The 60,948-nt window shown below is 42.1% G+C and overlaps 1 protein-coding gene and 1 pseudogene across 2 annotated transcripts; both read left to right on the plus strand.

Moving 5' to 3' along the window:
* Positions 1-13,539: 13,539 nt before the first annotated feature.
* Positions 13,540-38,228, plus strand: CLDN18 (claudin 18). Of its 2 annotated transcripts, none has more exons than XM_057739789.1 (5): positions 13,540-13,759; positions 33,191-33,355; positions 33,977-34,094; positions 36,110-36,220; positions 37,222-37,660. In XM_057739789.1, the coding sequence occupies exons 1-5, from the start codon at positions 13,540-13,542 to the stop codon at positions 37,391-37,393; spliced, it is 786 nt and encodes a 261-aa protein (XP_057595772.1). In that variant the 3' UTR covers positions 37,394-37,660. The 2 variants fall into 2 exon arrangements, with proteins under 2 accessions (XP_057595772.1, XP_057595770.1); XM_057739787.1 differs by lacking the exon at positions 13,540-13,759 and adding an exon at positions 22,894-23,264 and having other exon boundaries at positions 37,222-38,228.
* Positions 38,229-45,223: 6,995 nt separating this feature from the next.
* On the plus strand, positions 45,224-60,733 carry LOC130854949 (cysteine-rich PDZ-binding protein-like; annotated as a pseudogene).
* Positions 60,734-60,948: the final 215 nt, after the last annotated feature.

Genomic DNA, 60,948 nt, shown 5'->3' on the forward strand with positions numbered 1-60,948 from the left:
CAGTGGTAAATGAAAACTCCTACAACCATATCACCCCAACCACTTGCCATGTAGTTTCTTCTCATCTTGTTGCATGCATTAACTAAAGGTGACTCGTTTTATATTCAATTTTTTTCATCAAGAATTTTCATTTAAATCAAAAGCAAGGGGGAAAACCTGACTCAGTTCATGTACGCAATCTCTTTAGTTTGGAAAACATTCACTATACAGGACCTTTATCAGGAGTGTTCTGAAGCATCACTGCACTCCCTTTTACTAGCTCTCTCTCCTGGGAGGACTAGCAGTATACTTTCCTTTAGCGTATCTCCATTCTTCAAAGTGAAAGTTTGATTTCAAATTCTTAGGTAAGATGATTTCCCACAGCATCACATTCCACTGGTTCATCTCACATTCTTGATCGTGTCTTTTGATCACAGAAATTTTATTCTGATGAAGTCCAATTTCTCTGCTTTCTTTCATTGCTTGTGCTTTTGGTGTCATATCTAAGGAACCACTGCTTACTCCAAGATCACAAAGATTTATGTCTATGTCTTCTTCTAAGAGTTTTATAGCTTTAGCACTTACATTTCGGTCTTTGGTCCATGTTGAGTTAATTTCTGTATATAGTGTATGTAGGGGTCCAATTTCATTCTTTGATCAGCACCATTTGTTGAAAAGACTGTTCTTTCCTCTATTGAATTGTCTTGGCACTCTTGTCAGAAATAAGTTTTCTGACTTATGACATTATGGTGAGGGTTTATTTCTGGACTCTCAATTCCATTCCATTATTCCTGTACCAGACTGTCTTGATTATTGTAGATTTGTAATAAGTTTTGAAATTGGAAAGTGTGAACTCTTCAATTTTGTTCTTTTTTTTCAAGGTTCTTTTGGCTATACCAGATCCTTTGAATTTCCGTATGAACTTTAGGATAAGCTTATCATCTTTATAAAGTCAGCTGGAATTTTTATAGAGATTGCATTGAATTTAAAGATCAATTTGAGGAGTATTGTCACCTTAACGATATTAAGTTTTCCTATTCATAAACAGGAATGTTTTTCCATTTATTTCAATCTTTTAAAATTTATTTCAATAATGTTTTGTAGTTTTCAGAATATAAATTTTCTACTTCTTTCATTAAATTTATTCTTAACCCTTTTGTTCTTTTTTTATGCTATTTTAGGTGAAATTGTTTTCATAATGTCATTTTCAGATTTTTCATTGCAAGGATATAGAAATGAAATTATTATATATCAACCTTGTAGGCTGTAACCTCCTTATCTCATTATTAGCTCTATTAGAGCTTTTTAGTGGATTCTTAAGGATTTTCTGTATATGAGATCATGTCATCTGCAAATATAGATGGTTTCACTTCTTGTTTTTCAATCTGGACACCTTTTATTTCATTTTCTTGACTAATAACCCATCTATAATTTCCAGTAAAATATTGAATAGAGTGATGAATGCAGACATCCTTGTCTTGTTCCTGATCTTAGGGGGGAAGCATTCATTCTTTTTAGATATGATGTTAATTGAGGATTTAATAGATACTTGTTACCAGATTTCAGGTTTAATAGATACTCTTTATAAGTTTTAGGACATTTGAAATCTTTTTTTTTTTTTTTACTGTCTACTGTAATTTCCTTAGTTATAGGTCTGCTAATGGAGAGCTCACTCATTTTTTGTTTGTTTGAATGTTTTCTCTTTATCTCCAATTTTGAAAGATGTGTTGGCCAAATATAAAATGGTAGATTGGCAGCCATCTTCTTTCAGCACCTCAGAGATATCATCCCACTGTCTTCTGTCTGCCATTATTGCTGACAGTCTAACTGCTGCTCCTTTTAAATTAATCTCTTGTTCACCAGCTGCTGTTAAAAACTCTCCTTATCTTTTATTTTCAGTAATGTCATGATGTGTCTAGGAATACATTTCTTTTTATTTATCTTGCTAGGGATTTGGGGGCTTCTCAAATCTGCACTGGTGTCTTTAATCAGTTCTGAAAAACTCTTAGCAATTATCTCTTCACATACAGCATCTGCTGCATTCTCTCTCTCTTCTCCTCTTTGGATTGCAATTATACATATGCATATGTCTTATTACTGTATCTTCCAGGATTCTTACCTCCTTTTCTCTCTCTCTCTCTCTCTACCTTATACAGTATTCTGGATAATTTCTTTAATGAGTCTATCAGTTCACTAATTTCTTCTTTGACTATGTCTAATCTGCTGTTGTGTTTTGTTTTGCTTTGGTTTTTTGCTGGCTCTTTCTCATAGAGTCTTATTTCTGTGTATACCTGGTTATCTTTGGCTATGTGTTCTGTTTTATATTTTTTAAATTATTTGAAGAAATAATTTGAGGCCCACAATAAAGAAACGTTCTGCAAGGAAGAATTTGAGTTTGTTTTATACCAGATGCCTGGGGTTATTGCCAGTCCTAAAAAAAACTGAAATCAAACTATCTGGAATGTCAGAGAATGTTTTTAAAGCTTAAGTTCTAAACTTCTGGTTCACCCTTATCTTGAGGGTTTAGATTTTTGGATTCCCAGTTAATTATGGGGTAGTCCCTTGACTCCTTATTTTTAACTCTCATGGAACTTTGATTTTTGTCCTCCACACATACCTCACCAGGTTGTTGAAACAAAGTTTCTAATTTTGAAGGGTCAGCAAATGCCCTCAATTAAAAGTGACTTCCATGCTTCCTTCACATTTGGCTGGTGATTCCTTTATTTAGTTTTTAAGAACCCTTTTTCCTAATATTTTATTCAGCTTTTTAAATAGTTTCCAGTGGAAGGATTGATCAAATTACCTAGACTACCCTTTCTTGAAACAAGAAGCCTCTCCACCTGGCATTTCTACCAATTCTACTGCCCATCTTGAGGACAATAGACCAATTTTCTTACTCTTTTTAAAGCATCTTTTCCTGACAACTCAGAGATCCAAATTCTTCTCCCCATCAGCATCTGCTACCATGTTTTCTCTCCAGAGCTGGATTAGGCTAACCAGGCAACTGATAGTGGTGACAGTGACAGTCCATATGGGATATTACACCATCACCAAATAAATTGGAAATATGATGTCATTTAACACGTTTCCTCACACAACTCTTTACCTTGTTGGTGAAAGTTAAATAGTCCCACTGCCTCCAGAATAGAAAATGCCCTCCAGTAAAAGCTTCTCAACCACATCTCTCCAGCAACTATGTTTTTCTCTTGACTGTTCCAACCCAAAGCCAGCCTGCTAATGGCCACCAAAGGTCTCTCTTACAGAGAATTGAAACCATAAAACTGAATCATGCATAGCATAATGCCATTTACTGAAATTTATTTTTAAAATTTTAAACTTTGTAATAAGCCTACCAAGGAGATGTCTGCTTCAGTAAATCATAAAACTACAGGGAAGAATGAGAACTACAAAAACATTTTATGGAATGTTTTTAGGATGACTTTAATTAATGGAAGTAAATTATTAATAAATATATAAGTTTTTCTTGCTACTTCTAAATAAGCGTTGAACAAATACTTAAAGACTTTTGGTTGGACAAAGGGCTCTAAATTATTAATCTGACTTGGTGTTTCTTGATTTTCTCTTCCCCTAGCTCAGCTGCTCCCCAAAAGATGCTTACAAGCTAATTTTTAATATATTTTTTGATGATTTTACTGTTAATTACTCTGGGCAGAGGAATAAATAAAAATAAAGTATATATAATAAAGTAACAAAAATCTAGAATTTTCCAAGTTTCTTATAACTTTGGTCCTGCATTACTACTCCTGACTATTTTCTGAAATACTAATGAATTTCCATTAGACATCAGTTCTCCACTTTTATTCCTGACTGTTAAACTCCACACAACTACTGATTATCTCTTTACCTTAGAGGAGGACTAACACTATTTGTACCCCTTACCCTAAGCATCAAGATGCAGAATGAAAGATGTCTTCTGGCTAGAACAATATGTATTTCCTTGTCTCTATCAGATCACCTCAAGCTGTGTTTTTCAGGACTCTATCAGTTAAAAGTTAGAAAAACCTAATTCCAATTGGCATGAGCAGAGGGTAGGGTGGGAAGGTGAGGGTGGAGAGATTTGTTGGCTCAAGTAACTGAAAAGTTTAAGTGTAAACTCTCTTTAGGCAGGGTCTGGTAGAGGGGCTCAGACATCATCAAGATCATCAGTATCTCTCACCATCTCTCCTTTCTACTTTTCTCTAAAGTTGATTTATTCCAGGTTCCAATAAGTAGTTCCAGCATCTTCAAGTGTTCATCAGACTCAATGCCAGCAGTCCCAGTGAAAACAGCCCCTCTTCTTTCTCAACAGCCCAACAAAATGCCCAGAATTGAGTCTTGCTGGCCTGATTTGTATCTTGTGTCCACATGTAATCCAATTGCTGTGACCAAGGAGGTGAAAGATACTGATTGGCCAGTTTCGGTCAGATGTCCACCTCTAGAGAGGAAACCACCCCACTGGAACCTGATGGATTGAAGGGATAAGAGGTCATCCCTCAAAAGAGCAAGCTCTAACTTAGGGTGACCAGCTGTCCCAATTTGCCCAAAACTGAGGGGTTTCCCAGGACCTGGGACTTTCAGTGATATAACTGGGACAGTCCCAAGCAAACCAGGATGACTGGTGAACCCAGTGCTGGTATCAGATGATTCAAAATGCTAACATTGAGCCACAGTGCCTCGTGACCTATATATCAGAAGCAGTGCAAGTTTCTCCCTGGAGATTTATGGTTTTTCCCTCTTTCGTGCCTCATGGAAGCCCTTCCCACCCCATCATCTGTGGTTGAGTTCAGCCGTCAGTCATCACTGTATTGCAGTGTGGGATCAAGTAGGTAAATCACAGGCCCAGCCTCATGCTGCTCACTTATCTGAGTCCAAATGAGCTCAGGCACCACCCCACCTGGAATTTCAAGCTCCCTTTCTGTTGATAAGTTCTGCCTCAAGTGTCATTCAACAGGTTTCTTGATCACTCTACTTTTCCCCCAGGCCCAAGCTACATATTATTCTCTCTTCTTTTTGCTTCATTTCACTTTTATTCACTCTTTGCCCCTCTCTCCTCTTTAATCCTAGAGAACTTGGGCCACTCTCTTTGAGCCCCATGTCTATTCCTCAGCCTTATAGCAATACTACTCTCTGTAAAGCTGTCATCGCTCTGAATGCTAGTTTCTCTCTCAACTTGCTCACAGATAATTTGGCCAGTAATTTCTAAATAGGAGTCACACAGTGCAGGGAGAGAAAAAACAATCCACTGGGGTACAGGAAGATTATTTCAGAACTTCTATTTGCAATCACTTTGTATTATACTCCTTTAATTTCCATATTAGGCTATGTTTTGCAATGTAATACATTATATAGTAGCACATATATATCTTTTTACAAATAATTTTGCATGTCTGGGAACAAGGTCTGAATCTTATTTATTCCCATATTCCCAGTGCTTAGTGGACACCTGGCTCAGCAATTGCTTTTTAGGCAAATGTGTCCATGAATGAATCAAATAGGTCACACAAAATCAATCAGTCAAGTCTCTGTCTACAGAACATTCTAAATAAGTCCTTGTCAGGTCATAGTCATTGTCCTTAGAAACTTTTCATTGCTTTTCTTTTTTCCATGCCTGATGAGAATGATTTTTTATCGGGCACACTGCTCTTCCACCCACTTCAGTGCATATACCACCAACCAGATCATCCTGAATCCTCAAGATCTCCCATCTTTGCCCATATATATCTCCTCCCAAAGCTAGCAACTCCTTTCAGGATCACCAAAACTCCCACTCTCACCTTCCATTCAAGATTCATGTTTCTGGCCCCTATGTCCTGGCATCACTCCCCCTCAACAAACCTTAGCTGTGAGCATCTCACTGGCTATGGGAAAACACCCAGTCCTCCAGTTCCAGGCTTCTGCAGCCATGCTGCTCCATGGACCATGCTGATTCATGATGGTGGTTTTCCCATCTAAAAAGAAATGAGTGAAGAAATGAGGACAATGTGGAACATAAATCCATAGATATATATGTGTATATATTTCTGAGATTGTGGTTTTCTAGCTGTGCATGACTGTCCTTTATTCTGAGATTATGGTTTTCTATATTTTTTATATCAAAATATTTTCTCTTACAAATGATGGTGATTATAACAATTAGTTATTGTCTTTACTGGGAAAAATAAAAATTTGGTGGTCTTCTGTGTCCTGGTATCTTTTACACGAAAATTTACTCTTTCAAACAATCCAAAAATCTGGAGATCACTAAACCATTAACAAAAACATGATGTTTTGTTTTATTTGTTTTTTAGGGGGAAAGAGGAGAAGTTGATTCATGGGGTAAGATGCAGAGTTCAGAAGAGGTTATAAACTAAGCTTTGCCATTCAATCATCATGTCTTAGCACATCTCTTTCCTAATAGCAGCTTTGAGAGCTGGGAATGAGCGTAAGGGGCTTGGGGCACTGAGCATCAGTGAGCATCCATGAGGAAGCCAGACAGGTGAGCACAGGGGAGTCTGAGGATTATCCGTGATGTCATCACATCTATGCCAAGCCTTGATTCTGTCCTAGAACTTTTGCCCTGGAAGTGTCTCCTATATTTCAGGGGACAGCTTGGTATTGGCGTGTGCTGGCAACAGGAAAAACATGTGGGTGTGTCCATATTCCTGCTGCATTTTGTTTTATCACCAAAGGAAGCAAGATTTGGGTTTCCCGACTAAAACCCTCCTTGGCAAACAAATAGAGACCTAATTCTTGTCTAGCCTGAAATGATGCATACTGCTCAAATTCTTTTCCAAATATGTTAGACACATTTTTTTATTAAAAATCCATATGCAATTAGTCACTCCAACTGGGACTCAAAAACGTAGCCAGGTTTAGAAAGCTGATGAACTCTGGGCAGTATATTGATTAGCCTTGCTTACTGGCTTTAGAATTGAATCTTGAAACTCAAATGGGGTGGGGTACCTGAGCCGTTTATACCCCCAGTATTATCTTGCTACTCCCACAAGCCAAACCAAATGGAAATGAATCACTGCATGGCTGAGTCCTGTCCTTGGAACACCCACATTAGGCTGAAACTCAGGGTTCAATGGTCACTTTTCTGAGTCATACCTAACTCAGGAGCGTAAGCTTATGACAAGGACATGCTGAGTTTCTCCTACAGAATCTGGGGTGGACATTTCACCTGGAAAGAGCAGACTGGCTCTCTCACTTCGGGAAATTTGAATTTGTTTTTTCAGAGCCTACACTCAGTGCCAGAGATCTCGGGACGTAGTGATATTCAGCCTGTTATTTTTCAAAATATTCCTGTACTGTGTATAAGAAGTATTCCTTATTTCTCTGGGGGACAGAGGCCCAGTTTGGGTAAAATGTTATAAGTAAAATCCCACAACGTTAGAATCAGAACATGAACTTGTTCCTATATTAGCATGTATACTGAGATTGCTTTGTGCCTGATTCCCAGCTTGGGTGAAAAAAAACCAAATTCCTACACATTTTTAAAGAATCCTTAACCACTGACCATCTGGACAGAAGGTTAGATAAAGGGAGTGTTTTCTTGGCCACAGGGCTTAAGGTGTATATCTGGCAGCTACAAGCCTCGCAGTCACTGAGGATGCTTTGAGTCAGAATTCTCTCTTCCCAATTCAGGCCTCACAATCACCCCATTACTGAGAGTCTGAATGTGTTCTGACTTCCGTCCTCCCCATGACTGAGCACATCACCAGGATATGGTCCCTGCTCGTTCTGCTTGTCATGTAACTGAGATTTCCCCTAGGGGCTCCCCTGTCCCTAAAGACCTAAATGAGATTTTTTTGAGCTCTCATTCCACACCTTGAGAAAGTCTACTGCCCACATCAAGATTTCTCAGAATTCCTAGTAATTTTACATTTCCATGTGCACCTCTCATTCCAACTCCCTGCCCCTACTGAAGTTTTTTCTCTGCTTTGCACTTACAGAGCTGTTCTTCTCTCTCCACTCAGAAATCAGCCCAAACATGGGACTCAGCCCTTTCATTAAAAATAGACTTTATGGACTTCCTAGATGGTGCAGTGGGTAAGAATCCCGCTGCCAGTGAAGGGGACACGGGTTCAATTCCTGCTCCAGGAAGATACCACATGCCATGGAGCAACTAAGCCTGTGCACCACAACTATTGAGCCTGTACTCTAGAGCCCGTGAGCCACAACTATTGAGCCCATGTGCCGTGACTACTGAAGCCCACGTGCCTAGAGCCCGTGCTCTGCAACAAGAGAAGCCACTACAATGAGGTGCCTGCGCACCACAACGAAGAGTAGCCCCTGCTCGCCACAACTAGAGAAAGCCTGTGTGAAGCAACGAAGACCCAACACAGCCAATAAAATAAATATATAAATAAATAATAAATAAATTTATTTAAAAAGAATAGACTTTATGTTTTAGAGCCGTTTTAGGCTCACAGCAATATTGAGAGAGTTCCCATATAAGCCCCACCCCCACACACCTTATTACAGTTAAAGAACCTACACTAACACAGCATTATCACCCAAAGTCCATATTTTACATTAGGGTAAACTCTTGATGTTGTGTATCCTATGGGTTTTGATAAATATGTAATGACAGATATCCACCCATTATAGTATCACACAGAATAGCTTCTAAAAGTTTTCTGTGCTCCTCCTACTCATCCCAGCAGAGCTCCAAGCCCTTGGCAACCACAGATCTTTTTTACTGCCTCCATAGTTTTGCCGTGTTCAGAATGTCACATGATTGGAATCGTATAGTATGTCACCTTCTCAGGTTGGCTTCTTTCATTTAGCAATATGCATTTAAGCTTCCCTCATGTCTTTTGATGGCTTGGTTGCTCATTTCTTTTTAGCACTGGATAATATTTCATTGTTTGGATGGACCACAGTTTATTTATCCATTCACCTCTGAAGGACATCTTACCAGTTTTGTCAATTATGAATAAAGTTTTTATGAATATCTGTGTCCAGGTTTTTGTGTGGACGTAAGTTCTCAACTCACACAGGTAAATACCAAGGAGCCTGACGGCTGTATCCTGCGGTAAGAGTAGGTTTAGTTTTGTAAGAAACCGCCAAACTGTCTTCCAAAATGACTGTACCATTCTGAGTTATTACCAGCAATAAATGATAGTTCTTGTTGCTCCACATCTTCATTAGAATTTGGTGTTAGAGTTTTGGATTTTAGCCATTCTAACAGGTAAGTAGTAGTATCTTGTTTTTTTTTAATTTGTAATTCCCTGATGACATATGACATTGAGCATCTTTTCAGATGCTTATTTGCCATCTGTATGTTTTCTTTGATGAGGAACTCTTCAGCTCTCTTGCCCATTTTTAATCAGGTTGTTCATTTTCTTCTTGTTGACTTTCCTTTGTATATTTTGGATGAGTCCTTGATCCAAATGATTTTTTGGATAAAAAATACTTTTGCAGATATTTTTCTTTTGTAAGTATGTTCCTTTTGCAAATATTTTCTTGCCATTTGTGATCTATCTTCTCATCGTCTTCAGGTTGATACTTATTTTTATTCTCAATTTTTGAAGATATAATTCTGTCATCTCCTGGTTTCTATTGGTGCAATTGATATAATGGCAGTAATTCTTTCCTTTCAGACTTTTAAAAGGTTTTTTCTCTTTATCTTTGGTATTTTTGCAATACTACAATACATTCAGATGTTTTATTTTTATTTAGCTTTCATGGAACTACAATCTTAATATGGAAGCAATGCTTTTCACAAGTTATAGAAATTTCTTAGCCAATAGCTTATCAAATATTGTCTTTCTCTCATTCTCTTTATTCTCTTCTTTCAGTACACCTATTGGAAGTATGTTGGAACTTCTCATTCTATCCTCCATGGCTCTTACTTCTATTTCATGTTTTCCATCTCTTTATGTATGTCTATATTTTGTGTACTTTTCTCAGTTCTATCTTTTAGTTTATGAATGCTAACTTTAGCTGTATTTAATCTGCTAATTACCTATTGTTAGTTTTCTATTGCTGCCATAACAAATCTTCAGAAACTTTGCATCAAACAACATCCATTTATTACCTCACAATTTCTATAGGTCACAAGTTCGGCTTGGTGTGGGTGGATATTCTGCTTATGGTGTCACCAGGCTTATATCACAGTATCAGCTGTGGCTGTGATTCTTCTATGGGGCTTGAGGCCCTCTTCCAAGATGACTGTTGGTTGCAGGAATTCAGTTCTTTGCAGCTGTAGAACTGAGATCCCTGTTTCCTTGACTTGTGACTCCTTTCTTCTTCAAATCAACACTAGTGCATTGAATTCTTCTCATTTGCCTAATCTCTGACTTCCTTTCTGCTACATCTCTCTTACTACCTGTTCTGCATTCCTCTTTTGCTTCTTGGGGCTCATAGGAATACATTGTGCTTCCCCGGATAATCTAGGATAATCTCTCTATTTTAAGGTCCCCTGATTAGTAAATTGACATCTGTAAAACACCTCTTGCCATATAACATAATATAATCATGGTGTAACCTAAAAGGCAGAAATCATAGGGGCCAAAATTGTGCCTACTACACTGTCCATTGAGTTTTTATTTCATTGATTATATACTTAATTTCTAGGAATTCTAGGTGGGTGGGTAGTGGTCGAATCTTCCTGCTGTTTTTTCATGGTATATTTTAGTTACTTGTGATTTTTTTCCTTCTTTTATGTCTCTAACCAATATTATCTGATTTTCTTGGTGGGGGGGCGGGGATGTCCATTGTAATTGTTTGTTAAGTCTTGTGATCTTAGTCATAATCAAATGATGTGCTGGAGTCAGCTTGTGGGAGCTGATTCGTACCTCTCTTCCCAACTTTACATTCAGTGACCTTACATTGGTAGCTTGAAGTCAGCCATAATGGGAGTATTTACGCCATGCAGTTTGGCAAATGCTACAAAGTCAGTTTTTTTAAAGCATTGGTTTACCACTGTTCATAATAGATTTAGAGTTTTTGAGTTTTGAGCTCAAATTTGATAGCTTTAAATGTAGAAGTCTATTCAGTCTTCACTGAAGGTTGTGCAGTTGCCTCTGCAAGTCACTCCTGGTGTTTAATCAGCCTGGAATCACCTTTTAATGCTATTTTCTTAGTATGGGAGTTCCAGGACCATTGTGTGGAATATGTCAATTCAAACACAGTCACATATGAAACAAAGGCTCATGGTCATATATTCTCAGATGACTTTTTCTTTTTTCCATATGGAGACAAAGTCAGACTAAGCCTAGCAAGCTTCTTTGTTTTCTCCCTGGGCCAGGGAGCTGAATTCTCTAGTCCATCCCTTCACTGTATAAACTGTTGAATAAATTAGTGAATGAATCTTGTCCAGTGGATTTCAAATTATGTCCCCTGATGACCTGAGGGATTCTAATAAATGACCCAAGCAGCAACTTCAGGGAGCGAGAGGCAAGTGGCCAGCTTCTTCCCTCCATTCTGTAAACCAGAGTAGCACACCCTTCTCCTCTCCTTGCAGTGCCACACAAGCACACACGTGCACACACACAGACACGCACACACACACATTTTACCTACATGACATATTAGTCTTCCTGACAATATCACAGACAACGAAAAGGGTTCCTCTTTTTTTAATTATGAAATTTCTGAGATATTCCAAACTTTTTACTTGATTTTTTTCCTAGTACACAACATAATGATTCAATATTTCTATACATTACAAACCCTTTACTTTAATAATGGGGAAACTGAGGCACGGAGGTGTTACCCAACAATGTATAATATAGTCCTGTGAGTTGGTAAAAGAGTTGACACGTGAATCCAACTACAAAGTGGGTAGAAATCATATTTGGACCAAAAAATTTTAAAACTTCTCTATAACTAGAGACACTTTGTGTGAGAGACTGGGCTTTAGTTTCTGATCAATGTGAAGAAACACAATGTGAAAGTGAGTAGTCAATCACTAAAGCTTTCAATTCTATGACCATCAGTCTGCCCGAGTAATATTTGCTGTTATTTCTGAATTCAGAGCACCACATGCAATCCTTAGCATTTCACGTGCATTATCACATTTAAGTCACAAAACAATCCAGGGAGATGATCACTATTACTATCCCATTTTACAGATGAAGACATTGAGGCTGAGAGAGGTTAAGTGATTCAGCTGTTGTTTCACACAGCTGGTGCCCTAAGGATGAAGCCAGGCTGTTGACTGCAGAGCCCAGGACCGTCCTGCTCCTTCCCTCGGCCATCTTCCCTCTCCCATGGTCTCTGGGCTGAAAGTGGAGTCAGTGTCACAGAAGCTGCAAACAGCTTGACCACATTCACTATGCAGTTCCAATGAATAACTACAGTCGATTATTTGCAGATTCATATTTGCCAATTTGCCTACTAGTTAAAATGTATTCTAATCAGTGCTCAAGGTGCTCCCTCAGTCATCACTGGACACGTGCGTATTCAGGTGGCAAAAACTGTGGGTGGTGGGAGGTGCGTGTTCCCAGGTGAGGCGGAACAAGTGATATTTTGCCTTTTAATTTCAGCTCATCCTGTAAACAAATGCCTTTCTCGCAGTATTTTTAGTGCCATGTTTTTCATATCTTTGTGCTTTTTGTTGGTGATTTTTCTGTTTAAAATGGCCCCAGCATAGTGCTGAAGTGCTGGCTCGTGCTCCTAACGCCAGAAGCCTGGGATGTATCTTACAGAGAAAAAGATGTGTTAGACGAGCTTCGTTTGGGCATGAGTTCTAGTGCTGATGGCCACGAGTTCAATGTTAATGAATCAACAATGTATATTAAATAAGGTGTCTTTAAGCAGAAACCCATATAAAACAAGTTTGCATGTTGACTGGTTGATGAAAATGTGACCAGAGGCTCACAGGAACCTAACCCTGTATCCCCTCAGAAGCAATGATTCAGTATTCCCTAATTCAGTGTTCCTGGAAACTTTATAGAACATAGCAATGGTCATTGAGGAGAACTGGCTGTATTTCATCCTGCCTCATAACCTGCCTTACCTAAGTTTTTAACTAAAGCAGCAGCAGTACCTTGCGAGAGCCACACAGATGAAGCCCTTTCATCTCAAGGGTTTTTTTTTAACTGAAGTAGTTGATTAACAGTGTTGTGGTAATTACTGCTGTACAGCAAAGTGATTCAGTTATGTGTGTGTGTCTATTGATATAGATACAGATATGTGTATTGATACAGATATATCGATAAACACATTCCTTTGACATCTCCAAGTATTTTGTGGCTTAACCACTGGGAGCCCTGCCTGGCCAGCCTGCAGGGTCTTGCAGGCAGTGCCTTCTGCTCCTGCTTTACCCTCCTCAAAGGGGAGCCTGGCTAATCGGGAAAGAAACTCCCTCAAAAGGTAAACAGTGAGTAGAGTGTACATATGGTGGAAAACAAATGGCTCTTGGTACCATGTTGTGGAAATTATCTCACTCAGGTAGATAAAGGAGCAGGGCGAGCCCAGGTGGCACTGTTGAGTCCCCTCCTCCTTACATGGCCCGTTCATGACGTGTGTGCCAGCCTCCCTGAGAAAACTCCATCCCTACACTCAGCGCTCTCAGAACTGGACTGTCCTCCTGTCGAGTGGCGGTCTGTGTCAACTCTGCACCCCACCATGTCTGTGACCGCCTGCCAGGGCTTGGGGTTTGTGGTTTCACTGCTTGGGATTGCGGGCATCATTGCTGCCACCTGCATGGACCAGTGGAGCACCCAGGATCTGTACAACAACCCGGTGACTGCTGTATTCAACTACCAAGGGCTGTGGCGCTCCTGCGTCCGAGAGAGCTCTGGGTTCACTGAGTGCCGGGGCTACTTCACCCTGCTGGGGCTGCCAGGTAAGGGCTGGTACCTGGAAGGATGTGGGGGGAGACAGAGGTAGACAGAAGACAGTGGCCTCTGTCTGGGGCACCACAGAGGGACCACTGGGGAGGGAGGAGCGACAGCCCCCACCACCAAGGTAGGAACAGGAGTGCAGGAAACTTAGGGAGAGGAGCTTCCTGGAGCTGGTAGGGCTCCTGTATCCCTAACTGGATGGTACCCAATTCTCCCCAACAGGCACATTTTTAAAATAACTCCTATACAAGTAATAGCATTGAGTCTCAATCACCCACTGGAACAGGACACAGGAGGCCCAGATCATAGCCACTTCCTTCCTTTAGCCCCGAGATCCTCCCTCCCTGAGTAGGGGACTGCAATTCTTCTGAACAGAGTTCCATCTCCAGGCCCCCTTTGCCGCCCCCACCCCCCAGCTTCCAGGGGGCACCTAGACATGGAATAGCAACAGAAAGGGAGCAGAGAATAGGGACAGAGAAAAAGAACTGGGTGCTGCATTTCTCTGGGGGGCAGGGGTGCCAGATGGGGCCCTTCTCTGCATCTCCTGACCTGCCGAAGGTATTGGTCACATGAAACCAGCTTCAGGGCACTCTCTGCACAGAGGACCCTTGTCGAAAATGCGCTCTGCCGTGCGGGGCAAAGGGGCGCGGGCTACGACGCTCAGACAGGCATATTAGCCACACAAGGATTTGTTTGCTTCGCAGATGGGTCATGTTAACTTGAAGAAAACTTCAAGCCTAGAGAGGAGAGAATGTTAAAAGTATCTTTCACTCAGGTGTCAGAGCAAGACAATGAATACACTTGTCGTTTTATTTCTTAGTTCTTTTTTCCTCCCGTAAATATTCATCAAAGTCTGGAGAGAGGCATTGATATAAGGTAGGCACTATAAGGAGGATCAGAAATACAAACTAGGGCTTCTCCAGGAATTTCCCATTTGGCTGCAGGGTCAAGACTTAGACCTGCACAGAAGGTAAGAGGTGAAGAGTCAGTGACACAGTGATTCAGTCTTTCATATATTCCACATTTACGGGGGGGGCGCTCACTACAACCTCAGGATTCTGTGGGCCTGGCACCTCCCGAAATGTGAAGGTACACCCTGTGCTGGGTATGACAAGGTGACAAGGAGGGAGGACAGAGGGCCAGTACTACAGGAGGTGAGAGGAGGATGATCTGCTCAGGAAGAGACCCACTGAGAAGGAAATCCCGCAAGTGACCCTTGAAAAGTAGTTAAGAGTCAGAGGGGCAGCATCACAGGAGGAAAAACAGCATGGGCAAAGGCACGAGGGTGCTTCCACCTGAGTCTTACTTGGGAGAAAAATGAAAGAATGACCTTGGCTGGAGGAGAGGGTTTATATGGAGACGATGATGGAGAGCATTGAATGCCAAGCTAAGAGAGGAAGAGCCTGGGTGGAAATGAGAATGTGAGCTACATTCATGGGGGACCAGCTGCTGATTCAGTGGGGTCTCCCTCCATCAGGGACTGGAGGAAGGCAAACCACTCCCACATCCCTATGTCCCGCTGACCCTTCCTGAGGCCCAGGTCTAATCATCTGCCCTTGGGATTCTCCCTCCCCTCAAATGCAAAATGCCCAGAATCTCTCAGAGGTCTGGGTTTATGGACCTGGGTCCACACAAAGCTAGAGGCCATGAAGGAGAGAGTCAGCCTGAGGATGACCTCACGTGCACAGAGCACCCACGTGACATCTGAGGGGTCACATGTCTTCACAAAGGACAAATGACAATGGCAGACCTGGCACCAGCACTTGAGCCTTGCATTATTTTGTGTAATCGCTACAAGCCACCCTGTGAACTTGGCACTAACATTATCACCCTTTTAGAAACAAGGAAGCTGAGTTGGGATAACTTGCCCAAGGTCACATGCAGATGGAGCCAGGGCTAGACCCTGTCCTGCCTTTACCTAAGCCCCAGCTCACAGCCCTAACAGGGAGCCCCAAGGCTCTCAGACACAAAGCAGATATCGCCAGTGCAAAGGCACCTTCCTAGCCTCACCTCTTGCCTAGGATTGGGGCTGCAGTCTTGGGGGTGTTCTGGACTAGCAACCGCTGTCAGCACCCCCGGTACTTATTTTGCAGGTCAAGAGATTGGAGACTCAGAGGGGCAAAGTGACTTGCCCACACTCACAGAGCTAAACCTGAGCCAGACTGAAACTGCTCTAGGGTCTTCTCTTAGAACTTCTGTGTGTGTTCATATGTGAAGACCCTGTGACTAGGTAGTTCAGAAAAGAATTTTTTAAGAGAATTTTTTAGGAATTCCTTTTAAAAGAAAATAGGAATTCTTGCAGTTTCTCAATGTTGATTTCAATTATACTCATTTTAATGTCACTTTAATATATGCATATACAAGAGGGAGGTAAGTCAGAAAGAGGAAAAGCAAATATTGTTTCTTAATGCCTATTTGTGGAATCTAGAAAAATGGTACAGATGAAGTGTTCTGCGAGGCAGAAACAGAGACACAGATGTAGAGAACAAATGTATGGACACCAAGAGGGGAAGGAAGCAGTGTATGAATTGGGAGATCGGGATTAACATATATACACTAAACATATTAAATAGATAACTAATGAGAACCTGCTGTATAGCACAGGGAACTCCACTTCACTGAACAGTAGAAACTAACACAACATTGTAAAACAACTATACCCCAATTTAAAAAAAGAATAATAACTAAATATATATATATACACATGTATAACAATAGATTTAAGTTCCTAATGCATATAAATCTTATACAAGGACCAAAACTACATTTGCATATGTGATGCAAATACTGCTAAGAAACTAATAAACCCAAACGTCAAAATTCATTTGGTGTTAGGGATATTGTTGGGTTTCATTTGGAGTTTAACATGACAAAGATACAGCCTCAAGTCCGATTTTGTATTTCACCTCTCAATGTATTGACTTCAGTATTATTAATGTAGACTCTCTATTCATGTGGGTTTGTTTTTACAAAATGATATTAATAAATTCGAGGTACTCACATCTTACACTTAGCCACCACCCCATCAGGGAATCATCCTTTCACATCTGTGGTGAAGAGGCATCTGTGATGATGCATTTTGTAGTGAGTGGTCTTGTTCATTTGAGGTGAGGTTGGGCTGTGGTGCTACTGAAATATGGCTCTAAAGCTATTGATCCAATTATTTCTGGAATTGGAGAGGAAAAACTCTCTACTGCGTATTTACCACCACTAATTGTTGCAATCGGGTTACGCAAAGACAGGACAGAGCAATGCTTGCTGGTGATGCTACTGCAGTATTGACCACCAGGGCACAGGTGTCTGAGCTCATGGTGCCAGTGCCACAAGGTGGGGAGGAGCTCCCCTGACTCGGTTTCTATTTGAGCTGGAATGAACCCTTTGTTCATGTAGCAGCTGAAGCTATCACTTCACTGACTCCTGGTATAAACATGATCATAACCCCAGCATAAACCTAAACCATAAGTGGCCAGCCTGAGAATCCGGACCATAGTTGTTTTAACTTCCTTCCCATTGCCATTGAAATGAAAGCATAGAATTTTTAAATTTCCATAGAGGAGCTACATACTTTCAAGAATGCAAACACAGATACTCAGGCTCAGAGGGAAGAAGTCAGGCACAACCAAACCCTCCAAAGAAACCCCAGGCACAGGACTGGCAGTCAACCTTCCTAGGTAAAGTCATTTCATTAGAAGCATAACTGGCAGCCACCCTGCCCTAGGCTGACCCAGCTTTGGACAAGGTCCCCTCTTGGCAGGGACAAGGAAAGAAAAGCAAAGCCTTTGGTCCTCCCACACATGCAGAAGTAATAGGGAAATAAACAGTAACACGAAATTAATTAACTAATTTAAATTTAAAAAATTAAAAAAACCCAGTAACACAGAAATCATGGCACTAGAAAGAAACATTTATTCATTCAACAAACATTTATTGAGCACCTACTATGTCCCAAGCTATGTCTGCCCACAGGGAATATAGATATCAAAAGGCTCACAAATCTAGAGAGAGAGACAGAGGGTCAACAAACCATTGCAATGCAAGGTTTCTCAACCTTGGCCCCACTGACATTTTAGGCTGTGTAATTCTTTTTTGTAGGGTAACTTTCTGTGCATTATAGGATATTTAACAGCATCCCTGGCCTCCATCCACTAGAAGGGAGCAGCAGCATCCTCTCCCTCCTCAGTTGGGACCACAAAGATGTCTGCAGACGTTGTCATATATCCCCTGGGGGCAAAAGCAGCCCCAGCTAAGAATCACAGCAATAAAGCATAGTCAATGCCTTGTATGGTACAGAGTACAGACAAGAGGGGAGGGACTTCCTAAAGGAAATGACAGCTGATTTGATTTACTAACGACAAGCAGGAGTTACCCAGGAAGAAAAAGAGGTAAAGAGTTTTCCAGAAAGAGAGGAACATCACTGGAAAAGACACAATGGCATGAGAGAGTGTAGTGTATGAAGAGAATTAAAATAACTTAGACCTCTTTGTGAGGCAACACACTACAATATGTGTTAAGCACTTAGGAATAATATCGTTAAATATTAGGCAAGAATAAAAATGAAAAAAGAGGTATACTCAGAAAAATCTAAACATCAATTAAATGGAAATATACACCACAGTTTCTTAGATAGGAATATTATAAAGATGTGAATTTGTTCCTAATTAATGTATAATAATAAATAATAGAATTAACTAATTACATAATAATCATAATAAAATGTATTGAGACCTTACTCTGTGCTAGGCATTGGCTCAAGAAATTAGCATATGTTAATTTACATTTTAAATATAATTTGCATGGTTGTATAAATTTACATAAATTACTTTAATTTTCACAACAACCCTATGAGGTAAGCAGTGGTATTACCTCCATGTTATAGATAAGAAAACTGAAGCACAAAAAGGCTATAGAATTTGCCCAACGAAACTGTAGTAGTGAGCGGCAGATGAGAATTCAAACCCAGGTGTATTTTCTCCAGAGCCTAAGCCTGTATGGATAGTATTACAGGAATTCTAATCAAAATGCTAGTGAGACTTTTCCTTTGGGAACCTCACAAAGTGAGGATCTATAAGAAGAAGTAGATGAAATTAACTTTTAAATGTTTTCTAAGAATAATACAAAAGTAGAGAGCTAACCTGGCCAGATATTCAACCACATTCTAAAGCTGTGATAATTAAAAGGGTGCTTTGGCCCAAAGATGGACAGACAGGTCAGTGGAAAAAAGTCTAAAATTAGAAAAACATATATAAATTCAATATAGATAAAGGAGGTTTTACAAAGCATGGGGAAAGGGAAGGTTATTCAACAGTGTTGTAAAAATTATTGATTAGCTTTTCAGAGGGAAAAAAAGAATCGTAGACTATAAACTAAAATAGATTCCAGATTAATTAAATGTAAAGATACATAAAATATTTTTAAATTTTCTAAAATTCAAAAATAATTGTAATATCATCTCTAAATGGGAAGTAAATCCCTAAGCATAGAAAAGAACACTCATTTTACTACATCATTCAACAGATTTTTATTAAGCACCTATTATTAAGTACTGTGAACATATAAATGGAATATGTTGTATTTTTTTCTAGAACCATGAAAAAAACTAAAAAGCAAATAATGTGAAAGAATCTTTTTAGTAATCATAGCAATATATTAAGATCCTTAACAAATAAATAATTCATATAAATTGATAGATAAAATTCTAAAATTCCAGTACATAAATCAGGAAGTACAAACTGACAGCTCAAGAAAAGGGAAAAACAAATGCTCCATAAATATTTGTTTAAAAACATAGTTTCAAACTTATTAGTAATCAAAGTAATGCAAATTAAAACAAGTGAGCATGTATCTCACCAAATTCACAATGTAGGCAAGGGTGAAATGAGGCAAGATGTTTCAAACACTGCCGCTAGGAATAAAATTCATAGAAAAAAAAATCTGCTTCTACATAAGAAAGATTTTTTTAAAACCTCACACCCTTTGACATCTTAATTCCTCTCTTAGGAATCTGTCCTAAAAGAGTAATCAGAAATGCGGGGCAAAGAGTTATATGAAAAATGTTCATCATAACATTGTTTTTCATCCAAAAAAAAAAAAATAAACTAAGGGAGGGGTATAATCTCACTATATAAGAAAAGATGCTGTTTTAGCAAATTGTATCACTTGTATATAATGGGATACTAATATACTCATACTAAATTAAATGTATTAAACACTGTTTACAATGTACTTTAATTGCACATGTATGCAATCAAGTGAAAAGTGCAAAACATTAAATTGTATAATCTCTTAATCATGTAAAAATATATACAAAGAATAGATTACAGAGAAAGTATGCCAGGGAAAGTATTTTGTCTAGGATTTAAAAATGTAAGATTTGTCAAAATTTTCCCTACTTCAAAATTTTCTATTTTGAGCACCAAAATGTGGAGTCAGAAATTAAGAATATAAAGTGTGCTAATATTTTAAAAGAAAAAAAATCAATAGATGTATCAATCATTTGTCTTGCTAATAATATTAATTTTACTCCTACCATAGTCCTAGCTATAATATTTTATATTGCTATTTGACCTCCATTTTGCCTAATTACCATGGATGTGCTATATTAATATTCCTAAAATGAGGTAAAGAGAAGTTAGGGAAAATGTTTTCTCCAATATCAGGAAAATGATATAATCTCCTGGAAATTTATAACCTGAAATGGCACCACCAGAACCATCTTTAAAGCTGAGTATAGGCATGATTCCCCCTAAGAAGTCAGCAAAAAATTTGGCTCCATTTTAAAGGTTATTAAACTAAGTTGTAATAACCCCATTATTGCTAAACAAAATCATAGCATGAATTATCATTATCTACTACTATCATCAAACTATGAACTGTCGTTATCATTAGAGATATATTTAATATATTTTAATAAAGCCTATTGCCCTGAACAGGGAAGCCCGATATTCCCCTGTGGACTCCCATTCACTCTTTGGCAGTGACAGCTAAAGCAGTGGTCCACTCATTTTGGAGCACAGAAAACTCACCAGGAAGTGAAAAATCCCATCTTCCACACGTTTTAAAACATGTTAATACTTATTTCATATTTTTAAAAGAATTCCTCTCTCCTCATTTAGTATTCTGCCTAGGTAGAGGGAGCTTTAGTTTATCCTTTAAAATTAAGTTTTCCTTCCTCCAAAAACATAAAGTCACTGTCACCATTCCAAACAAGAAAGAAAGCTTGATTCATTATTACCTGAATAACCTTTTTCTTTTCTGTCTTGAAATTTTGCATAAAAACATTTGCATAGGGGAGTGGGAGGGGAAATTGCCATGAATCAGAATAGATAACCATAATAAATTTTTCTTTTTAATGTTTCCATTTTCAATCTACTGTTTCAGTGGTATTGTAGTCAATGTTGGGGGAGGAGATAGACAAATGTCATAAAATGAACAACTGGAAACCAAACTCTTACAGATCTCTTTGTGAATAAAAAGCCTGCCTCTTGGTTGAAATAAGAGTAAAATGAGCTCTGTCCACAGAAACAGTGGCAGAATCGTTCCTGAATTACTCCCACATTTTCCAATCAAATCTGTCAATCCCTGTCCACCAGCAGAGACCAGAGCCACTTTTTCTAGCTGCCCCCTGCCCACCTTCTAGACTTGGCCTTGCAGCTCAGTTCAGGGAATACAGAGCCACGACTTCACCTAAGGCATATAACTCTCGCTTGTTCTCTTCTTTTGGGTTTTCTGACTCATTCTTTCTCTACGAACACTGATCACAGATACTAAAGTAAGGTGTGCAGTTGAGGGGAGAGTTGCCTCCATTCAAATCAGAGGGGAGACCTTGCATATTTGCTTTCTGTGTTTGCTGGGAATAAAGTCGTGGGAGTGGTGGCTGGGTGCACCCAAGATAACATTGAAATGTCCAGATGCACAGGCCTGTTTCCGGGAGAACCTGTACAGGCTAGAGATTGGGATATGGGTGTGTGTGGGTACGTATCAGGGCTGTGACATCCAGATTTGGGGAAAGTCTCATTAAAATGTGTCTGACTGCAGAGGCCAGACACACACCACCCACAGGAAGTAGCAGGTCCATCAATTGTCTAAGATAATCCTAAAATCAAATTATGTAGACAAAATGCAATGGCCGATCTCTGGCCAAGTCTCTCTTTTGTGTGATTATATAATTCCTGATATTTTGACCAACTGTAGTGAAAACTTTTTTGCAAAATGTGGATGACAGTGTGTGAGACCTGAAAGGGCTCTGAAGTGCTGTAGTTTAATCTGTCCATGTGTTACAGATGAAAAAACTGTGACCCACAGAGGTTGAGCCATTTGCTCCAAATCACCCAGCACACAGAGTGTTAGGGACAGATGCTAGGCCTCTCAGTAATCAGATCAGGGTCTCTGGCCCAGCCGACCCTGTTCCCTCCTCCTGGCTTTTGTGGAACTTCCCGGTCTGCCTGCCACATGGTCTTTACGGGGTTCTTGCAGCAGGAGCGAAAGGGTGGTATGGCGGTCAACACGATGCCCTGCCTCTTCCCATCCCAGTTCCAATACCACGGACCAAGGGCTTATCTCTAGGATTTGGTTTCCTGTTCTCAAAGGTGGAGACAGCTCTGCCTGCCCCCTCCACTCCATATGGAAACAGAGAAAGAGCCCCAGATTGGAAGCTGAAACGGGAGCTTCACTTTGTCATCATTAAAGCAGCTGTGATTCAAGGCACTTGGGCAAGTTTCTTCACCTATTTGTACCTCGCTTGTCTCACCACTTCCCCACAAAAAAATATGGGTTAGGAATAATAATACCTGCCCTACCCATTTCTGTAAGATCAAAATGGAAAGCCGTCAGCGAAACGAGGTCTACGAGTTGCGAGGAGAAAATGTGAGCGTCTGGTGCAGGACAGAGATTCCTGGGGCCATTTTTTTTAAGTGAGGGCAATCGAAGTGGTTTCCCGTGATCAGCAGAGGCTCAAGGAAGGACTTGTGGAGAGGTCTCCACTGTGCTTCTTCCCCAGATGGTGGCGGGCTCGGGGCAGAGCCCGAACCGGGACGGGGCGGGCGTCCACTGAGACCGCCACGCCCTCACACCCGCTGGGCCTGCGCGGCTCAGCGGGACAAGTGCCTCTTGGGCTGCTTCCCTAACAAATGAAAAAATAATGCCCTTGAACCATGAGTGAAACTGAGCTATCTAAGGAAAACACTGTGAGCAAACATCGAGGGTTGAGGGAAACCATCTGATCAGAGCAGCTCCCCGGGAGCACGGCAGGACGAAGTTGGCAGCCGGGCGGGAGAGCGGGGACCCAGGCCATGTCCACCACCAGATGCCAAGTGGCGGGCTTCCTGCTGTCCTTGCTGGGCCTGGTCGGCTGCATCGCCGCCACGGAGATGGACATGTGGAGCGTCCAGGACCTGTACGACAAGCCGGTCGCCGCCGTGTTCCAGTACGAAGGGCTCTGGCGCGGCTGCGTGCAGCAGAGCTCGGGTTTCACCGAGTGCCGGCCCTACTTCACCATCCTAGGCCTGCCAGGTAGGCGTGGGCACAGGTGAGGCCGTGCAGGGGCTGCTCCTCTCACCGCAGCCAGGAGAGACCTCGGAGATCGGAGCAGGGCCTGACCCTCACAGAGCGAGCTCCGGATCGGAGGTGTGAATAAGAGGAGAAGTGGGCCCTGTGTCAAGGAGGGCTATAGTCATAGGGGAGAACATCAGAGATTTGATACTCAGGTCAAAGGAATTGCTGGTAAGGAACAGGTCATGAAAAGAATGGGTCTGTCCTGACGACAGGCAGGTGATACTAGACGGGACAGTTTCTCAAGGGAAAAGGTAATGGTGTGCATATATGTGCATGTGACTTGCTCCTGTCCCTCATACATGGGAGTAGGTAGGATGGTGAATATTTTCTTGCTGAAAAAGTTTATTGGGAGCTAATATTTCATTTTCTTTTCTTTAAAATATGTATTTATTTACTGGCTGCTTTGGGTCTTTGTTGCTTCACATGGACTTTTCTCTAGCTATGGCCAGTGGGGGTGTCGCGCGAGGGCTTCAGTAGTTGTGGGCTCAATAGTTGTGACTCGCAGGCTCTGTAGTTGTGGTGCACAGGCCTAGTTGCTCTGTGGCATGTGGGATCTTCCTGGACCAGGAATCAAACCTGTGTCCCTTGCATTGGCAGGTGGATTCTTAACCACTGTGCCACCAGGGAAGTCCCTCATTTTCAATTCAATTCAATTTTTCTTTGAAAAGTTGGAATCTCTGTAGGTGCCAGAAAGTATATATTGCCATAAAATTATAAATATCCTTTCTCTGCATTTGTGTTGAGGAGTTCTAGTATGTGATCCTAAAAAACAATGCATGCCAGAATATAATTCTAGAATTATAATTATATTATAGTAATTATATATAAATATAATTATAATTATAAAAGAAATATAATTATAAATGTGACATCTTTTCACCCCTGAAGGTGAAATAAGTAAAATCCCTGTTTCTAATGCAAATACTTATTTCAAATAAGCATCACAGGAACTTTGCATTCTAGATATTATGGGAGCCCTACTTGCATTAATCCTTTTTTAAAGCAAAAAGAAATAAAAGGTCATGCTAATCAGTGGCTCCAAAGGAGTGGCCCAGATGTGAGTTCGGTGAGGAAAGGAAAACAGTGCTGGGTTTTGCCTCTCTGAAACACATACCAGTGGACAGGTAGATGGGAATAAATTTGCACGAAACTGTTAAGAGCCTGTGAAGCCACTGAAATTGAATTGTGAAAAGCAATTCAACTAATTCATCTCCATTTGCAGGAAGAAATAGAAGGTGGGTGGCAGAGTAGAAGAACTGGGGTATTGACTTCAGTTTTAGAAGCCACTTGTGTTGCAGGACAGACGGATCCCTGACTGAGACCCTTAGAGAAGCGAGGGAGGTAGAACCTGGCCAGAGGGAAGGAGGCTTCAGAGGAGGGATGATGCTGTAGTGTGAGGGCAAAGGTCAGAAGGGAAGAGATGCAAGACTGTGGATTGTTGAGTTGCTAGCTAGCTGACGCATGTTCTTGAGCATGACAAAGGGCCTTGGTAAGAGACACCTGAAGGAGAGGAGCCAGGAGAAATGCCTGGAGGTAGAAATGGAAGGTTGCAGAGAGTTTAATTTTGACCTAGAACTCAGAAGGGAGCATCACCCTCTTGCAGAGAACTAAGCCTTCAAGTGCTGTAAAGGCATGAGGCAGATACCATTATAATGCTCTAAGCATCATCGTCATCACTGCCAATTATTCAACTCTTCCTAAGTAGAGGCTCTTTTCTTGCAAACATCTCACTTAACTTTTCATTCATCTGATAAAAATGTATCACATTTAGTGGGAACTGACAGCCGTAGATAGAATAACTTAATTCCATTCTAGCTGTGCTATGTAACCTACAGAGAGATGAATGAGGTAAATGGTGGTGGTAGCAAGACTGTTTACCTGTATGTTACCAGTGCTGTGTAATTTATAGCCCAAGATTCTCTCCACTGGATTCTAAACAGCCAATGTAGCATCTAACTCTCCAAAGACAGTGCCCAGAAATAAAAACAGCTGTGGTTTATTGGACTGCTCATAAACTCTCCAGTTTAATCTTCACGACAAGGAAATACATATTAGCTTTATTTTTTGCAAAAGTGGAAACTGAGGCTCAAAGAGGGAGGCAAGGTAACATGCCCAAGCTCCCATGCATAGGGGATGGCAGAAGCAGGGTATGAACACACAGCTGAAAGACTTCCAAGTCATGTCTTTTCTCCTACCCATGCTCATTCCAGCTAGAAGGGGCTTCCTTATGGTTGAAGAGATTGGTCTGGGCTTGAGCGCAATAAGAGGAGAGGGTACCTCAGCGGCACCTTGACCCATTTATAGCAATATCATTAACAATGCACAATTAAGAATTCTAAGTTTAAAGAGTAGATGACTTGTGTGTCATTCCCACTTCCCCTGCCTGGAGATGGTGGGACGAAAAAGCAAAGGGCAGTCAGTGAGCAGGGTGGAGAAGAGGCAAAGGCCTGGCAAACTCAGGTCTCTGGCCTCCACAATGGTATCATAGTCAAGTAATGTTTTTTCTAACATGTCTGCAAATATTTGGGCAGAATTTGGTGCAGTGGCAGGGCCCTGTGGTGAGGGGGATCAAGCGCACAGCTTGGCCACCTACATCTCTTGACCTCGCTTCCCCCAGGTGTGCAGTGCCTCACAGGAAGGGGTTTGTGTGAAAGTGCTGCTCTGAGACCCGTTTACAAGGTCTGGCTCTTGGTGTCATTGAATCATTACTGTCATGTCTACACCACCCAAAGCTCTCACTTAGGACATTTGCTCTTCCAGGTTTTTTTCTTCTCCAAAATCAAACACCTTTTATGAATATAAATATCCAAAGAAAAGATTATTTAGGGTCCTTTTTTCTCCTTTCCATCCCCAGTTCCACCTGTGTTCTGAACATTTCACTGGTTCTCAGCCCCTTTGCAGACACTGAGGGTCTTGATTTTTTTCACACAACTGGCTTCATTTCCCCCTTACCACTTCAAATATGAAAAAACAACAGCCACTAGAGAGCTAGGGAGTTTCCCATTTACACACACGGTAATGAGGTTGTTTTTGGTTTTGTTTTGTTTTTACAAACTTTTTTTTTCACATCTTTATTAGAGTATAATTGCTTTACAATGTTGTGTGTTTCTGCTGTACAACAAAGTGAATCAGCTATATGTATACATACATCCCCTCCCTTTTGAACCTCCCTCACACCCTCCCTATCCCACCCCTCTAGGTCATCGCAAAGTATCAAATTGATCTCCCTGTGCTCTACAGCAGCTTCCCACTAGTCATGGCAATGGGGGGATTTTAAGGAAACCACATTTAATGCAGAGAACAATTCCACAAAATCTAAAATCCATAAGGGAAAAATATATATACATCCTTTCTAAAGCAGCTGCCTTGTTTATGTCTCCTTACTATTTGCTGAATGTTTCCCATAAAGTCTAATGTTCATAATTCTGTGAAACCAGCTCATCTTTCCCCAATGTCAGTCAGGTGGAAGAAACTGGCCCTAAAATGTAGAGTGTGTAAAGTTGAAATGAAATCTGGGGGAACCTCTTGGTTTTTGATCAAGCTGCTTTCCTTTTCTTCAAAAAACAAACATGTTTTAGCACAAATATACCTGTTTAAATATGTGGACAAGCATCTAAATGTGTACACACTATCTACATCTGAAGGAGATCCCTCAGAGAACTGAGAACACATCTACAGAGCTTGAGAGAACCTATCCCTTACGTATAAAAGGCTGTTGCTCCGATTTCTCAATGATCAAAGGTATGTAGACCCAGGAATCAGGATGCCTCCGCAGCTTGTGGTTGTGAAGGTTGTTGCTTTGATAGCAAGGACAGCCACCCACAAAGCATCATGGCTTAGTATAGACCAGTGAGTGGTGGGGCATCATTTCTTGGTGGCAACACACATGGTCAGAGTTATGTAGTTGGAGCCCACCTTAGAGTTGTAAAGGAAGGGCAACAGGACAGGAGCTGCCTACACGGCCTCCCCCATCAGCCCGCTCATTGCCCTCCAGATCCTGAGCCCATTTTTCCTGATCCTCCTCCCTACCTTGGTCCAGGCCTTTCTCTTCCTCCTCTTCTCAAGTCTTCTTCCACTCCTGCGTGTCACACTCTCTCACACATGGCTTTTTCAAATCCTCAACCACATTTTATCATTATGTGAGAGGATTCAGGTTTGTACACAGTTAGTACAAACCAAAGCCATGTGGGGTTGGAGAGAGACAACCTTTTTCCTAATTGTTTTTTGTTAATTTTTATACAATTTTTAATGGTTACTTTCCATTTGCTGTTATTACCAAATGCTGGTTATAGCCCCTGTGTTGTACAGTACATCCCTGTAGCCTATATTATACCCCATAGTTTTGGGTTTTGGTTTTGTTTTTTCTTATAAATTTTATTTATTTATTTACTTATTGGCTGTGTTGGGTCTTCGCTGTGGTGTGCAAGCTTCTCAGTGCTGTGGCTTGTCTCATTGCAGAGCACGGGCTCCAGGCGCGCGGGCCTCAGCAGTTGTGGCTCGCAGGCTCTAGAGCGTAGGCTCAGTAGGTGTGGCGCACGGGCTTCGTTGCTCCGTGGCACGTGGGATCTTCCTGGACCAGGGATCGAACCCGTGTCCCCTGCATTGGCAGGCGGATTCTTAACCACTGCGCTACCAGAGAAGCCCCACCCAATAGTTTTTATCTCCTACTCCCCCAGCCCTACACTGCAGCCCATTCTCCCCCCCACCCCATCCCCCGGTAACGACTAGTCTGTTCTCTGTGGAAAGATTACTTTTTAGGGAAGGGGAAGAAACGAATCTTGCTGAGCCTGGCTTCGTTCTGTGCTGAGGCCAAGAAGCATCTGATCCTTACAACATTTCTTTGCAAGAAATATCTCTATCCCACGCCAGGGGTGAGGAGACTTGACTTCTGTGAGGTTAAAAGACTATTGACAAATATACACCACCGTGTGTAAAATAGATAGCTAGTGGGAACCTGCTGTATAGCACAGGGAGCTCAGCTCGGTGCTCTGTGGTGACCTGGATGGGAGGGATGGGGGTGGGTGGTGGAAGGAAGGTCCAAGAGGGAGGGGATATATGTATACATATAGTTGATTCACTTCATTGTACAGCAGAAACTGACACAATATTGTAAAGCAACTATACCCCAACTATTTTTTAAAAAAGGAAAAAAAGACATGCCTAATGACACTTACCTGGTATCATGAAGTCTGCAGGATTTCATGAGATACACAGGACCTCCATATCAGGTCCCTGGGAGCTCTGGAGAATCGAGGCCCACCCCCGCCTTGTTCCGAAGAGCCTTTCCTCTGAGGTCTGGCCTCAGAATTCCCTCCTCTGGGACCCCCTCCTTTGGACTCCTCCACCAGCCCTTCCTGCCTCCAATCTGAGACCAAGCTGTGCCTGAAGATATGGGTCCTCTCCCCTCCCCCACCCCAACAAAGGCCCCAGGTCCAGTCTTTGGCATCTGGTAACTTGCTGTCTCATCAGCCCCACCACCACCCTCCAGCCAGTTCAGTCACATCAGCCACTGGGAACTCTTTCCTCTCAGCTCTCCATTCTGAGCACCTCGTCCTAAGCCCTCTTGAGGGCTGTTTTGCCAGATTATTCCCTGCAATTTTATGTCATTGAACAATTAAATGAAAATCCCTAGGGATCAGGGCAAAACATTAATATTTCTTTAGAAGTTTCCCCAAGAGATGCTAAGGTACAGTCAGGATTGGGAACCACACCCAAACCACACCCTGCTTTTCCTGTCAGTTCACAGCTACTTTGGGGGAACAAGATGTATTGCAACAGGGAGGGAACAATGAGTTCCCATTTTTCTGTTTGCTTCTGTCAGCCCTGAAGCCTGCCCACCCTTAAGGTCTGATAATGCATTTTGTTCATTGGAAAGAATGCTGTAGTCACACCTTTGGCCAGGGAATCAGTCTATAGAGCCCATTGACTCACCTGTTAGCTGATAAGCCCGTGCCTCTTGCTCAGAATATCAAATAAGAGACAGAGTGGCTAAAAGACAAACCTATCTCCTTTGGCAGCAGTTCCTCTGGTTACCTATCTGTGAATAAGGTGGTAGAATCTTCCAGATAGAAAGGAAGTTCAGGTCACCACCATACATCTCCATGGTCATTACTAAACACAGAAGAGTTCTAGCAATGAATAGTGAAGAACATTTCCCCTCACTTCCTGGCAGCTGCCTCCATCACAGCCCACCCTCAGAAGAACCCCCCCAAGGGGTCTGAAAAGCAGGAAAGAGCTTGGTTCATCCACCCAGGTCCAGAGTTGTGGCTCTGGCAGTGGCCCCACAAGATATAAGACAGTGTTGTGTCTTTGTCCAACCACAGGCTAAGAGAAAGTGGTAAGCTAACTCTAACCCTAGCAGGAGCTTCTAAAATATAAAAAAGAGCTCAGGGTCAGGGTGGACCCCTTCTTCAAAGCAGGTACCAGTGCTCGTCAGAAATCCAGAGATCAAGACAGCAGGAAAGAAATGAGGTCTTGTCATGCAAACCTGACCCAGCAGAGGCAAGAGGGCACCTGAGACTCTGGGGCAAATGCTGACCAAGACAGGCTGTCTAGGGCTGCAGTACCCACGGGCTCCTGTGGCACACACAGCAGCAGCTGCTCTCCACATCAGGCAAGCCCAGTGCTTTTACCTCCCACCAGCCAGCATCGCCTTCTCTTCTAGTCCAACAATGTTAGGGAAGACCACATACCTCAGCCACAGCCACAGCACATATGTGAGATGTTTTCAGGAACAAACAGTAGAACCACTCAACTGAAAGAGATTCAATGACCCCATCCTTTCCAACAGTCCAGGATAAGTATAATTTTCATAGACTGAGGAAGACACATTCTTTATCCTATTTGGTTACTATTGTTTGCTTGCTTGCTTGCTTGCTTGCTTGCTTGCTTGCTTGCTTGCTTGCTTGCTTGCTTGGTTGATTGGTTGGTCAGTTGGTTGGTTGCTTGGTTAGTTAGTTGATTGGGTTTTTGTTGTTTTAACCAGATGCCTTGTCAGGTGCCTCGCAAAAGGGATAAAAGATTTTGTTCTCTGAATGACTTAAGGCTTAAAATATCAGAACAAGAGCAGTTTTTAAAACCTCTAACAGCTTCCTGAGTAGATTTGAAGTTCATAAAGGGTCCATGGGGACAAGACAGAAGGAAAGTCAAAGTCTCTTCTTCCTCTCATATGTCCAGTTTTCTGGTAGCAACATACAAAAACAGAAGAGCCCTGAGGATATTTCCCGAACTCTGGGCTGCCCCACATATGTCCTCTTCATAGCTGTCCTGAACCACAGCCTCAGAGTTTAATTGTGTGTGTGAAAGAGAACTAGAACCACACCATGAGCAACTGTCAAAAAGTGGTTCTATGATGATTTCTTAGCCAGGGTACTCCCAAGGGGAAAAGAAACTTGAGGTTCGGGATTTCCAGTGAAAATATAATCTTCCCAGGTTGTAAACTGCTTGAAGACAGAGGTTGTTTCTCATGAAACTTTATTCCTCCTACAGCATCTGGCAAAGGGTTTTGTAGAGAATTTGAGCTTAAAAATACTTGATTAGTGAATGATAGAATTCATGGCTGAGCGTATGAATCTGTTAACATTTGGCTGTGCGGGTATACCCATATGTGCTGGGTGAACACACAAAGGTGTAAATAAATACACAAGCAGATGACACATGCTTGCATTTGTTAATGAGGGAATGGATGGGGTGTTTGTGTGGAGCCAACAAAGCCATTGGGCAAGGCTTTGGAAAACAGAGGTGACATGCCAGAGCCCTCTTATATTAAGGAGTGGATCCAAAGGCCACTCTTACACCCTCATGCGTTCTTTTCACCTTACTGGGGTCACCATGGCTCTAGCATCAGAAAGCTGCAAGCCCAAGATGCCAGTGTTCATCAGGTCTCCTGGGAATGAATGGTCAGGTCCTGGAGGATTGATCCACACCATAAGCCAACACATTTATCCCGAGACTATAGTTGTTAATAGGATCAAGACTGATGATGGATGTGTATAGAAATCTCTTCCCAGCAGGGGAGCAAAGTTAAAATCCAAAGTTTCTTTAGGGAGAAGAGAATCAGGATCAAGTGAATGGAGGTCAATGGCATAGAACCAGAGAAGCTGGTTCCCATCATCTTGCTACCTGGTGAGAAAGTTGCCAGGGCCTCCATTCCTCAGACACGACAGAAGCCTCTTTAACAAATCCTGCATGATCCACCTCTCCTGTTTTCAGTATCTTTCATTGATTGCCAGTTCTTCCATCATGACAAGTTGCTTTATGATACACACCTTAGAGTGAATAAGCAGGCAGCTCCCCTGTTGTTGGCCATATTTGAGATGGAAATCTTCCTGAAGAGATTGGAGAGAATTCCTGCCAGGGCTCCCTTGTCTTGAGAGTCACATTTATAAATAATCTCCTGGGACAGGTAATTCCCTGAGATGACTTTTGGAGAATATTCCTTTATACATTCTTAGCATCCATTTCAGAGGATGACATTTTATAGCCGAGTCTCCAAGTTTGAAGGATGCATTCTTTTAGGAGCTTACAGATCCCTGGACCTTGCTGGCAGCCAGAACTCTGCCTGTTTCTCCAGGATAAAGTATCTCAGAGCAGTGCACTGTGATGGGGAAATAACCATTTTGAAACAGTTCCAGGTTTGACCCCCAGCTCTGCTTTTCCTTTGATATGTGTCTTTGGGCAGGTTATTTAACCTCTGAGTCTCAAGTTCTTCAATTATAAAGTAGAGATAATAATATTACCTACATTGCAGGGGTTTTTTTGTATGGATTCAATTTTTTAACGTCTGAAAAGTCCCTAATAGCTTTCAATTAAAACTAGCAGTTGGCTGTGACAACTAGGATAGGACAGAGCTCTCTGCTTTGCTTCACATGATTCTTCAGTTCTGTCCTACCAGAACTACCCACACTAGTGGCCTTTCCCTCTGGAAGACACAAGAACTCACTCATCTTCCTCTTATAAAATCCATAATGCTTGTAGTGGACATGGTTAATGACTGTCTCTCCCCACTTTAGCATAAGCTCCATGAAGGCAGAGACCACATCCAACCTGTTAATTACTATCATCCCCATGCCTAGTCATGGGGGTTCAGTGAAAAAACTGTTGGGATGAGTCACTACACTTTAAGGACGCACTAGAAATGGCTTTGGAAACATGTGGAGGGGAGGTCACTGCAGGCGAGTCCGAGCAGGACATAGTTTCCATTCATTCCTGGAAAGGGAACTGCTGATAAACTGCGTTTGTCCTGAAAAGGTCTGAGATTGATATCATAGCCTTTTTATAGAGACCCAAACCTACCGCTCACCATGACCTCAGTAGTCCTTTTGGGAAGAGGCAACAATATAGTGCCCTTGGCATACTACCTAGTGACCTTACTTAATTATAGGCTGTAAATAAATACTGAGTTTTCTGAAAGTGGACACAATCCTGTGAAGCACTGAGCCCCTATGGAAAGACTAGAGAAGAGAGATGTTTGGGTTAGAAGTGAAAGCAACACGGTTTTACTATAAGCTCTCTCACTAATTTTTAATGTCACCTTAGTCAAGCCACTTCACCTTCTTGGACCCCACGTGATGAAGCTTTAAAATGAGGATATGAAATAGCGAAATTCCCTTGGCCCTCCCAGCTCCCGCAGTTCATAATTTTCTCATTCTGTAGACATCTGCGTGGATGTCTTTCATCAATCAGGGGAGTGTAAGTAATGGTCTGGCATTTTTCACAATTTCGTATCCCCTGACGATGGTAAGGTTCACAGTTTATGGACTTGCTGCCTCTCAGAAGTGTGGTGCTGGTTGACTGTGGTTGTTTTGCTGTATTCAACCGGAGCCTGATCAGTCACGATGAGGTGGTCTTACTTGTGTGCTTGCGTCTTGCCCCTCGTCCCGCAGCCATGCTGCAGGCAGTGCGAGCCCTGATGATTGTGGGCATCGTCCTGAGTGTCATCGGCCTCCTGGTGGCCATCTTCGCCCTCAAGTGCATCCGCATTAGCAACATGGATGACTCCGCCAAAGCCAAAATGACCCTCACCTCCGGCATCATGTTCATCATCTCAGGTAAACAAGGAGCCCAGGGTTCCCTCTCTCCAATGTGCGTTTGGGAATGTCAAAGCAAAATCCTTCTGGCAGAGGAAACACAGCTTCTCGTACTGAGCATGGTTGGAATGTGGATCAGAGCTCTACAGACTGGGATTCCAGATCTGAGATTAAGGCTCAATTACACTCTACAGAATTATAGTGAGTGCTAAGGTCCCTCTTAGCTGCCACCCTCGCCTCATTATAAGAGATTCTCAACTCTAAGGTAGTCATGTGACTCAATCCCTAAAGACATTATTTTGGTGAGACTTTAGAAAGTGATTTTAAGAAAGAGCCCTTGACATCGCCAAAGGACCAGCCCTAAAATATTTGTACTATTGACCTCTGGTCCCAAGATGGAAAATCTCTTTCTGTGCACATACAAATCCTTCCACAACTAGAGAGAGAAGAGAGTGTAGGCACCTAGCACGGGGTCTAAGTCATAGTGGGAATTCAATAATCGATCCTTAGATTGACTATTCTGTTATAGGAATGGAATATTCTGCAGCCTGCTCATCTGAATTCATTTAAGCATTCGTTGCTTCACAAACAATGCAATCAGTTTAAAGTTGCCTCAGGAGTTTTCTTGTCCTTTGCCTACAGGTCTCTGTGCAATCGCTGGAGTGTCTGTGTTTGCCAACATGCTGGTTACTAACTTCTGGATGTCCACAGCTGGCATGTACACCAGCATGGGAGGGATGGTGCAGACTGTTCAGACCAGGTAACCTAATCTAAGTCTCAGTATTCCATGGTGAACATTGCTGTAAAAATCGGATTAAACACATAGGCCTGATGTGATTATCAGCACCTGAAACAGCAAAAATTTATCAGAGGCAACCATGCCATGTCATAAATCAACAATGATCTGTAAATTCATAAACTTCATTTCGGTGAAATATCCTTGGTGATATGACTTGAGGCTGATCTGACATTTGCATTGAAATACAGCGACAGTTCACAGTATTTATCTAACACTCTTAACACAGGCCCCATTGTGGTAGCAATGAAACAGGCACTGTTAACCCAAGCATGTAAATGAGCATCACCCCACATCTCCAGTCCATGACAGGAACCCAGCTAGGAAGAGGGAAGAGCTGGAATAGAAATGAGTGAGGTGCTGTATAGGTGAGAAGAGTAATGTTTCTTCTTTGTACGGCTGCTCTTTCTCTCATTCATTCATTCATTCATTCATTCCACAAATGTATGGAACACCTGCTGTGGGCCAGGAACTGTTCTGAGTTCTAGGGATAACGACGAGGTCCTCGTTCTCACGGAGGTCACCATCTAGCGGAGGGAGATGAAACTTCACTATCATTTGGTGTCAGAAGCAGAGTAGAACTTTTCAAAGATGCAGGAGCAATTCCAATACCTGTATTCATTTAGCCACATCAAAGGGATTCAGCAAATTCCCGAAGTAGAAAGATCTTGTTCTGGGAGAGCAATGTAAGTATTATACCTAAGTGACCCATCATCTCTGGAGTGGATACACTTGGTATTTCTCCAGCAATACCATCACGGGAGACAGATGAGTGTGAGCAAGTGATAAATCCATTACTCTCTGGCTCCCTGGAATTCCACTCACCATCCATGTTCCTGCTTTGTTCTGAGAATAGGAAAGATGTGATCCCTATAAGCTGCCCTCATCCTCCCTTATGGTCCTCCCACGGTCTCTTGACTACAAGCGTATCGTAGGAGCATGCTGATCAACTCACCCTGGTTTTCCTGAGACTTTCCCAGTTTTAGCACTGATAGTCCCAGATCCTGGGAAACGTCTCTGTCACAGGCAAATCAGGATGGTTGGTCACCCTACTTAGAAGAGCTGCCCTCCTTGACCACAGTATCTGGGTACCTAGTGTCACTGTCTCTGCCCAGAGGAGTTACTCACCCAGCTGGTACCCAGCGCTAATACCCACCATCACTCTCTTACACCATCTCCTTAGAACCTTCCCGTGACCCTTGGGCAGGCAACTTCAGAGATTCTGTTCTCAGACAATCCTGTTTTGATGCAATTGAGTCCCATTGGAGGCAACCCTCCAAGGGGAAGGGCACCAGCCTTGGAGTCAGACCACCACAGGTTAGAATTCAGTGTCGGCTGGAACAGAAGCACCAAGAGGGTGGAGTCTGTGCCTGTTTTGTTCACCTCTCTGTCCCAGTGCCAGACACATAGTAAGAGCTCAATAAATACTTGCTGAACAAATGAGTAAAGAAATGAATGAAAGAATGAATGGTCTCTTCACATTACTTCTTTCTCAAGATCATGCTCCTACCGGCCTGGATGGTTACCAGGGTTACTTGAGTCAGAGAAGATAAAAGCTTCTTGGTCCACAGTAAGAACTTAAGAAACCAAAATTCCTTCTGAAATAACTTGAGGCTGATCTCATATCTCTCAAACTTCTTTTACCAAACCTTCAAGACACTTCCCTTTGCCAATAGGGAGAGAGGGGGATTTCCTGAGCTATTTCTTTGAAATTAGAGGCTTACAATTAATTCTATGCCTAAGTGATACTAGGGGCCTAAGAATCCCACAGCTGTTTTGCTGAGTAGCTTCAGTCCCAATTGTGTTCTCCAGGGTGCCTGATTCAGTCGACTGTGACTCAAAGGACTGTGTTCAGGAGCAGGCTGGGATAGGGGTGGAATCCAAAAGCGGGGACAGAGAGGACAGGCATGGCCAGGATCACTGGGTAGAGCCTGGGGAGTTGAGTCAACCACATTCACAGCCACCATCTCCCCACCCAGGTATACCTTTGGTGCAGCTCTCTTCGTGGGCTGGGTTGCTGGAGGCCTCACGCTCATTGGGGGTGTGCTGATGTGCATCGCTTGCCGGGGCCTGGCGCCCGAGGAAACCACGTGAGTCTCCCCATCTCAATGCAATCAGATGTTTGATCCGAGTCCATCTTAATGTATCATTTACAGCCAGAACGATCAGTGTAGGTATATAGAAGAACTCTAGCAACAAAAGGATCATGAACCTTCTCTTTTATGGGGAAACCTAAAGAATGGAAAAGGAATGTTTCAGCCTGGACAGATTTAGAAGTGATGCTATTGAAGGGGAAAAAAGCAAAACAAAAAAAAACAGCCCTCTACGTTTCTGCCGACTCCAGTATTCTGTAACTCAGTGGTTCTCAGCTGGGAGCAATTTTACCCACCCCACCCCCCACCCCCAGCTACCCCCACTCTGGTCCCCAAGAGATATTTGGAAAGATTCTGAAGACTCTGGGGTGGAAGAGTTGGGTGATCCTGGAACCTGGTGGGTGGAGGCCAGGAATGCTGCTAAACATTCTGCACGGGACAGGCCCCTGCGACAAAGAAGTATCCGTTCCAACACGCTAGTAGCACTGCTGCTGAGAATGCCTGTTGTCCCTCTGTAACTGGGCCTGGGGTTGGGAGCCCTGCATCCCAGTCTGGTTCCCCTGCTCACCAGCCCAATGACCTCTAGCCAGTCATTTGCCCTCTCTGAGCCTCCTGTTACCTTGTTCACATACTGAGCAGATTAAGGGAGATGGGTTGCATGTAAATACCTCCTCGCTCACAAATTCTACAATCCTTTGGCATAACCACATTCCCCTGGACATTGTTTGTGGTTCAGCTTCATCTTAATTGATGAACAGAGGGAACTCACTAGTCACTAACCCCCAGCTCTAACACAAAGCAAGAAATTCTGCTCCACTGCAGAGGCTGAAAAGCCAGTGTCCCAAAGCCCAGGGAAGCAGCTATCTCAGTTTGCCCAGGATTAAGGGTTTCCTGGGACACTGTTTTCAGTGCTAAAAGTCAGACATCCCAGGGAAAGTGGGTAGTGTTTCCTCCTACCAAATATATCTATGGTCATAGAATGTTTCTTTTTCTTTCAGCTACAAAGCTGTCTCTTATCATGCCTCGGGCCACAATGTCGCCTACAGGCCTGGAGGCTTCAAAGCCAGCACTGGTTTTGAGTCCAACACCAAAAACAAGAAGATGTATGATGGGGGTGCCCGCACAGAGGATGAGGGACAATCTCATCCTTCCAAGTATGACTACGTGTAGCCCTCCAAAACACCTCAGCAGGGGCAGAAGAAACCCCCCCAACTAGAGCTCACCCAAAAACAAGGAAATTTTACCTTGATTTCCCATTGCTTTTGACTCACAGTTGGAAGTTAGAAAGCCTTGGTTTCACCTGCGGTGAGGCCAGATGGTCGTGGCCACATGTCTCTGTCTCTAAATGTTCCATCACAAAACAGCTGAGTTATCAGATGCGCATTAGAGGCTACAGCCTGCATTTTCCAGTCCTCTTATTTCTTTTCTTTAACATAACCTTTGAAATCTGATGATAGAATGTGGTTTGAATTCCTATAAATCACTCAGCTAATTTAGGCAAACTCTCCCTCCTCCTTCTAGCCAATAGCCCGTTGATGATCTATTTCCCAACTCATCCCCCAGAGCAATTCTGAAAGGAAAAAAAGAGAGTCAGTCAAAAGACATCATTTTCTGCTATTCGATTTTTGCCTCCTCCCCCCACCCCCACTGCCCCACCACCCTAACTTGGCTACTAATAAACACTAATTGAAGAAGCGATGGTAGGGGAAAACTATTTATCATATCTGCAGCTCATTATCTGAGTTTTCTTACACTGTGATCTTGAACATAACTTGGACCACAGTGATTTCATTTTAAAGAAACCAACCTCTTCCTCTTCTGCTAACACCTGCTGATTCTAGCTGGACTCCCCAAGGCAGATCCTCTTTCTGTCCCAGGCCAGAAACTGTCCCTAGAGTAATGAGAAAAGGATTTTTTCTTTCTTTTTTTTTTTTTTTTTTTTTTGGTAATCTAAATATATTTGGTATTCTAAATATAGTTAGAATAAATAATATATTAGTGAAATGATATACTGTCTCTGTGAATGAGCCTCACCCCTGCACATGAATAGAAGAAAATGAAAAAATAATTGCTTTGATGTTGTCTATATTGTACTTTGTAAAATCACATTTAAGTCTGAATTTCATGACATGCTTACTGATCCTATTTCTTTCCCTTTGAGGTCTCCTGGACTCTGATTATAGACGATTGAATCAGTGTGAGCCATGTAAAAACCAAATAATGGACCACAGCAGGTCCTAGGAAGTGTGTTGAAACTGGTTCTTCTTTAAAAAAGTGAAGAGCCTGAATGTCATGTTTCCACGTGACAGGTGTCCACACTTACATGGCTGCAGGCCATTGAGAGTTGAGGGTCCACTTGCTTGGCACTGTGGTCAGCTTTGTGACCCTGAGAGCTGTTGCCTTCCCTGTAGTCACCTTGAGTGGTAGGACCGGAGAACTCTCTGCAGCCACACACCTTCCCTGTGTTTGCATCTTTGCTGCCGAAAGCCTAACCTCCTTCTTCCAGGCCAGCAGAATCCCGTCCCAGCACCAGAGCCAGAATAGGCCCCCTGGGGAACAGAGGTAGGGGCAGTCTCTCAAAACTATCCAGTCAGGGGGCAGCAATGCACTGAGGGAATCTGACCATTGGGTTATTATTTGGGGGAAGAAAGTCCTCACGCCAATAGTGCATATGACAGCCGCCTCCAAGGAGACAGGTGAATATTCATAGGGGTCTTCAGGCAGGAAAGACTATGTGGGGGGTGGAGGAGGGGTGGTAAGACCAGATTAGACAGAAAGGAATTGTGTTCACCAAGAATCCAAACAGGAAACCCAGAGACCCTTCTCACTGAGATAGCAATGGTTTTAAGCCAAATCAGATAAGCACTCATGAAACATTGTCTAAAATGGGATAAAGGATGAACAGATAAAATCAGGATGGACCTGGAGATTATCATACTAAGTGAAGCAAGTCAGACAGAGAAAGACAAATATCATATGATATCACTTATATGCAGAATCTTAAAAAAAAAATGATACAAACGAACTTATTTACCAAACAGAAACAGATTCACAAACTTAGAGAATGAATTTATGGTTACTGGAGGGGAAGGGTTGGGGGAAGGGATAGATTGAGAATTTGGGATTGACACGTACACGGTGCTATATTTAAAATAGATAACCAACAAGGACCTACTGTAAAAAAAAGTTTTTTTAATTAAAAAAATAAAGTCACCAAGTACATACACACACACACACACACACACACACAAAAAGGTGGGTGTTGGGAGAGAAAAAGCTGAGCGACGTAGGACATGAGATTGTTCATGGTTCTCAGGGTGTGAGTTGAAGGCCATGAGCACAATGAACTCTCCCGCCAACCACCACAAAGTCCCCCGGTCAGGTCTGAGGCCCTGAGGTGTAGCTCAATTGGGTTTTTAATTAGCATATCCTCTATCCAACACTTAATTGTTTGAAAGCCTCCACGTAGTTAGAGTGTGCTTTGTAAATTCTTGTTGTTGTTGCTCTGTCTTATTGAATATGCATTCAGTATTGACCTGCAAGTTTTGTTACTTAAATATTAAAGATACTGTTATCTCACATTTGAACAGCTTCTGCTCTTTTTTCGTAAGCTTTGGAATGTGGAGGTAGGAGTCTCAGCACCTCAAAGCTGAGTGCATCTCCCTGGGGCGGTTTCTGTTTGCAGAATCTCTGTCTTCTCAGAAGCAACCAGGCCGATCCAGCCCATTTAGTAGTTTCTGCAAGTTGGGAAGCCTGAATAAAAAGGGATTCCCAGAGCTGCCAGGCATGCAGCATGGGATCCAAAAACACAGTTTAGCCTGTCTGACCCTAAGTGTGCCAGCCTGAAGTGTCTAATGTCATCAGTCAGCCCGTGAGCTAGTAAAACAAGAGAGCCAATGCCTGTCGCCTTGATGAGGTCAAGGGCTGGCTTGACCAGCTCTATTAGCCATACTCACTGATGCTGCATCAGGCCATGGAAACAACATGAGCCGTAGAATCAGAACATCCCAACCTCAAATCCAGGCCACACCACCTCCCAGCTGTGTTAGCCTGAGCAAAGCAGTTAACCTTTCAGAATCTCAGTTTCCCTATCTATAGAATAGGGGTAATAAGGCTAATGGAATAATGTGAGTAAAGGATCTTTTTAAGTGAAAACACCTGACTTGCCCAAATTTAAGACAAACAGGGCCTTGGCTTGTGTAGCTAGGATGTGAGGCCAGGGTTGATTTCAGGCACAGCTGGATCAAGGGATATGATCAAGACTACCTTTTTCTGCCCACATCTCAGTTCTGCTTTCCTCTCAGTTGGTGTGCTTCTCAGGCAGGTTGTCCCCACAGGTTAGCAGTGATGGCTGCTCATATTTCCAGGCATTTCCATCTTCCAGCTAGGGAAACTTGCCAAAAAGGAGGTATCTCTTTGCTGATATCTATAGGAGAAAAAATTCCTGATGAAATTCATAGGACTATTTGAGTCATGTATCGATCCCTAAACCTCTTCCTATAGTCAGAGCAATGGTATTTAGCTTGGCCAAGCCTGGGTGCCACAGTCAAAACACGGAGATTTGTCGCGTGCCACAAAGACTGCAGTATATTCTAAGCAATCAGGCACTCATTGCTTTGCCTCGCTTTTTCACCCCTTTTGGTTGAATCTGAACTCCAAGAAAATCTTCAGAGGGCTCTGAACCTCCCTGAACCTCTCTGACCATTTACCAAATAGCACAGCATTTACAGTGCTGAGAGGGAAGATCTGGGAGACTACTTTGGTTCTCACAGGAAACCGATAATTACAACCCAAAAAAAGGCAAAAACAAAAAAAGTGAAAAAGAACCTTCACATTCAATTTTAAGCAAGTGGGATTACCAAACTGGAGGGTAGAAAACTCAGATTGGCGACATTTTGAAGACTGTGCAAGGACAAAGATGGGGGAATCAAGTCATAATGTACGTGCTCAAAATTGGACTCATCACTGTTATCCATAAAAATCCCTGGGGAATCCCGAGGAGTGGGCTAGTGTTTCACTGTCATCCAGGTTGAGGTCTAAAAGATAGGGCATTAATCAATGTTTCCATGGGATGCCCAGTTCTTTTACCTTTTTCTTGGGTAATATTCAGCCCCGTCCTGCCTCCACAGACACTATACAAGGTCAACCACTGCAATGACCACAATTTTTGCCAAAGTGCCTGGCATCTCAGAGTTGGAGCATTTCGCTGGAGAGAACACTGGACTTGGAATCCAGTCTTTGGGGAAACCTGAACTTCTGGTCTCAACTCCACGGCCAACTAGTTAGGTGAGCTTAAAGGATCAATCACGATGATTCATTGACACGTTTTCACTAATTGTTTCTTTATTGAGTCTTTGGGATCATCAGTATTGTATTTAGTGCTTTATAAACTTTACATCTAATCCTCCAACAACCCTGATCTCTCCCCATCAGCCTTCATCCTGTGACTAGTCTGAGTGGCCCAAAGCTCCCGGATACTTGTCAGGAACCACACACTCGCAAATACACACTCGCAGACACTCAGACTCAATCAGCTGTGCCTCTGGGCCCTCAGCAGCATCCACAGTTTCTGTGATTTTTTCAGTTCTCAGGCATTTGCAGACACCTCAGAACTGCTTTTGAACAATTCCCTTCATCCAGCAGAAGTCCATCCCAGTCCACAGAGGAAGGAAAGGGTTACTTTCTTCAGAATAGCCCAAATTAATATGAAATGAGTAAAGGAGGTTTTAGGGGTTGAGAATAAACAGAGTTTCCTTTTGGTTTAGTATTAAGTGCAAGATACTATATCTTGGAGATAAAATGTCACTGAAATTCTTCAAGAGTATCCAAATCCTATTCTGGAGCAAAAGTATTTAATTTGGATACAGAAAGAGGGTCTAATAGTGCTGGTTTTCAGTATGCATAACACCACAATACTCAGTCCTAGAAACAGCCACTAGCTAATGATCAAATAAGATGAAAACCCTTAGCCACTCCTCTCCTACTATAGGATTGCTAAAAGAAATCAGAGATTTCTTCCTCAGAGAACCTTCCAGGGAGAGTTGGGACTTGCTTGGATATGAAAAACACACAAGTCCCTTCCATAGAAAATATCATATTTTGTCTCACCTTTTAACTTAGATTTTTGGGGGAAATGTAAAGATAATGTAAAACCTAATATGAAAAAAGGCTAAAAAGATTTGTTCTTTAATTCAGCGATTCTCTTTTTTTTCACATCCCCTAAAGAAATAATTATAAATATTTATGCCCAAAGATACATATAAATTGTTTGGAATAGTGAAACTGCATCATCCTAAAATCCAACTAGAGGAAGACGTAAATAAATAATGGTTAATGATGTAAATTAATACACAGCCATTAAATTATTAAGATTTTTAAAATATTAATTCTTTTAAATAATGCCTTGAAAAATGCCCTGGAAAGAAATATAGTCCAAAATATTTTAAAGTGGTTGCTTTTATAGTGATATAATGATTCTTTTTCTTTATTTATACTTCTCAGTACTTTCCAAATTTTCTTCATTGAGAATATCTTCATTTCATACCCAGAGGGAAAAAAACAAAAGAAAACTAAGAACTTATGGAGAATCAAAAACTTGAAAATAACATCCAGACAATGCACAACAATGTGAATATACTTAACTATATACTTAAATTTTCTGTTCTGTTTTTTTTTTATCACAATTGAAAAATAATAATAACATCCAAGCAGGAAGTCCATGAGGGCAGGTGCAGCCTGTTACCTGGAGACCTGACCATCTCAGTCAGCTCAGAGGGAGGAAGCTGATAAGTCCTGACTGAATAGAGCTCTCTGTTTATTCTGAACCAATAAAATAAAATGCTCACGAGCCCAGAAACTGGACCTCTACTGAGCTGTTTCAGCTTTCTCCCTTTGGAAACCCATTGGCATTCATTTCTCCATTTCATCACCTCTACTCAATCTTGAAGACAGGAGACAGAGGCCCACACCCCCACAGTGGACAAAAACCAGAAAAGAGTCAGGGGGAGCTAGAACAAAGGTTGGAGTCCACACCTAGGTTTAACCTCTTACTTTTTCCCCAAGGCCACACGTTTCCACCCCTGGTCTCCCTGGTTCCCAATGCCTTTTTCTGGACAAAAGGGCCAACACAAAAGAGCAAGGACAAGCTTGCTGTGGGGCAGGTGACCTAACATTGGCAGATGGCCTGGACCTCCACTAATCTGTGTAAGGAAATATCCAAAGCAGACCCTCAGTTCCCAAGCCTTCAATACCTGGAACACATCAGACCTGCATCTGGGAAAGAAGGGCTTTGGTAAAAGCCACGTGTCTTGTATCTAAGGAGGAAGACTTTAGGGGCCTCAATGAGTTTCTCAGTGTTTCTAAAAGATAATCTGAATCTCAGTTGGTGTGTTACCCTCAGACTCCACTCAGAGATGTTAGGAATCAGGCAAAATTCAGTAGTTTTTTTTTTTTAATTGGGGAAAGTAAAGTTTTAGTAACCTAAGCATGCATTAAAATGGAGAAAACAAACTCCCCCTTCCTGAATAGACTTTAGAAATTAAGAGAAAAGCATTGACGGCAGAAATGAATAATGGTGCAAGATCACTTTGAGCCTTAAAAAAATACAGAAAATTACTAATATTAATATTACTATCAGTATCATCTACTGAGATCTAATAGATCTCAGACATCGCTTCAGGCCCTTTTTGTATACTAGCTGCAATCCTCAAAATAACCCATGAGACAGGTATTATTGTCTTCATTTCACAGATGAAGAAACCAAGGCTCAGAGAGGGTAAGCGTCTTGTGTAAGTAAGGTGATCAACTGTTCTGGTTTGTCCAGGACTGTCCTGAGTTTAACACTGAAAGTCCTGTCTTCCAGGAAACCCTTCAGCCCTCAGCAAATTAGGACATCTGGTCACCCTATGCCAAAGCTACATAGCTAATAGGAAAGCGTGGACTCCAGCCAAGATTTGTCTGACTCCACAACCCATTCTCTTTCCACTATGCCACAGTGAATCCCACTAAGGCAAAATACATACATAAATACAAACACACAAAGGAAAGAAGTATGACAGGAGGGAGGGAAGGAAGGAAGGAAGGGAAGAATAAATCTACTTTAAATGAAAATGTATTTGCCTGTGAAGCCAAGAAGCATAAGACTTAAAATAATATACTGTAAAATTTCAATCTTTAATCCTCAAGTTTTAAAAAAATGTCAAAAAAGAGCAAATCTATTGTAAATGGTGGACAGACAGATGGTGGGGATGGAGGAAGACATCAGGCTAGCTGTTTCCTCCAAGCTGACACATTCAGCCTCCACAAAACTCGGTGTGTTTTGTGACATGGGTGCACTTTTAAGGACTTCCAGGCTAAGGAGGGCAAGGGTGTGACGCCACCCAGAGGGTCAGGGAAGGCACAGGGCCCCCAAAGTGCACTGTCTGCAGGTGAAATCCCTGATCCTTCCAGTGGTGATGGCCAAAACCACCCAAAGTTCACCGAGACTGGGTGTGGGCTGAGGCTCATTTCATCTCAGCACTAATCCTAGGTTGGAGCTCCCCAGCACTCTGGGATCTGAGTCAGATTCCATCAATTGAGAGTTTTTCCACTTCTTTCTTTTCTCAAGTGGAGCTGGATGTGACTTGCTCACTCCAGTCTCAAGTTTGTGACCAGTCCAGGCTTTCCCTGTTATCAAAGCTGCCGCCCTTAACCCTTGTTGACAATAAAAAGCTTATTTATTTTGTTCAACAAGCCAACTTGAATTTCCCCAAAGAATTTTTTGAAAGGTAAAATATCAAACATATTAATCATGTACGACTTTGCCGCCCATACTTATTGCCCAAAGGAGGACAGTTGCCATGGCAATGGCCCTGGCAAGGAGGATGGAGTCTGGCTGAAGGCTGAATAAAATACCATAATGGGGCACAGGCCACCCAGCCAGCCAACCCCTTATGATACCAGGAGTGTTTGCCCAAGTCTTAGGAGTTAAGTCATAATTAAGAGAGAGTGAGAGAAAGAAAAATGTCCAAGAAACCTTTCGAGGGGTTGGGGTGGGGGTCAGAATTTGGGCAGAGATATTTTGAAAGTCAATGGTGAGTGTAGGTGACTGCCTTCTTCTGAGGGCTGGCAGAACCCGCCCACCAGTAGCCCTTGTGCAGACAGACCAGTCCCATCCATCTGCAAAGGGGCACAGCCAATGGGGCAAGGAGAAGCCAGCGAAAGTGTTCACCGAAGAATTGGCATTGGAATGACCCTCACGGCCTCTTTGGCAACATACTCTTAAGTCGCTACCTGGTTCATTTCTGTGACCCAGTGGTCCCATTGCTGGGAATCTGCCCAAAAGGAATCATCCTGACTCTTTAAAAAGCTGGTTCTAGGGCTAAGGGAACCATCAGCTGAAGTGTGGTATGCAGAAAATGTGAAAAGAAACTTGGTACTATTATCACACCAGATACATGTCTCTCCATGTGTAAGAAATACCACTGAAAGTGGTGGGAGAAAGCTGAACAAAAATAAAACTTTACCTTCTACGAAAGCAAAATTCAGCCCATATGGAGTGAATAAGTTCTCCACTTGCAGAATTTGTAAAATTTCTGTGCACCAGCCAGGGTTCTCATTACTGCCAGGGCTGTGCCTATAAAAAGAATACCTGTGCAATGTGAGGAAAAAGGGTTTTAGATACCGAAAACACCAGCAAACATCTGTCTAGATGTATGGATGCAGTTGTTGGCTTTCAATATGATTTTACTTTCTTCTTGGACTTTTCAAGGCATAACATAGATGTTCAAGTTACAGAATAACACGTTTTAAGACAAATAAGTTGAAAGCGGGGTAGTTGAAAGCAGGTATTCATTCTTTTGCTCTCAAGAAGTTCTGAATAGCAACAATATAACTAGCCTTCTGCCTTAAATTGTTATTTTCCTTATAACCATTTTACTGAACTTGAATAAGTGGCAAATTTAATGGAAAAAAATTTCCTGGTTTATATGCACTTTTTATTTAACATTATTCATGTGATTCTTATCATCCTCTCCCTCCATCTTATTTACAGATATTGCAGATGTGAGCAGGAAATTATTAATATTTTGCTCTGAACTTGGCATCCAGACTTAAAATTCTCCCCTCTTTCCCTTGTTCATTGCACAGTTCTTCAAATCAACAGTTGCTTAATTAATTGCAGTTTCACAGAGTATTTAAATATTTGAGACCACTGTTGCTAAATGGTTGCTTGGTAATTAGCCCAAGCCCAAATCAAACACAAGTTGTATTTATGATTTTTTAATTTGTTCTTGAAGCCAAAATGTCAATACCTTTCATATGAGATGCAGAACACAAGGAACACCCCACATAGGTCCAAATGAATACAGTGGACTTCAGAAAAACATCACGCACATCACCTTGAATTCAAACTGTCATGAAAGCCAGGAGAACAATGTTCATCCTTAAGGATATATAATGCAGATGAATCGTCACTCTTTGGGGAAGTTCTCTGAAGCAGAAACCAAACTTTTTTTTTTTTTACTTCCTCCCCTCTCACACCAAAATAGATGATAGATAGATGGATAGGTGATAGATAGATGATAGATAGATAGATAGATAGATAGATAGATAGATAGATAGATAGAGATAGATTAGATAGATAGATAGATATAGATAGATAGGAACAAAGGTGGGGAAAGGCTTTGGGCACAAAGAAATTCAGGGAAGGGTTGCTTTTAATTCTGTGAAACTGGAAAATGGGGATGCGGGGAAACCTTAATCTTAACAGCAAGGAAGAGGTTAAACTGTGATGTGGTAGCATAATGCAGTATAATGCAGACAATAAAATGATGTTTAAGAAATCATCGTAAAAGACTTCCCTGGTAGCACAGTGGTTAAGAATCTGCCTGCCAATGCAGGGAACACGGGTTTGATCCCTGATCTGGGAAGATCCCACATGCCTCGGAGCAACTAAGCCTGTGTGCCACAACTACTAAGCCTGTGCTCTAGAGCCTGCGAGCCACAACTACTGAGCCTGTGTACTGCAATTACTGAAGTCCACATGCCTAGAGCCCATGCTCTGCAGCAAGAGAAGCCACTGCAATGAGAAGCCCGGGAACCACAATGAAAAGTAGGCCCCCGCTCTTCCCCGGCTCACTGCAACTAGAGAAAGCCCGCGTGCAGCAATGAACACCCAACACAGCCAACAAACAAACAAACAAACAAATAAATAAATAAAAATTTTAAAAGATTTTAAACAATCATCAACAGATGGAGAAATTCTCATCCTTTCATGTTATAAGAAAAGGTAACATTCATCATTGTAAATACAATATGATCTGAATCACAGGGAAAACAGACAAGAATCTGGAAGGAAATGCATCGAACTATTGACAGTTCTTGCCTCGAAGTGCTGAGACTGGGATAAGTTTATTTTCTTCTATTCTGTTTTTCTAAAACTTCTGTAATGGGCATGTAATTTTTATGTTTGCAATAACAATCAACTTTTTAAAAGACTTAATACCTGTCTCTTACCTCATAGCTCTTGTCTGCTTCTACTACAGAGGCTGCAAAAGCTCAAATAGTCACTTTTCCAGCCACCTCTGTCCTGGTAGAAGACACAGGATACAATTCTAGCCAATGAGATGTCAGTGGAAGTCTGAGTCCTGCCCTTCCCCCTTCCTCCTCCTTCTTGTCTAGAATATAGTGACTGAGGCTGCAGCAAGCATCTGGGAACCAAGCTGGAGAGGCCAAGAGACCCACAGAGACGCTGGGTGTAACACTGCCAGGTGCTGAACCAATGCCAGCAGCCGAGAGTTGTTAAGAACATGCTGCAAAGTGTTGAAGAAAGCTGTGTAGCAGCAAGGTCAACGGCAGAAGTTCTCAACCATTAGATTCATGTGGGGAGATTTTGTAAAGACTGATGCCTGAGTCCTGACCCTGGCAATTCTGATTTAATTGGTCTAGACTGTGCTCTGGACATCGAGATTTTTTTTAATCCCAGGTCATTCAGCCAGAGTTGAGAACCGGGTTCTGGAGGCATACAGAAAAGGAGGTCTGAGATAACATCCCACTCCCCAGTGGTTCAAACTTCCCATATATGAAACCAATAAGCCCCACTGTCACTGGATTTTCTGTTACTAGAAGTTGGAGGTATTCCTAACTGATGCAATTGTACTGTGTCTTAAGGCTGGCCCGAGAGTGTGAAAACATGAACAAAATAAAAAAATTTCACAGCACATAGTAGTCACTTAGATATTTCTATTTCTCAGTGTGAACTTTTCCCCATTTGACATCACACCCCAGCAAAGACAAATTTATGAAGTATATAAAGGTACAAATTCATTGCCAAGACAGAGCCCCCAAACTTATGATTTCATGCCCTTTCATCCCTTCTCTGCCTCCATTGGTATTGCCCCACTGTGGCAAAGACCAGGAACTATGGCAAAAACCCCACATCTCATGCTGGCCCAGCCTCCAGGGGCCCTCCCCTTGATGTTAGCACTTGGCTACACCAAGTTAGCCCCTCTGAACTGTAAGACCTTAATACTCAAGGTATGGTCCATGGACCAGCAGTTTTGGTATTACAACCAAGCAGGACCCTATGGGGCCTTCCCAGGATAGACCCCTCCCGCTTATCTTTTAGCTTTAGCTCCTCTCTGATGTACCTAGATAATAGTATCCGATGCACATTTCCAGCGGGCTCTCCCTCTCTCTCCCCTCCCCAGGCTAGGACTGGGACCTGGAGCTCCCTCAGCCTCTGCCCTCTCCCCAGTAGTGCCTATCCCAGGTGAATACTCTACCCATCCACTGGAAGGAATGGGAAAGGAACATATTAAGTTCTTTCTCTTAACCTTTTTGCTGCAGCAAGTGTGCCAATCCCGCAGCAAGTCTTTTAGGGAAGTAAAGTTTTAGACAACTTTGAAGGGAAAAAAATTAATCACCACTTTTTGTGTGTATCTAGAAGAAAGTAGGACTTTAGGGGAAATGAAAGGATCAGTGCAGGGGGGGTGGGGAGTAGAGCTGGGTGGAGCCTATATACCCACTCGGGAATTCTCACACAACAGAACAGCCACCACAAGGGAGATCTGTTTGCAGGAGGGTCTGGGAGAAAGATGACAGATGTCTATGGGTCTGACACTTTAGATCCTGGCACACAAAGTTCAGGCTTTAGCAACAAGACAAAATCTGTCTCCAGATTGACAAAGGGAGGGGCTGTACACGGAGAGAAGAAAGTCCCTGTGAGGCAGGAGAGAGGCAAGGTGCCCCGACGTGGTCCTGGAACAGTGGTTCGGCATATCTGGTACAGACCATTTTTAAGTCAGGCACAGGTTGGCATTGCTCCCCAGCCCCTTGTCTCAGCCCCGGGGAGCTTATGCCAAGGTTTGGGTGGAGGAGTCTGGAACTGGGGGGTGAAATTCCTCTTGGATGAGCGCCTCCCCCCAGCTCAGAGGCAGCTAAGCAAACGGATGCCTGTGTCAGATGGAGTTGTAATCCTTGCCTCTCATTCAAAGTGGTGAGCTGAGCTGACACAGGAAGCTCACCCCCACCGACCACCAGTTCAAACACATAGGTATGCTGTATAAAAGTAAACAAAATTTTTTTTTTTTTACTCTTTAGCTAAACTGGAGCAGGGCACCCACAAGTGCTGGAAATGAAAAAACAAAAAACTCAAAGCCAGAGTGATGTGTGGGAGTTGATGCCAAATGGCCCAGCAGGGGGTTTCCACTAGATGCACATCATGGGGTTTGTATTTTAACCTCCTTTGGAAAGCCTCAGGCAGCACACCTTTGACATTTAAACTGAGCTCACTGCGTAAAGGGGAATAGATGTACTGCCCTCACTGGCCCAAAAACACTGAACAGAAATGAGCCACCAATTGTGGACCAAAGATGGAAAAGAAATCACCTGTAAGAGAAATGAACCCACATTTTATGTTGTATATAGGACTTCATGTCTACAATCTGTGCTTCTCCATGTTTTTCTTGGCTTGGGGTTTTTGCCTGGCACAAAAATTATTGCCAAAAGTCTTCTGGAGGAGCTTAGAAAGCTCCTTCCAGACTGATCTCCTGAAGATAACAAATATAAATACTGTAAAAAATAGAAAAAGCAACCCCCTGAAGCCACTGAGAGTGAACAAAGACAGGCATATTCTGGAGGGTAGTTTACACTTGGAAGAAAGGAAATTCACACAAAGCACATTTTTGTGGCTTCTAGCCCAAGGGAAGAACAAAGTTAGGCAGCAAAGAGCAGGTAAAACTCTATCAGCAAATCCACAGTCTTTATGGACTGAAGAATCAGAGAAAAGAGTTCAGGGCAGCCATAGCCGCCATAAAGTGAAGGGGGAATCCTGGACAAAAAACACGCAGAGGGAGAAGGTCTAAATTTTGTATGTAACCTCTTCCCCAAGTCTCTGAGGAAACTCTAAACGACATGTGCAGGACTGACTAAAAACAGCTGGCTTAGGTAAAAAACTGAATGGAGATTTGAGATGCCCTCCAAGAAACAGAGTTTGCAGTTCAAATACAAGCAAGTTAATTGTCATGTCAAACAAACAAATCACTACTCTGGAAGAATATAGTAAAAGCCAATGTCTCTAGAACATAGCATTTACAACATCCAGAATAGCATCCAAATTATTTTACATGCATATGACATGACCCAGTTTGTATGTGTTTTTTTTTGAAACAGATGCAATTGTATTTATTTCCTCAGTCTTTTTTTTTTCCACATACAATAAACTGCATATATTTAGAGTATACAATTTGGTATCCCAATCTCCCAATTCATTCCCCCCCAACCCTCCCCACTTTCCCCACTTGGTGTCCGTATGTTTGTTCTCTACATAACGTGACCCACTTTTAATAGAAAAAGCAATCAACAGAAACTGCCTTCAAGATAACTTAGATGGCGGGATTAGCAGACAAGAATTTTAAAGCAACTACTGTAACTATGCTCAAATACATAAAATATGCTCAATCTGAATGAAAAGATAAGAAATATCAGTAGATATAGAAATCATTTTTTCAAATGAAATTCTAGAACTAAAATTATAATATCTGAAATTTTAAAAAAGTATTAACTTATAAGCAAAATGAAGGTAACAAGAAATCATCAGTTAACTTGAAGATAGATCTGTAGAAATTACCCAAGAATAGAGAAACAGACATCACAGACTTGTAGGACAATATCAAAAAGAAACAATGGAGGTCAGAAGATCATGGTATGATACAATCAAGGAGCTGGAAGGAAAAAAACTATCAACCTAAAATGCTATATTCAGCTGGAATATTCTGTAAGATGGAAGGCAAAATATAGTTTTCTGATAAAAGGGAATCATGAGAATGTATTTCCCTCAGATCTACACTACAAAAAATGCTAGAGGAAGATCTTCAGACTGAAGGGAAATTATACCAGATGGAAACTAGGATCTTCAGGAAGAAATGAAGAACATCAGAAACAGATCTTATTGGGGAATTCCTTGGCAGTCCAGTGGTTAAGACTCAGCACTTTCACTGCCGTGGCCCAGGTTTAATCCCTGGTCAGAGAACTAAGAAAAAGAAAGAAACAGATCTTATTAAATAGGACATTGTATATCACTAGATATAATGCAAGGCTCAAAGCCTGAGAATTTGAGACATTCAGTGTACTTCATCCAGCCTTCCGCTACCACAGCATTTCTGGGCAGCCGGCAATGTTCCCACACTCCCCCATATAACTGGGAGTAGCAGTAGAGCCACATTAAGAAGGATATATCTGCTTATGCACAAAGAGGAAACACAAGAGCATTGAGTAAGTAATAGTAATAAGCAAGTCTTTAAACCTAATACTAAACCAGGAAATTCTTAAGCTTGAAAACTTAATTGAAAGAATATTTTTGAAAATGTTACTTTATACACATTTGATACAGAGGTAGAAGCTTGAAGGATGAGAGTTTCCTCACAATCCCCATGTCTCAAAGGTATCTCTTCATAGGTTTTTAGGTGATAAACAAAGCCAGTATAGAAGACAAGAATTAATTAATAGCCATTCTCTGCATGTCTCATCTCAGATTAGGAGATAGTGTTAACTTTTAAAAAATATATATTTTTTCATTTTATACTCCTCACCAAGCTATTGGTGACATTTCTTCTTATGTTTTGATCTCCCCATTTTTGTGAGTTAACATTGAATATTTTGTGCAACACATGGGTTTCTTTGTTTTGTGTTTATGGATGAGAGGTGTATCAGTAAGAACGAAGTCAATTTCATAGTCTTTTGTCCTCAACCTGAATGTGCTAAGGAATGGCACACTTCTGGACTCCCAGAAGAATAACTGCAAAGAGAAGTAATTTTATGTCTAGCACATTGAGCTGATAGATTGAAAATATTTGCTAAAATAACTTCTTTACATTCGGGTGATGGTGGGAGAATTGTGTATATATATGAAAGTTGTGGGCAGACAAGATTTTAAAAGAAATGAAACTAAACTCACTCTGCTTTTAACCACCTAGAAACTTTTTTTTAAAAAAGGATTACAAGTGTCAATTACTCATCATAATTAATGGTAAATAGTTCAACTTTCCTCTCCCTTTAAGCATATTTCGTCCCTGAATGTGGAAGAAAAGCCTTTCTGAAGCAGCAGTCCTTATGCTAGACACTCTCAAGGGAATTATTGTGGCCCCTGCTGTGGACAGTTTGACCTCAGAGCAGCCACTGAGGAGTATGGTTTGCAGAGTAGGATGAGGCAAAGAGTGTAAAATACTATTGTGAAACCCCGTAGCTAGCTGCCCTCTGGTTCCCCTGCTGTACCCTGATTCATGTTGCAATAGCATGGAAACTCCAAAAATAGGTTAAACATGGGGCCCCTCCACTGGGAGGGGATGGGCAACACTTTACTGTTCTTTCCTACATGGAAGCTAGTTCTTCTTTCTGTGAAAAGGAGAATTGGCGCTTCATTTATTTTTCCCCAAATGGATTTCATGCATATAATATACTTTCAAAATTCAATTGTATTCACTTATTGAACAAACATGTATTGAATGTCTATTTTATACCAACATGAAGAAAATTCGCCATTAAAATAAAATATTTATAAACCATGTAGCAAAATATTTTTAAAATCATGGAAGGAAGGAAGGAGAGAGGGAAGGAAGGAAAGAATGAAAGAGGAAAGGAAGGAAGGAGGAAGTGGAAAGAAAGAAAAAGAAAGAAAGAAAGAAAGGAAGGAAGGAAGGAAAGAAAGAAAGAGAGAGAGAGAGAGAGAAAGAAAAAGAAAGAAAGAAAGAAAGAAAGAAAGAAAGAAAGAAAGAAAGAAAGAAAGAAAGAAAAAGAAAGAAAGAAAGAAAAAGAAAGGAAGGAAGGAAGGAAGAAAGAAAGAAAGAAAGAAAGAAAGAAAGAAAGAAAGAAAGAAAGAAAGAAAGAAAGAAAGAAGGGGGGAGGAAAGAAAGAAAGAAAGAAAGAAAGAAAGAGAGAGAGAGAAAGAAAGAAAAAGAAAGAAAGAAAGAAAGAAAGAAAGAAAGAAAGAAAGAAAGAAAGAAAAAGAAAGAAAGAAAGAAAGAAAGAAAGAAAGAAAGAAAGAAAAAGAAAGAAAGAAAGAAAGAAAGAAAGAAAGAAAAAGAAAGAAAGAAAGAAAAAGAAAGAAAGAAAGAAAGAAAGAAAAAGAAAGGAAGGAAGGAAGAAAGAAAGAAAGAGAGAGAGAGAAAGAAAAAGAAAGAGAGAGAGAGAGAAAGAAAGAAAGAAAGAAAGACAGACAGACAGACAGACAGACAGACAGACAGACAGAAAGAAAGAAAGAAAGAAAGGAAGAAAGAAGGGGGGGAGGAAAGAGAGAGAGAAAGAGAGAAAGAAAGAGAAAAAGAGAGAGAAAGATTGACCACTAACTAATGAAAAGTTAGTCACCTCTCTGTGAAAGGTCCACCTCCAATCCAATCAGTTCTGTCCCTGTAGTAGCCTTGCCTACTCAACATCCATTCTACCACCATCACTTTTGCTTGCTAAAGAAGTGTATCCATCCTCCCTCCTATGGCCCTTTCCCCAGCTCAAGGGATATATTCTGATTGGTTAGTTCAATCACAGAGGCTCATTCCCCTTGCCAGTGATTGGTTTAGGGAATGGAGCATATGATCCAGTTTTGACTAGTGATTCATAAAGGAAAACCTGTTGGAGGATTCTAAGATTTCTTCACTCCTAATGAGAAGATAGCAAAACATACAGACCCATTCTCCAAAATACACACACACACACACACACACACATACACATCCCTTCTTCCTCCATCTAAGCATAATCGTGACTAGATGTGATGACTGGAAGCACTGAAGCTATGTTACTACCAGCTTGAAGATGAAGCCAACACATGCAAGAGAGCAGAAGAGAAGTCTAGAGGAAGTGGAGCCAGAACTGTAATTTGCTCCTCATTTGCAGATATGCCATCTCTGAACTCTTTGTAATGTCTGATAATTAGCTTCTTTATTGCTTAACTGAATTCTAGTTGGGATATACTTTTACTTATAGCTGATGCATCCTAATCAAAATAAACGTGGACACCCAGGCCAAGCTTTCATCACAGAACTTGGGTGGGTACAACTCCCAAGAAATATCCACTGTGCCAAGTGGATTTGGTAGACTTGAGGAGCAGGAGGAATGAAGAATAGCCTAGAAAATCACATCTCAAGAGAAGAAAAGTGTCAAAGAATAGGTTTACTCCAAGCATGAGTAGGGATGATTCTGGACACAGTGTGTAATTTTGATTGTCCTCCAATCTAGTGTGCATACTTGTGTCTGAGTTCTAGGGAAAATGCACTGCAAAAAGAAGCAAAACATATTAATGGCTACAGTAGTCCCCCCTTATCTGCAGTTTCACTTTCTGTGGTTTCAGTTACCACCGGTCAACCATGGTCCAAAAATATTAAATGGAAAATTCCAGACATAAATTCATAAGTTTTAAATTGTGCACTGTTCTGTGTAGTGTGATGAAATCTCATACCGTCCCACTCCGCCCCACTCCATCCTACCCTGTCTCATCCAGGAAGTGAATCATCTTCTTGTCCAGCGTATGCCACCTATTAGCCGCTTAGTAGCCATCTTGGTTATCAGATCCACTGATGTTATCACAGTGCTTGTGTTCAAGTAACCCTTGTTTTATTTAATAATGGTCCCAATGGCAAGAGCAGTGATGCAGGCAATTCAGTTACGCCAAGGAGAAGCCTTAAAGTGCTTCCTGTAAGTGAAAAGGTGAAAGTTCTTGACATAGGGAAAGAAAAAACAAGCTGAGGTTGCCAAGAACTATGGTTAGGACAAGTCTTCTATCTGTGAAATTGTGAAGAAGAAAAACGAAATTTTTGCTAGTTTTGCTATCATATCTCAAACTGACAAAATTACAGTCTCAGTGCATGATAAATCCACTTTTATTAGTATATTATTATAATTGTTCTATTCCTCTATTAGTTATTGCTTAATAACAATCTCTTACTGCATTTAATTTATAAATTAACCTTTATCATAGGTGTGTATGTAAAGGAAAAATATAGTATATATAGGGTTAGGTACTATCTGTGGGTTTAGGCATCCACTGGGGCTCTTAGAATATATTGCCATGGATAACAGGGAACTACCGCACATCACTAAAATCTTAATGGCGTCCTGAGAGGTTCTAGTAGCTTTGGTGCCATGACCTAGCCGGGTCAGGAGACTAGACTGAAGCTTCCTTGGAGGGAATAGGAGTCTTTGAATCTTGGGTACCAAGCGGGCACAAAGGTCTCCCCTTTTGGAGCCAGGGGCAACAATGATTGGATCTTAAAAGTTAGACTGATTCCAACTGACTGTGCGGAGAAGGACTCAGGCATGAGAGACTGCCGTGGTCAGTGAGCAGCGTCTGTCATGGGCCTGGCTGGGGACCGCAGCACCCACGTCACACCCTCCCAAATCTCTTCCAAGACCTCAGCCAACCACTCCCTGCATAACAGGGAGGGGGCACTCCCGCCAACACCCCACGTCACGTATTGAAAAATCCTATGTTCTATTTTTTATACACTTACACAAGGATACACTTACAAAAGTGCACCATCTCCAGTCAATTCAGGCATTGTTAAACAATTCTCCTAGCCCAAGAGCCATTCTCATCACCTCTATTGTCCCTTGCCAATCCTCAACTTGACACTCCTCAAGCTTTTCTTGAAGATCAACAGCATTCCACCTAGTGAATTTTACTTCAGAATTTTAGTATTATTGTTATTTTAGGATTTTTCTTGTCTTCCTGCTTCATCCTAAAGATTTTAACCATGAGTAACTTTGACATGCTTCAAAACTGCTTTTGTTCTTTCAGGGAGCTTTTGGAGAGGGTCCAACTTCACAACATCCCTGTTGAAACAAGGCCATGAAGAATCCTTTGAATTTACTTTCTCAAATATTTCTTGAGTACCTACTTTGTACCAGGTGCCATGGCAGATACAAAGATGAATAAAGAAGGAGAAGAAAGTATCACTTGTTGAGATCCGGCTGTACTATGTAATGTGCCAATACCGCTCCGGGAACTTGGAGGTGCTTCAGTGCATTTCATTCCCATAGCAACCTCCCAAAGTATCATTATCACAATTGGAGCCAAGGAAACCGAGACTCCGAGAGGTTACGTGACTCATCCAGTCATTCCTCTAGTGATTAGTGGAGCTGGCATTTGAATCATGTCTGTCTGATTTGTGGACAAAAAATGTCTCCTGCCAAATCAGTAAACAAAGGATGCTGGGCCCATCAAGGCATAAGCCACCGCAGCCCCCTACTGTCCACCCTACGGGGATTCGGGATGGAGAAAAACAGGATCCTGGCCCTAGATAGCTGAGGTGCGTATCAAAGGAATGATTTAAATGAGCCCAGATTCTGGCATCTTCCCATACATAGAAAAGCACTAAAATCATTAACCTGAAATATCTGGTCTTCCTTTAGCAATAATATCTTGATGTTCATCTACTTGGATTTTTTGTTTGAACTTCTGTATATCCTGTCTCCTCCCTTACCTCTTCAGATCTGTCCCTCAGAGCTATCTGAGGGCTTGTCTCCAGGGCTTACAGTCCTCAGTAAATCTATGGAATAAAACATAATTCTCAACTTTTAGGCTGTGCACTGTTTTCCAGTCAACAGACTCAAAGCCCATTCTGTTTCAATGCACAAAGACAAGGGACCAAATGAGAAGGAAGGCTCAAAGGAAAGGGGGAAGGGGGTCCTGAGAACTTTGGAGCCAGAGCACTTCCTAGTGAGCTGCATGAAAGTGGGCCAGTTACTAACCTCTCTCAGCCTCAGCAACTCGGCCAACACAGGCTAATACCTACCTCGCAAGGTTATTGTGAGGATTAAAAATAATAAGCGTAAAGCATCTAGCACATGGTACTAGCCTATAAAGAATAATAATTGTTATTCACAGCTATGCAAATTGCCATTTCTCAGAGAGGCAGGAGCCATTTTCCTACACACCAAGTTCCCAGAATTTACAATGGCTATGAAATCTAGGATCTAAGTTAACAAGATTTGCTACATGGCTTTGAGAAGGCATATGTTTGCCTGAAGAATCTCCAGAAAGTCTGTAACAAGAGAAAATCCCAAATTAGAGGCAAGTTAGAGACTTGCTTTCCTACCCCCAAGTCCTCACTCAGGGCAGATACTGGGCAGGAATCCCAAGAGGACCCACCATTGTTCAAGCCTGCTTGTGAATTTGCATGAAAAGTGATAACAGAACCACGGGTCTGGCCCCCTGGAACAGCCATGGGCATCTTCAGTGAGAGGAAGGCCATTATCTAAACCGCCTGGAATCCCACAGCAAATCTTTACAGAAAGACACAAACTCACACTGGATCAGGCTTTCATGGGCCTCCAGGGAATGCTGACTCTGTGTGTTAATGACACAACAAATGTGTCCCTGAATGAGGGAATTGACAGGACACGGGCCTCTGCATTGAAACCTGGTTAAAAGCAAGCCCAGCCCCTACTATTTTCTCTCAGGAGTCTTCACAGGTTCTAAGCTGTTTAGTCCTTTGTGATTCAGTCATTTCTATGGCAGGAAGACTTCATCCTTGTTTCTTCTAGTGATAATCCACCCACAGCACAGCATGAATACACTAGGAACAGGCTGCCTCCCACACAGAGAGGACTGCCTGGGTGGAAGGACTTGATAGGAACTGAAAATGCATCCTCATGATGCCAAAAGCCACTCCCACAAATAAGGATTTTTCTCTACCTCCTGTCACTGATGCTGTGAATTCTACTCTGGAGGCCAAGTGGCAGACAGGCAGCATCCCAAACTTTTTCATGAAAGAGCCCCTCAGAAAGAGGGTAATAGTGGGGATGGTTGCACAACATTGTGAATATACTAAAAACTACTGAGTTGTACACTTTAAAGTGATGACATTCATGTTATATGAATTATATCTCAAAAACAATTTTTTAAACATTTTTTTGAAAGAAAGAGAAACTCAGCCTTGGGAAACGTCCTTGGGAGGGCTGGAGGGCCCAGACTCAATTACAGCTCTAGGTAGGGACTCTTGCGCACATTGCATTCTGTTCTATAATATAGCTGTAATTGTTGTGATGTTTTAAGGGTTAAAGTTATTTGCCAGGTAAAATGTTTAACCTTTATCCCGTCAGATATTTAAATAAAATTGATAACCCAGGAAGATGTGCCTTCGTTTCCTGAAGGTTTGGAAAACCTTGTGGCAACACCACTTGCTTGTGGGCTTGAGAAGCACGAGAAGACAGCCAGGCTTACCAGGGTGTGATCGCTGGTGTGGATCCCAGGATGCTACCCCAGTCCCTACAAAAAAATGTCGGCCATTCCAGTAAACAACGAATGGTGCCCACCATCAAGCCATCAGCCACTGCAGCTGCCCTCAGTGGTGCTCTATAAGGGGAATTCTTGATGGAGAGAAACAGGATACTGGCCCTAGATAGTTAAGATGCAAATCTAAGGAATCATTTCAATGAGCCCTGATTCTTGCATCTTCCCACATAGAAAAGCACTAAAATTATTAACTTGAGATGTCTGTCTTTTGTGATTAGCAGTAATCTTTCCATGTTCGACTACATGTTTGGTTTGTTTGTTTTTCAGCAAATCTCCTATATATCCGGGCTCCTCCCTTACCTCTTTGGAACAGTTCCTCAGAGCTATCTGAGAGGCTGCCTTCCCAGGCTTTAGTCCTCAGTAAGGTCCCCAAATATAACATAACTCACAGTTTTTAGCTTTGCATTTTTCTTCAGTCAACAGCCCCAGTGTGTGATTCCAGGGTGTGGATCCCAGGGTGTAGATCCTTGCTGCGGACTCTGGTCTGGTCAGGTCACTTAAAACATTTATTTCCTCTTCTGTCAAATTAGGAATCCAGCACCTACTGTACCATGAAACACACCCAAACCTATATTTACATATGTGTGTGTGTGTGTGTGTGTGTGTGTATACACACTTTGTCACAGGAATAATTGGCAAAAGAGAAAACAATAATGACCACGACAGCCCCCAAAACACCATTACACAGACATTCATACTCACTAGAGGGTATCTCCAGATTTGAAAGAGCTTATCCAAGGCAGGAGACCTCCCTCAGGTGAGCAAAGAACAAACATTTAATGGAAGGTTTCCAGGTGAAGCAAGAAAGAAAAGCTCCTCATCTAGAGCTGTGTCGCGGTCAAGGTCACAGCAAACTTCTGCAGATGGAAGAAACATCCTTTCCTCATTATGGGTTCAGGCTGTAAGTCAAGAACAAAACAAATGCTTGTTTTCACAACAGTATTTACTCTAATAGATCAAATGGTAAAAAAAAAAAGAAGTGATTATACCAAATAGAAGACAAATTAGAGGATCCACGTCCATCCTCACCCATGGGAACTCAGCACAGCTTGACTTCTCCTCCTGTGTCCAGTGTGCAGAGGGCTAGAGTTGGCTCTACAACCGCAAATGTGGATATGGTCACCGTCGTGAAGAGAGGACATGGCTTAGACTCAGGCAGGCAAGGGGCCCCAGGCCGCACAGGCCCTGCTCCTTCAAGTGCCTTCCTGACACTTTCTAAGTCCCCCTTAGGGCCTGGAACTGGCTGGGGCCAGCAGTGCCCTCTGAGAAGGCGCCTCAAACCCAGACCAGGACACAGAGAACTCCGTCCCTGTTTCTCCCCTTCTCAGAGCTGACTCTCTACCCTGGATGTGGGGTTGATCAGATGCCCCCAAAAGGCTCTGTAACGTGTGCATATCTGTCCCCAGTTTCAGGACAGCAGCCTGGCCAGCAGCTCACACCCTTCCTACTTAGTACAGTAGGAAGGGTGTGAGCTGTGACTTCATGCAAGATTGGGTCCCTAAAATGGTGCTAACATGCTGAGTTGGGATGACACTCACAGATTCCACAGAATAAGTTCAGGGCCCCTGTGTCAACCTTCACCCCTCCCCCACGTTCTATGCTCAGGGCCGCCTCAGATCTACAACATTGGACAGCAGCAGGTGTCACTTATCCTGTGTCCCCGGCTGCTGGTGCCCAGGGAGGTCTCCGTGCCCCGCATCCAGCGGTCCTCTGGAGTGGTCTCACCTACATCCCCTGAGGCCTCCTGAGACTGCCGCTCTGTAACACCAGGGGGCGCTTTAACTGATGCCGTCTCTTGCCTCTAATAGATGTGGCGACACTGCACTCTCCCGGGTCAGCCTCCTTAGAGACAGAAGCACACGCCTCACACAAGGTGCATGCCTCGCTCTTCTCACTCCTCCTACAGGCCCCTCGCCCATCCTCCCTGCAGGCAAAGATATGTCAACACTGAAAGAGATCACAT

Source organism: Hippopotamus amphibius, chromosome 6 (genome assembly GCF_030028045.1).
Source record: "Hippopotamus amphibius kiboko isolate mHipAmp2 chromosome 6, mHipAmp2.hap2, whole genome shotgun sequence".
In the NCBI taxonomy this organism is placed as follows: domain Eukaryota; kingdom Metazoa; phylum Chordata; class Mammalia; order Artiodactyla; family Hippopotamidae; genus Hippopotamus; species Hippopotamus amphibius.

What these genes read in the sequence shown, in the direction of transcription:
- CLDN18 (XM_057739789.1), top strand. Translation starts at nt 13,540, where the DNA reads ATGTCTGTGACCGCCTGCCAGGGCTTGGGGTTTGTGGTTTCACTGCTT. An exon ending in CATCATGTTCATCATCTCAG is followed by an intron (nt 33,356 to 33,976) that starts GTAAACAAGGAG and finishes CTTTGCCTACAG; the next exon opens with GTCTCTGTGCAATCGCTGGA. An exon ending in GTGCAGACTGTTCAGACCAG is followed by an intron (nt 34,095 to 36,109) that starts GTAACCTAATCT and finishes CTCCCCACCCAG; the next exon opens with GTATACCTTTGGTGCAGCTC.